The 72,089-nt window shown below is 44.5% G+C and overlaps 7 non-coding genes across 7 annotated transcripts; all 7 read right to left on the reverse strand.

Moving 5' to 3' along the window:
* Nucleotides 1-10,467: 10,467 nt before the first annotated feature.
* Nucleotides 10,468-10,586, reverse strand: LOC140491673 (5S ribosomal RNA). Its single transcript, XR_011963354.1, has one exon. It is a non-coding gene; the product is annotated as a 5S ribosomal RNA (ribosomal RNA).
* Nucleotides 10,587-19,688: 9,102 nt separating this feature from the next.
* On the reverse strand, nt 19,689-19,807 carry LOC140491686 (5S ribosomal RNA). Its single transcript, XR_011963362.1, has one exon. It is a non-coding gene; the product is annotated as a 5S ribosomal RNA (ribosomal RNA).
* Nucleotides 19,808-26,289: 6,482 nt separating this feature from the next.
* Nucleotides 26,290-26,408, reverse strand: LOC140491739 (5S ribosomal RNA). Its single transcript, XR_011963410.1, has one exon. It is a non-coding gene; the product is annotated as a 5S ribosomal RNA (ribosomal RNA).
* Nucleotides 26,409-36,711: 10,303 nt separating this feature from the next.
* LOC140491687 (5S ribosomal RNA) lies at nt 36,712-36,830 on the reverse strand. Its single transcript, XR_011963363.1, has one exon. It is a non-coding gene; the product is annotated as a 5S ribosomal RNA (ribosomal RNA).
* A 13,704-nt stretch (nt 36,831-50,534) lies between these two features.
* On the reverse strand, nt 50,535-50,653 carry LOC140491736 (5S ribosomal RNA). The gene has a single exon (XR_011963407.1). It is a non-coding gene; the product is annotated as a 5S ribosomal RNA (ribosomal RNA).
* Nucleotides 50,654-56,068: 5,415 nt separating this feature from the next.
* LOC140491694 (5S ribosomal RNA) lies at nt 56,069-56,187 on the reverse strand. The gene has a single exon (XR_011963368.1). It is a non-coding gene; the product is annotated as a 5S ribosomal RNA (ribosomal RNA).
* A 15,119-nt stretch (nt 56,188-71,306) lies between these two features.
* LOC140491704 (5S ribosomal RNA) lies at nt 71,307-71,425 on the reverse strand. Its single transcript, XR_011963376.1, has one exon. It is a non-coding gene; the product is annotated as a 5S ribosomal RNA (ribosomal RNA).
* Nucleotides 71,426-72,089: the final 664 nt, after the last annotated feature.

Here is a 72,089-nt window from a genome sequence, read left to right on the forward strand (position 1 = left end):
TGGAGGTAGACTAATATGCAGTGTTCTACCTCCACAGTACCAAAAAAGATCAGCTCTGGCCCAAACCATTGTGCTAGCGTTCTGCCAGCCGGTTATATTAATTGTACCCTGACACCAGTCAGCAGACATGTCTCCCAAGATTATATTAGACCTTCGTACAAAACATGTATAATTGTTGGCCCTTGGTGTAAACACTGGAGGTAACGTGGAATTCTTTACAGGTGGAAAAATATCACTTAATGTGGTACAATTTGGAGGGTCTGCCTGCATAGTGAGGGCCATCATACAATGAAATCCTATTGGGTCTATATTTGGGAACAATGGAGCTGGGGTAGTAAACAGGGTCGGCCTTGCTGAAGAACACGCGACGCAATTACTCATATTCATCGAAATTGCTGTCGGTGTCACCCAGTCTAGCCATAAGTTCTTATCCCCATACCCGGTAGCTAATTTAATAATATCCCTTCTCGTAAGGTTGTTGTGGTCTATTACCACAACTCCTGAACTTGGTTCTACCTCCATGCTTGTATTTTCAGTTTGTGGCTGACGCGTAGGAGGGTCCAGTAAAGTTACCTTCACTAATCCCATGGTATCCACACCAGATTGATCTATACCTATTACAAGATAAAAACTTCTGTCATCACTCTCACAGTAAATCTGTACCTCTTTTGGACTAGGATTAATGTCAAATTTCTTCAGGGTTAACAAAAGTGGATTTCTTAACTCTGAAGAATGATCTAGTTGCCCCTTCGCCAGGCTCACATGACCTCGAATGTTCCATCTATTATCCAAAAGTGACGACCTCTTGGGGGTCCAATCCACCCCCGTCCATGTTAATAGATTATCCCACGATGGGCATGGGTCATAATAAATGGCATAGAAGCAAAGATATACATCATAATCCCTCCAGCTCCCTGTATCTTGACCACAATCAATTACTTGGCATAAATCAAACTGGTATGTTGTACCATGATTCCTATCGTGTCTGATATGTACCTGGCTCCTCGCCTCCCTTAAACATTTATCTGCCTCTTGTCCTGTTGATCTTTTACTCCTGAACCTTCCTCCCTCGCCTGTGTGTTTGTCCCTCGTGGTTAATACTCCTATTAACAGTAGCATAACACTTATACATAAAACAATAACAAAGACTCCCAACCTCCACAGCCTAAAGTAATGTGGGCTGGTTACAAAGATAGACATTATATCCCTCACACAACTTTGCTTAGAAATTTTTAGGACCTCTCCCCCCTTTTTCCAGAACCTTCTTCCTACAAACATTAGAAGTTTAAAACCCTTCTACTCTTTTTCTGTTCTTATTTGTTCTAGAGTTCTCATTGGCGGTTCCGTAGCTGCACACTGGCTCCAATGGTACCAGTTTTCTCCTTTCCCCTGTAATCTGACCGCATGCGATGTCCTCTCCACCACCTTATAAGGTCCTGTCCACCTCGGCTCCGACCACTTCCGTTTGATGACCTTCAACAGGACCCAGTCTGTAGTAGATGGTGTCTGAGTCTGTAGTTCCCCCTTTTCCGATCCAACCTGTTTGGAGAAAGCTGACACCAGAGCTGTTAGTTGGTCATACTAAGGTTTGTACCTTAGAGAGGCTCTTCCTCCCTCTAAGATCTGTTTTCCCGCTCCTGGTCCCGGGAACTGCTGCCCTGTTGTTAACTCATACGGAGTGAACCCAGTGATAGAGCTTACTGAGCTCCTAATGGACAGTAAAGCTAAAGGTAGGGCATCCACCCAGCTTAACTTTGTTTGTGCACACACTTTTCCTATTTTTTCTTTAATGGACCGATTCATTCTTTTCACTTTTCCCTGTGACTGAGGATGATACACTGTCCCAAACGCATGTTTCAGTCCTAAAGCTGCTTCAACTTCTTGCAGGTCGTTGTTCTTGAAATGTGTGCCATTATCTGACCTGACTCTCTTTGGAAACCCATGCGTTGGAATATATTGGTTTATCAAGAATTTAATCACTGTCTTTGCGTCTTCCTTTTTCACAGGTATCGCTTCTGGCCAACCAGTGTATGCATCCACTGCTACCAAAAGGTACCGGTATCCGTTTACTCTCTCTATCATATCGGTGTAGTCAATCACTATTTCCTGACCTGGCATTCTCGGGAGAGGGAATTTTCCCTCGTGTGGTTTCACTGTTGGTCTCACATTGTATTCTGTACACGTTCTACATTCCCTGATATAATTTTCAATCGTTGCTGGCAAGAACGGATGCCACCAATGTGTCAGACACCTCTGCATCTGGGTTTTTCCACAATGAGTCAACCCATGAGCCTCCTGAAGCATGGAACCTATCAAACCTGGAGGTAGAACTGGTCTACCGTCCGGCGACCTCCAAATCCCTTCTGACTCTGTGGCCCCTCTCTCTCTCCATACTGTCAATTCCTGAGGAGAGGCTTTCTGCTGCTCTTTGATTAACACGTTCGCCTCACAGGCAGGCAGTAGGTCGTACACTGTTCTCTCTGTCTGCATCATTATATACTGTGCTGTATACCCTGCTGCTTTCTTTGCTGCTGAGTCTGCTTCCTGATTGCCCTTCGCTACTACTGTGTCTGCTTTATCATGTCCTCTACACTTGACCACCGCCACTTCTGCAGGTTTCATTAGAGCCTCCGCTAATCTTTTCATATCTTTTTCATGTTTAATTGGGGTTTTTGCTGCTGTTAAGAATCCTGCCCTGATCCATTGACTGAGTTCTACCTGTATAGCCCCTACCACATATGCAGAGTCGGTGTAGATATTTACTCTTTTTCCCTCTGACCATTCTAACGCAGCAATCATTGCCTGTAGTTCAGCCAACTGGGCTGATTCTTTGCCTGTCACTTTTCCTGTCAACACTTCCTCAAATCCCTCACTTGTCCATCGCACTACTGCATAGGCTGCTTTAAGTCCTTCAGTTGGATGTCTGTAACAGCAATCATCTGTGAACAGCACTTCTTCTGGGTCTACTCGTGGTACTGCCTGTAAATCTACCCTAACTTTGGTATCTCTCTGTACCCTTTCCTCACACATGTGTGGCTCTCCTTCTCCCATGTTATCAGCCATGTTAATTCCTTCATGTGTAAAAATGATATGTGGTGCATTCAAAACTTTCTCTAACCTGGTTTGCCGCAGTGACATCATTGTAAAGGCCGTTGAGTTCCCATAGGCCACTATACTATGTGTCATCAGTACCGTTAGTGTATGGCCCATGACTATATGTGCCACCTTTTGAAGAATTTTTGCTACCCCTGCTGCATGTCTTGTACATGGTGGGTGTTTGTTCTCTATTGGGTCAAGGGTAACACTTACATACATCAGCACCTGCCTGGCTCCCCCTTTTTTCTGAAAAAGAACACTATTTATTGTGTGTAATTTTTCAGAAATATCCAGGAAAAATGTCTCTTTATAATCCGGGACCGCTAAATCAGCAGCCCGCATTAGGGCCTGTTTAAGAGATATAAAACTTTCGTCTGCCTCCGTGGTCCACTGCAAATGGGCCGACAAATTTCTCATGCCTTGCTCATTTACCATGGCCCTGAGAGGGAAAGTGAGCTCCCCATATGATGCAACGAATTGTCTACTGTGCCCTGCCAACCCAAGAAATGAGAGCATGTCTTTTACAGTGACTGGTTTGGTATAATGCAGAATGGAGGATCTATGGGACGGAAACACACCTGTTCCCTTAGCAGAAATAATTCTACCCAAGAAAGACACCGTTTGTCTGCAGCATTGCAATTTAACCTGTGAAACTTTGAAACCGACACTATACAGGTGAAACAGCAACGACTTTGTGGCTTCCAAACAAGAAACATGGTCGGGTGCTGCCAAAAGAATGTCATCCACATACTGGATCAATACCACCCCCTTTGGGAGTGTCAGATTCTTGAGCTGCTGTTTCAATACCTGATTAAACACCCCAGGTGACAAAATAAACCCTTGAGGGACCCTTGTATAATGTAATTGTTGGCCTTTGTAAGTAAACGAAAAAATGTCCCTCAAATGATCAGCTAGGGGCAAACAGAAGAACGCGTTGGCCAGATCAATGCACGAGAACCACTTATGGTCAGGTGTCAGCACAGACATTGCAGTGTAAGAGTTTGGGACTGGAACGGTTGGAGTAGAAACGACACTATTAATCCGTCTAAGATCATGCGCCATCCTATATTTGCCTGTATTCTGTTTCTCTGCAGGCAAGATAGGGGTGTTCCAGGCTGACTGGGAGGGTTCCAGCACCCCTACTGCTAACAATCCTTCAATTATGTCGGCGATGCCGGCTTCAGCCTCTGGTTTACGTGAATATTGTCTCTGCCAAATCGGAGTATGGTCTATTAAATCGAACGTGCTTGGTGTGACGTATTTACAGTAACCAACATCCGTTGAACTTGCTGACCACAAGGTATCTGGTAGAGTGTCAAGCATGGCTGCAGCCTGGGGATGGTCTGTTTTTTCCCTACCATGAAACCTTTCAATCTGCCTATGTTCCAGCAGTACCTTGTCAGTTGTCCTGCACATAATTCTATAGGCTTCCTCTGATGGTGAATATTGTAAACCGGGTAACTGAGTCCACATCCAGTCTGTACCACCATCAAGCATTTGCAAATAGGCCCCAAATCCTTGGCCTGATATTCTGCATGCACGGCCAATGTGACATGAGGTATGGCTTCTTCAGACATCTCATACCATTCCAACTGTTCTGTGGTTAATTCAACCACAGCCGCCACACCTTCTTTTCCGAGCAGAATGCAACTGGAGAAAATCTCCCATTGATTCCCTTCTAGATGCTGATAGAATGCAGACTGATATATTTCATTATCATCTCGATCATAATATAAGGTAACATGAAGGGGATCTGCAGGAGGAGCATAGGGGTGCAGCATCTGACCCCAGGGTCGCCATTGGCTGTATAAAGACTGTATGCCGTTATTCTGCCCATTTTCGGGTTCAAGCAGTCCCCAGTATATATCTGCCCACTGTCCTTCTGCCGTTGGTGATATGTCCGGTGATAGCATCATTTGGGATCCAGAGTGTATCATTGTCATAGAACAGTTGACAGAATGGTCATTTGGAAAGGTCACTACCAGTCCGTCTGGTCCGCACAGAACCGAGGCCCCACATCTCACCAGCAAATCACGTCCCATCAGACTCACGGGGCATGTAGGTGATAAAATATACTGGTGATGAAAGGTCTGTCCAGCCACTGATGTGATCAGTGGCGATGTCAAAGGCAGATTTTCTGGTTTACCCGAGAACCCTACTAACTGAACGCTAGAGGATGACATGCTTGACCGAGGTATATCACAAGTGATGGTGGAAAATCTTGCACTTGTGTCAACCAAAAAAGACAGATTCTTGTCCATTACCCTCATTTGCATATAGGGGTCTGCCAACCCCACATGCCCCTGGGTTCTCGGGCCCTGTCAATATTCACACCCCTGTCCTTCTGGCATAGTTTGGGGGTACTGTCCTTGCACCGGGGCTACAGCTGCATTTGGGACTTGGTAAGGCTGAACAGCCTGTTGGACAGGAGGCTGACTTGTACGGACATACTGTCCTTGGATCAATCCCGGGCCTCCCTGGGGACCCCACAACAGGGGACAATTTCTTCTCCAATGCCTGGGTTGGCCACATTCAAAACAGGTGTTGGATGGCTGACCTCTGAATCACCCACGGCCCCTTCCTCTACCACGTATTCCTCCTGGAACACCTATAGGCCTGCCCCCATATTGGGGGTAGGGTGGCATCCAATCAAATGTTGGGTCTGAACTCGGCAAGTTATTTTGTGGCGACGATCGCTGAACCAACTGACTAGTCGTCTTTTGGGAGGCCTTCTTTATATCACTAGCCTTCCTTCTAGCCTCATCGAGCTGTAACTTCAACAACTGCACTTGAGCTGACTCATTACTCTGTTTATCTTCATCCTGTTTCGTCTTGTAACGCTTCATGTGGTACGTCAAGTGTTTCTCCCACTGTTCTGTAGAACAACCTGGGATATCGGGATTACTTTCCATTGCCTCTTTTACTTCCTTTGGCATCCCTGCCATAACAGCATTCCTAAATAATGTGGTCTGTAGCTGACCCGACCCTGGATGGCTCCCCGCAGTATCTGTCCACGTGTCCTTACACCTAGCCAAAAAGGTAGACATATCCTCACCCTCCTTCATTGTGAAGGTGAGTGAGTGCATCGCTCCCGGTGGAATTGGGAATCTCTCCCTCATTGCCCTTCCCACACAGGTAGCATGCTGCGCAAATGGGTCTGAATCAGGTAATAAGGTGGTCCCCGCAGACACTTCAATCTGCTGTATTTCCCACATACTCAATTGCTTACCCAACAATGCTCTCCAATCACTCATAGCTAACTTGTAATGGTGGCACGGTGGCACAGTGGTTAGCACTGCTGCCTCACAGCGCCAGAGACCTGGGTTCAATTCCCGACTCAGGTGACTGACTGTGTGGAGTTTGCACGTTCTCCCTGTGTCTGCGTGGGTTTCCTCCGGGTGCTCCGGTTTCCTCCCACAGTCCAAAGATGTGCAGGGTCAGGTGAATTGACCACGCTAAATTGCCCGTAGTGTTAGGTAAGGGGTAAATGTAGGGGTATGGGTGGGTTGCGCTTCGGCGGGGCGGTGTGGACTTGTTGGGCCGAAGGGCCTGTTTCCACACTGTAAGTAATCTAATCTAATCTAACCTAATGTATATTGGGAAAATTTAGTCATCCATGGGTGGGGGCGTTTTATCCAGGATGCAGTTCATATCAGTATATGTGAAAGGCTGATAAACATTCCCCAGATGAGAGCCTCTGTAAATCAATGGCATTTGGTGGTGCTGATACATTACGACAACCTATAAAGTGTCTCTTTGACGCAGGTTGTAACTTGGTTCAGGTAGAGACTTCAGTGAAGGACCATGTTCGGTATGCATTGTGAGTGAGCCTTTCAAAGTGACTGGATAGGTGTTTGGATCATCATCTGTCAGGGATTCTTCATCCTCAATATCCATACTACTTCTGGACTCCTCCCCATCCAATCTCTCTCTATCCCGTTCTTCCCTCAAATCTCTCCGTCTTCTGTCTGAGAACCCATCATCCAATAACTGACCTGAATCATGTAACCTTCCCTTCTTCTCATTCTCAGCGCTATACGGTGTCGAATGAGCCTCTGGCTCCTGTACTGCTAAACATCTCCCCTGTTTTGGCTGTTCTTTATTTCTACTATGCGTCATCATCACCCTATTCGACTCCTCTACTTCCTTAACCCTCTGATCAACTTCTAATGTTAACTTTTCTACTTGTCTGATACTTTCTTCTAGAGCTTCCGCTAGTCTCTGTTTTACTACATTATACTCTCTTGTTCCTACTTCTTGCACATCTAACACCCCTTCTTGAACATACATAAGTGGCATTTGTATTACAGGATATGGGGGTGGGGATTGTACCACAGGCAATTTAGGATATACTGGCGCAGATGGTCCTGCCTTCTCTGTCTCCTTTGTCAATTCTATTGCAGAGGTACCACCTCCTCTCTTTTGTAATATTTCTACTGCCATACAGGCTAACGTCATGTTATGCAGATGAATCCTCCTCTCTTCTTTCTCCTCACCTTCTTTTGTCCACTTTCTTCTGTGTAATATGGACCCTTTCTTTCCCTTCATATGCTCTTCTTCTTCTAATTTGGCTTGCTCTTCTACTTTTCCCAAAAACAGTGACGATTTCTTCCTCTCCTCATCCTTAGGGACTTTGCCCTGTTTCTGTAATTCCTCCCAAATCTTATCATATTTCTCCATCATTGTTTTTTGCTTGTTCCTTGCAAGCCCACTGACTAACTGACTTCTGGCTTTACCCCACTGCTGTTTTACAGGCAACATTAAATCGGAAGAACACCCTCCATATTCTTCACACTCTTTATCAAACTCCCCTTCCATTTTATGTATTTTTGTTTCAATCCTCCCGTCCAGTAGTCAGTTGGTTTAGATATAAATATAACCAAGCAACCAACCCAATTCTCTCACTGACACACCACCTCCAAAACACTGACTTTTATACCACCCTCCGTAGATTCCCCAATATAATTCTTAAAACTTACAACACAATCATAAACCAAAATTTGTGAGCGTTGCTTTTATGAGATCCTGCTCAATGGACTTTAAACCTCCTCACCCATACGTACCTTGTTGCTTTTATGGGGACTCTAACCCCAAGGGACTTTAAACCTGTACGTACTATAATCAATACTTTGTCCACTTACTCTTACTAGGACACTTGCAGTATAATGACAACAATCAATTTAGTGTTTCCAATTGCAGAACTTCGATATAAACAGGCGTCTGCTCACCTTTTTTTATGCGGCGCCACTTGTTGTTGTCATCAAACGTCAGTCGTCCGTTATTTCTATTTTTCTCTCTTTACGTCACTTCTCCGTCTTCATCACGTCGGGGTCACCAAATTGTAAGACCTTGGCTCAATCTACCAATTTACTTTCTCCTATGTGTGAGCCTAGTCCTGCGTGTTCTTTTAAATGAAGCACTAGGAGAAGATATTCAGTCTCACACTCTTGATTTATTTTAAACAGTAAGTGGACAAAGCATTCAGAGCTCTGGGTCTAACCCTTTTTCCCTGACCAACTACCACGTGTGCCAGTTCAAAAAGTAAGACCTCGTTTTGTCCCTGCCCCAGTCTTTTATACAATAAAAGACATCATACACACACTGAGGTAGAATTATCTTCTCATTGGAGTCAGATCAACAGCCATTCTCCGCCTCCTCGCATTCCCGGATGTCCGACCCCACCTGAGCTTCTTTTGCCCGCGAAACGGATCATCACGTGACCTCCTGGGCCCACTGCCGAGCGCGAAACGGAATGTCATGTGACCGCCTCCTGCGTGTCTTCAACAGCGTCTCCACAGGCTTCTGACTGCTGCAGAGATTCACAGTCGCAGCCAGCCTTCAGTTTTTTTTGTGTAAGCCATATATTTACATTACATATTGCCAGGTTTTGTGCATTTTTACCATCCAGGACTTCAGAGCTGCTACCAGGCGGTCTGTACATAACACCTATTACAATTTTAGGATTTCGACTATTCCTCAGTTCCACCCACACGGTCTCCACTGAATGCGTTTCCTTCATTATGTCCTCCCTCATCATTGACAGAATTTTGTTTCTCATCATGGAGGCTACTCCACCACCTCTGCCATTTTCCATATCCGTCCTATACCACTATCCTATAACCTCGGTCTTCACAATTATCCTTCTGGAGACCACCTTTTGCTTTGCTCAATCTGCAGCACACTCTCCGCGGTCAATATCTCACACCAGAGAGCTCCACCATTCAAACTGATGACCATCGATCCACCTCAACTGCACCTCCCTTTCAGAATTCCCTGAGATATCAAAACCCCATCCACTGACACTGAAGTATCCCCAACAGTAGAACCCCCACCACACTCTGGAGAATATCATTCTAAAGATTAACAACACAATAACTGTCGAAAGTTCACCTCATCTCAGTCTGAAATTATAGGAAATACAGTCTGAAAATCCAAGTCATTGGCACCTATTGCTTCTGCTTTATCCACCCGACTGTTAATGAACACAACATTCTCTTGCATTTAGTTCAACAGGAGTTCCCTTTCTTCAAAGCATCTTGACAGTGTCTTTAAATGGTATGATTATCTTAGTGCACGGTTAAGATTTCCAAAGTAATATCCTTACTTACTAATGTCCTTCTGTCATCCTTAAATGTCAGGGGCTACTCCTCTTTCCAAATCCCACCTTACTATTGTTAATAGTCTGCACTCTGGAAATGTTATTTCTCTACCTTGGTCAACTTGTAACTAAGGCACAGTGATGTCAATTAGATCGAAATATTCATCACCATTTGTGCCATTATTAGGCCGATCTGTTTGTGAAGGCTTCGGATGTTAGAGAATAAGCCTTGATTTTTGTACCTGGCATTTTAAATACTCACTCTTTACACTTATCTTATTATTTGCCGCTGAAGTGTAATAATCATCATTACAAGGATTGAACTTGCTGTGTTTGCTGACCCATTCTTCCTGCCGTAACCATATCGATCCACCGTTGCATGAACTCGATTGTAAAACACCATTCACCTGACAAGCCCTCACCACAACGTTGTTGCTTTCAGACCCTATCCACACCACTAGTTAGACGATTGTTAGAAAACAGGGGAACGCTGACAGCGATCAGGGAAGTGTGATCATTGAAAGTGAGGCATCACTTAACAAAAACCACGGTTTGTGCTCTTCAATAAAATACTTGCTGCTTTGGTGTTCCTGGTGCGTTTGCTCCAATCTCAAGCAGTAATGATGTGTTTGTGTATTGGGGGAAGAAGCTGAACAATGAAATTGGGCAAGAAAAAGTGAGACAGAGAGACGAAGCGAGTAGTTAAAAGGACGTTGCTTGATGAATGGGAGTGTGAGAGTGCGAAGCTGTGAGCAACCTCTGGTGGCTGCAAAAGCCTACTGCACCTGGTATTCCCAGGCAGTCTCCCATCCAAGTACTAACCAGGCCTGAGTCTGCTTAGCTTCCGAGATCAAACGAGATCGGGCGTTTTCAGACGAGTATGGCCGTAGGCACAGACTGCTTCCATTTCTGCTTCCTTAAAGGCGCACACTGCTGCATTTAAAACAACATTTTGCCATTCAATCGTACTGCACAAAAACATTTCTTTTTCCTTTGCCTTTCTATTCTCCCATCTCCATCTTCAGTTCCTCTACTTCACCCTAGACACACACACACACACACACACACACACGTATATTACACAACAGGATCAACTCTTTCACACTCACTCCATTCCATTTCATTACATGCCCATCCAAACTGCTTCACAAATAAACTCCTTTCCAAATTATAACCACAGCAACATACACACACCACAACGCTGTTTAGCCCCTACAACCTCTGCCTCCATTCAAACATCATGGCTCAGCTCTTGCCCAACTTCATATACAAGCCTCTGGCCCTTGGTACCTTTGCTTCACAAACATTTATTTCCCTCACATTTCAATAGAACAACTCATCCAGCATCCACTGCGCTTTGTCAGAAAATTAGGCTAAAATCCACCATCCGATGTGTGCACGATGGCTTCCTCACATCTCTATGCAACCCTCTGGCCCTAAGTCTCACGTTATGTTCCTTCATTCTACAATCCCCAACCAGTAGAAATCATTTATCGTTATCCACCTTCTCTTTTCCTATTCATGTCTTCGAGACTTTCATCACACCACCCATTAACATTCTCAATTCTACAGACCACAGGCCTAAATGATATGATCTCTCCTTCCACCTTAACCATGCAAGTCCAGGTATCATTCTTGTCAATCAATATTCTACCCCTTTCAGAAGGTGTGCGGCCCAGATCCGCTCACAGTACTCCAAGTGGGGTCTATCTAACCAGGGTTTTGTAGAACTGCAGCATAACTTCGCCATCCTTCTACTCCAGTCCTCTTCTTAGAAAGGACAGCAATCTGTTCGCTTTCTGGATTATTTTCTGTATGTGTCCGTGACAATTTAAAGTTGCGTGCACCTGAAACCCCAAGTTTCCTTGGACATGCACTTCATACCATCCAGAAAAATACCTTGATCTGTCCCTTCTTGATCCAAAAATGGATAGCCTCACTATTGCTTTCATTCAAATGCTTTTGCCACAGTTTTGCTTATTGACTTAAAATTGCAAGGGGATATTGATAGATTATGCTGTCATCTACACTGTCTACAATGCAGCCTAACTATGTGTCATCCACAAATTATGATAAGACTTCCTGTGCCATTATCCATTCCCTTAACAAATAACATCAATAATTGAGGCCCTAACACAAGTCCGTGTGAGACATAACTGGTTCCATCCTGCCAATTGACTACCTACCCATTCTCTCTACTTTCTGTCACCTGCCTCTCAAACAATCTCCGAGCCCTGTCAGGAATTCGCCCTCAATTCTCTTGGCTCCTACCTACTTAAGTGGACTTTGTCAAATGCATTCTCGAAGTCCATGTAAACAACATCTATGGACATTATTCCCTGACAGCTACCTTAGTCCCCTCTTCAAACCCTCTGCAATGAATTTATCAGGCACGACCTACCTGTCATGTGGCTCTCCCTGGTTAACTCAACAATTTGAGGTGCTCACTTATCCCAGCCTTGATTATAGACGCCAACAAATTCCCTGCCATAGGTGCTAAGCTCCATGCTCTGCAATTCCCGAGTTTTCCGGGTTCTCCTCTCTTAAAAAGCGCGACTGACACGTGCAACAATCCAATCCGGAGGGACGACTCCTGGATCTCGGGAATTCTGAACGATTACAGTTCGGGCTTCTATGAGGCGCTTGTCGATTTGTTTTAACACCCACTGATGGAACCCGCCTAATCCCAGGCATTTGTCACCCTTTGATTCCAGTCATTTCCTCATTATCGATGTTTTACTCACCTTCATTTTATTCGGTTGCTTTTCCCGATCCACTTTTCATTTCACCGGGACTTCTGGCAAGCTATCCTCCTTTTCTCCTGAAAATACCGAGGTAAGGGGAATGATGGAACATCTCGACCATTTACAATGTCCCCACCTTCTCCTGATCACCCGCTTTCCCTTTAGGGCAGCGGAACATTTCTTCTCGATTTTGATGTCCCTGGAAAGATTCCGATCAAAATTCCTTTTGGGAGCTCTTTTACACTGCTTTGTGTCTTTCCTGCTCTCTGGATCTTTCCCAATCAGCAGGATCTATGCTGATATTTTTGTCCATGACTGTTTTCTTCTGTGAAGCAGAGCTTTCCCTCTCAGGGGTATCAACTGGTTTCCTATTGTCTTCAATGTTTCTTTAAACATCCTCCCGTCATCTTCAGTTCTTTTAGCCATCAGCAGATTTTCCCACCTTATTGTGGACGGTCTCTGTCTCATCTCAGTCAAGGCGGCTTTTCCGAACTCTCCAACTCCAGCAGCATAGAACATAGAACAATACAGCACAGAACAGGCCCTTCGGCCCATGATTCTGGATTAGTGGTGCTGGAAGAGCACAGCAGTTCAGGCAGCATCCAAGTAGCTTCGAAATTGACATTTCGGGCAAAAGCCCTTCATCAGGAATAAAGGCAGTGAGCCTGAAGCGTGGAGAGATAAGCTAGAGGAGGGTGTGGGTGGGGAGAAAGTAGCATAGAGTACAATGGGTGAGTGGGGGAAGAGATGAAGGTGATAGGTCAAGGAGGAGAGGGTGGAGTGGATAGGTGGAAAAGAAGATAGACAGGTCGGACAAGTCCGGGCAGGTCAAGGGGACAGTTACTGAGCTGGAAGTTTGGAACTAGCGTGAGGTGGGGGAAGGTGAAATGAGGAAACTGTTGAAGTCCACATTGATGCCCTGGGGTTGAAGTGTTCCGAGGCGGAAGATGAGGCGTTTTTCCTCCAGGCGTCTGGTGGTGAGGGAGCGGCGGTGAAGGAGGCCCAGGACCTCCATGTCCTCGGCAGAGTGGGAGGGGGAGTTGAAATGTTGGGCCACGGGGTGGTTTGGTTGATTGGTGCGGGTGTCCCGGAGATGTTCCCTGAAGCGCTCTGCTAGGAGGCGCCCAGTCTCCCCAATGTAGAGGAGACCACATCGGGAACAACGGATTCAATAAATGATATTGGTGGATGTGCAAGTAAAACTTTGGATGTGGAAGGCTCCTTTAGGGCCTTGGATAGAGGTGAGGGAGGAGGTGTGGGCACAGCTTTTACAGTTCCTGCGGTGGCAGGGGAAAGTGCCAGGATTGGAGGGTGGGTTGTTTGGGGGCGTGGACCTGACCAGGTAGTCACGGAGGGAACGGTCTTTGCGGAAGGCGGAAAGGGGTGGGGAGGGAAATATATCCCTGGTAGTGGGGTCTGTTTGGAGGTGGCGGAAATGTTGGCGGATGATTTGGTTTATGCGAACGTTTGTAGGGTGGAAGGTGAGCACCAGGGGCGTTCTGTCCTCCTGGGAGCAGATCCGGCGTAGGCGGAGGAATTGGGAATACGGGATGGCATTTTTGCAAGAGGTAGGGTGGGAAGAGGTGTAATCCAGGTAGCTGTGGGAGTTGGTGGGTTTGTAAAAAAATGTCAGTGTCAAGGCGGTCGTCATTAATGGAGATGGAGAGGTCCAGGAAGGGGAGCGAGGTGTCAGAGATGGTCCAGGTAAATTTAAGGTCAGGGTGGAATGTGTTGGTGAAGTTGATGAATTGCTCAACCTCCTCGCGGGAGCACGAGGTGGCGCCAATGCAGTCATCAATGTAGCGGAGGAAGAGGTGGGGAGTGGTGTCGGTGTAATTACGGAAGATCAACTGTTCTACATAGCCAACAAAGAGACAGGCATAGCTGGGGCCCATACGTGTGCCCATGGCTACCCCTTTGGTTTGGAGGAAGTGGGAGGATACAAAGGAGAAATTGTTAAGGGTGAGGACCAGTTCAGCCAAATGAATGAGTGTGTCGATGGAAGGGTACTGTTGGGGACGTCTGGAGAGGAATAAACGGAGGGCTTGGAGGCCCTGGTCGTGGCGGATGGAGGTGTAGAGGGATTGGATATCCATGGTGAAGATGAGGCGTTGGGGACCAAGGGAAACGGAAGTCTTGGAGGAGATGGAGGTCGTGGGTGGTGTCTCGAACGTATGAGGGGAGTTCCTGGACTAGGGGGGATAGGACAGTGTCGGGGTAGGTAGAGATGAGTTCAGTGGGGCAGGAACATGCTGAGACAATGGGTCGGCCAGGGTGGTCAGGCTTGTGGATCTTGGGAAGGAGGTAGAACCGGGCAGTGCGGGGTTCCTGGACTATGAGGTTGGAAGCTGTGGATGGGAGATCTCCTGCGGTGATGAGGTTCTGTATGGTCTGGGAGATGATGGTTTGGTGATGGGGGGTGGGGTCCTGGTCAAGGGGGCAGTAGGAAGAGGTGTCCTTGAGTTGACGTTTGGCTTCAGCGGTGTAGAGGTCAGTGCGCCAGACTACCACTGCGCCCCCTTTATCTGCTGGCTTGATGGTGAGGTTGGGATTGGAGCAGAGGGATTGGAGGGCTGCGCGTTGTGAGGGTAAGAGGTTGGAGTGGGGGAGTGGGGTCGACAGGTTGAGGCGGTTAATGTCCCGGCGGCAGTTGGAAATGAAGAGGTCGAGGGCAGGTAATAGGCCAGCGCGGGGTGTCCAGGTGGATGCAGTGTGTTGGAGGTGGGGGAAGGGGTCCTCGGAAGGTGGGCGTGAGTCCTGATTGTGAAAGTAAGCTCGGAGGCGGAGGCGACGGAAGAATTGTTCAACATCACGGCGTGTATTACATTCATTGATGCGTGGACGGAGGGGGATGAAGGTGAGTCCTTTGCTGAGGACTGATCGTTCGTCCTCAGTGAGGGGGAGGTCTGGGGGGATGGTGAAAACTCGGCAGGGCCGGGAGCTGGGATCTGGTGTAGAGCTGGGAGTGGGGGCGGAACCTGTACCTGGAGTGGGTGTGATGGGGGGAATGGGGGTGGAGTCATGAGCAGAGGTGGTGTTCCCCTCGGGGTTCTGGGGGGTGGGGATAGTGACAGTGGAGTGTGTGGGGGGCATGTCAGCAGAATGCAGGTGAGTGGCGCTGGTGGGGGTGGAAGTGGTGGTGCCCACGGCAGTAGGGGGGGCGGAAGTCACTGAGCATGTGGCATCAGTGATGATGTGAAGGGCAGAAGTGGTGTCAGGTGTGATGCATGAGGAATTGTAAGGGGTGGAAGTGGTTGTGGGAGTGGCCATGATGGGGGCGGAAGTGACATCATCAATCAGTGTGGGGGGTGTAGCTGCATCAGCCACATGGCTAATGGTGGAATAGGTTCAGAGGCCAGGGGAATCTTCTGGAATGTTTGAGGAACGCTGGTTATGGAGGTGGGTGGATAAAAGTTTGTTGTACTTACAGTTTTTGATGTTTGAGATGGAGTTGAAATACTGTTTGTTGAGAGTATGAATTCTCCTGAGGATGTAGTACAGAGTGGGTCCTTTGCAATTCTGAGAGAGTGTGGCCCTCAGCTGAGGCAGGGCTGACTGTAGAGAGGTTAGGTGCCGGCGCATTGCTGCAAGCGTGGAGCGGAGGATGTTGTGCCGAACATTTGTCCGAGCTTAAGCACCTATCCAATTGCCGCTTAAAGGTCACCAATGATTCTGACTCTGCCACTCCCACTCCCACTCCCACAGGCAGTGCATTCCATGCCCCCACCACTCTCTGGGTAAAGAACCTACCCCTGACATCCCTCCTATACCTTCCACCCTTCACCTTAAAATTATGTCCCCTTGTAACACTCTGTTGTACCAGGGGAAAAAGTTTCTGACTGTCTACTCTATCTATTCCTCTGATCATCTTATAAGCCACTATCGAGTCACCCCTCATCCTTCGCCGTTCCAATGAGAAAAGGCCTAGCACTCACAACCTATCCTCGTACGACCTATTCTCCATTCCAGGCAACATCCTGGTAAGTCTTCTCTGCACTCTCTCCAAAGCTTCCACATCTTTCCGAAAGTGAGGGGACCAGAACTGCACACAGTCCTCCAAATGTGGCCCAACCAAGGTCCTGTACAGCTGCAACATCACTTCATGACTCTTGAATTCAATCCCTCTGCTAATCCCTCTCTATCCAACTGGCCACATTTCCCGCTATCATACCTCCTGACTTTCCGCATAAGCCTACCATGGGGAACCTTATCAAATGCTTTCTTAAAATCCATGTACACTACATCCACTGCTCTGCCCTCATCCACATGCTTGGTCACCTCCTCAAAGAATTCAATAAGTCTTGTAAGGCAAGACCTACCCCTCACAAATCCGTGCTGGCTGTCCCTAATCAAGCAGTGTCTTTCCAGATACTCATAAATCCTATCCCTCAGTACCCTTTCCATTACTTTGCCTACCACTGAAGTAAGATTAACTGGCCTGTAATTCCCGGGTTATCCATATTCCCTTTTTTGAACAGGGGAACAACATTTGTCACTCTCCAGTCACCTGGTACCACCCCCGTTGACAGTCAAGATGAAAAGATCATTGCCAATGGCTCTGCAATTTCCTCTGTTGCTTCCCACATAATCCTAGGATATATCCCGTCAGGCCCGGGGGACTTGTCTATCCTGAAGTTGTTCAAAATGCCCAACACATCTTTCTTCCTAACAAGTATCTCTTCGAGCTTACCAGTCCGTTTCACATTCTCCTCTTCAACAATAAGGTCCCTCTCATTTGTAAATACTGAAGAAAAGTACTCATTCAAGACCTCTCCTATCTCTTCCGACTCAATACAGTCTCCCACTACTGTCCTGGATCAGACCTAACCTCGTTCTCGTCATTCTCATGTTTCTCACATACGCGTAAAAGGCCTTGGGGTTATCCTTGATCCAACCCGCCAAAGATTTTTCATGACCTCTCTTAGCTCTCCTAATCCCTTTCTTCAGCTCCGGCCTGGCTATCCTGTATCGCTCCAACGCTCTCTGAACCTCGTTTCCTCAACCTTATGTAAGCCTCCTTCCTCCTTACAGGACATTCAACCTCCCTCGTCAACCAAGGATCCCTCACACGACCATCACTTTCCTGCCTGACAGGTACATACATATCAAGGACATGTCGTATCTGTTCCTTGAAAAAGTTCCACATTTCCACGACATCCTTCCCGAACAGCCTATGCTCCCAACTTATGCTCCTCAGATCCTGTCTTACAACATTGTATTTACCCTTCCCCCAGTTGTAAAACCTACCCTGTTGCACGCACCTATCTCTCTCCATAACAAAGGTGAAAGTCACAGAATTGTGGTCACCATCACCAAAATGTTCACCCACTAACAAGCCCATCACTTGTTCCAGTTCGTTACCAAATACAGCAGATACATGCTTTGTGCTTTCAAACACTGCCTTGAACTTGATAGTGCTATTATCGCTCTATGATAAGTGGCCACGCACAACTAGCTCACTCATTAATTCCAAATCATTACTCATTACTAAACCCAATACTGCTTGTCCACATGAAGCATATAGGACATAATGCAGTGAGAAACAGTACCGGCAATACACCAGACATGCACTACCTTTCTGACAAATGCTTGACTACCTCTAAATCTGTGTTCACGTTAAAATCCCTCATGAGTAGCACTCTGGCTTTGTTACATATTGGATGCTGCCTGAACTGCTGTGCTCTTCCAGCACCACGAATCCAGTATTTGGTTTTCAGCATCTGCAGTCATTGTTTTTACTTTGTTACATATTGCCTAGTTTTGTGCATTTTTACCATCCAGGACTTCAGAGCTGCTACCAGGCGGTCTGTACATAACACCTATTCCAATTTTAGGATTTCGACTATTCCTCAGTTCCACCCACACGGTCTCCACTGAATACGTTTCCTTCATTATGTCCTCCCTCATCATTGACAGAATTTTGTTTCTCATCATGGAGGCTACTCCACCACCTCTGCCATTTTCCATATCCGTCCTATACCACTATCCTATAACCTCGGTCTTCACAATTATCCTTCTGGAGACCACCTTTTGCTTTGCTCAATCTGCAGCACACTCTCCGCGGTCAATATCTCACACCAGAGAGCTCCACCATTCAAACTGATGACCATCGATCCACCTCAACTGCACCTCCCTTTCAGAATTCCCTGAGATATCAAAACCCCATACACTGACACTGAAGTATCCTCAACAGTAGAACCCACACCACTCTCTGGAGAATATCATTCTAAAGATTAACAACACAATAACTGTCGAAAGTTCACCTCATCTCAGTCTGAAATTATAGGAAATACAGTCTGAAAATCCAAGTCATTGGCACCTATTGCTTCTGCTTTATCCACCCGACTGTTAATGAACACAACATTCTCTTGCATTTAGTCCAACAGGAATTCCCTTTCTTCAAAGCATCTTGACAGTGTCTTCAAATGGTATGATTATCTTAGTGCACGGTTAAGATTTCCAAAGTAATATCCTTACTCACTAATGTCCTTCTGTCATCCTTAAATGTCAGGGGCTACTCCTCTTTCCAAATCCCACCTTACTACTGTTAGTAGTCTGCACTCTGGAAATGTTATTTCTCTACCTTGGTCAACTTGTAACTAAGGCACAGTGATGTCAATTAGATCGAAATATTCATCACCATTTGTGCCATTATTAGGCCGATCTGTTTGTGAAGGCTTCGGATGTTAGAGAATAAGCCTTGATTTTTGTACCTGGCATTTTAAATACTCCCTCTTTACACTTATCTTATTATTTGCTGCTGATGTGTAATAATCATCATTACAAGGATTGAACTTGATGTGTTTGCTGACCCATTCTTCCTGCCTTAACCATATCGATCCAGTGTTGTATGAACTCGACCGGTGAGTGCAGATATTGTAAAACACCCTTCACCTGACAAGCCCTCACCACAACGTTGTTGCTTTCAGACCCTATCCACACCACTAGTTAGACAACAGGGGAACGCTGACAGCGATCAGGGAAGTGTGATCATCGAAAGTGAGGCATCACTTAACAAAAACCACCGGTTTGTGCTCTTCAATAAAATACTTGCTGCTTTGGTGTTCCTGGTGCGTTTGCTCCAATCTCAAGCAGTAATGATGTGTTTGTGTATTGGGGGAAGAAGTTGAACAATGAAATTGGGCAAGAAAAAGTGAGACCGAGAGACTGAGCGAGTAGTTAAAAGGACGTTGCTTGATGAATGGGAGTGTGAGAGTGCGAAGCTGTGAGCAACCTCTGGTGGCTGCAAAAGCCTACTGCACCTGGTATTCCCAGGCGGTCTCCCATCCAAGTACTAACCAGGCCTGAGTCTGCTTAGCTTCCGAGATCAGACGAGATCGGGCGTTTTCAGACTAGTATGGCCGTAGGCACAGACTGCTTCCATTTCTGCTTCCTTAAAGGCGCACACTGCTGCATTTACAACAACATTTTGCCATTCAATCGTACTGCACAAAAACATTTCTTTTTCCTTTACCTTTCTATTTTCCCATCACCATCTTCAGTTCCTCTACTTCACCCTAGACACACACACACACACACACGTTTATTACACAACAGGATCAACTCTTTCACACTCACTCCACTCCATTTCATTACATGCCCATCCAAACTGCTTCACAAATAAACTCCTTTCCAAATTATAACCACAGCAACGTACACACACAACGCTGTTTAGCCCCTACAACCTCTGCCTCCATTCAAACATCATGGCTCAGCTCTTGCCCAACTTCATATACAAGCCTCTGGCCCTTGGTACCTTTGCTTCACAAACATTTATTTCCCTCACATTTCAATAGAACAACTCATCCAGCATCCACTGCGCTTTGTCAGAAAATTATGGCTAAAATCCACCATCCGATGTGTGCACGATGGCTTCCTCACATCTCTATGCAACCCTCTGGCCCTAAGTCTCACGTTATGTTCCTTCATTCTACAATCCCCAACCAGTAGAAATCATTTATCGTTATCCACCTTCTCTTTTCCTATTCATGTCTTCGAGACTTTCATCACACCACCCATTAACATTCTCAATTCTACAGACCACAGGCCTAAATGATATGATCTCTCCTTCCATCTTAACCATGCAAGTCCAGGTATCATTCTTGTCAATCAATATTCTACTCCTTTCAGAAGGTGTGCGGCCCAGATCCGCTCACAGTACTCCAAGTGGGGTCTATCTAACCAGGGTTTTGTAGAACTGCAGCATAACTTCGGCATCCTTCTACTCCAGTCCTCTACTTAAAAAGGACAGCAATCTGTTCGCTTTCTGGATTATTTTCTGTACGTGTCCGTGACATTTTAAAGTTGTGTGCACCTTAAACCCCAAGTCTCCTTGGACATGCACTTCATACCATCCAGAAAAATACCTTGATCTGTCCCTTCTTGATCCAAAAATGGATAGCCTCACTATTGCTTTCATTCAAATGCTTTTGCCACAGTTTTGCTTATTGACTTAATCTATCAATATCCCCTTGCAATTTTATGCTGTCATCTACACTGTCTACAATACAGCCTAATTTATGCAGCCACAAATTATGATATGACTTCCTGTGCCATTATCCATTCCCTCAACAAATAACATCAATAATTGAGGCCCTAACACAAGTCCGTGTGAGACATAACTGGTTCCATCCTGCCAATTGACTACCTACCCATTCTCTCTCCTTTCTGGCGCCTGCCTCTCAAACAATCTCCGAGCCCTGTCAGGAATTTGCCCTCAATTCTCTTGGCTTCTACCTACTTAAGTGGGCTTTGTCAAATGCATTCTCGAAGTCCATGTAAACAACATCTATGGACATTATTCCCTGACAGCTACCTTAGTCCCCTCTTCAAACCCTCTGCAATGAATTTGTCAGGCACGACCTACCTGTCATGTGGCTCTCCCTGGTTAACTCAACAATTTGAGGTGCTCACTTATCCCAGCCTTGATTATAGACTCCAACAAATTCCCTGCCATAGGTGCTAAGCTCCATGCTCTGCAATTCCCGAGTTTTCCGGGTTCTCCTCTCTTAAAAAGCGCGACTGACATGTGCAACAATCCAATCCGGAGGGACGACTCCTGGACCTCGGGAATTCTGAACGATTACAGTTCGGGATTCTATGAGGCGCTTGTCGATTTGTTTTAACACCCACCGATGGAACCCGCCTAATCCCAGGCATTTGTCACCCTTTGATTCCAGTCATTTCCTCATTATCGATGTTTTATTCACCTTCATTTTATTTGGTTGCTTTTCCCGATCCACTTTTCATTTCACCGGGACTTCTGGCAAGCTATCCTCCTTTTCTCCTGAAAATACCGAGGTAAGGGGAATGATGGAACATCTCGACCATTTACAATGTCCCCACCTTCTCCTGACCACCCGCTTTCCCTTTAGGCCAGCGGAACATTTCTTCTCGATTTTGATGTCCCTGGAAAGATTCCGATCAAAATTCCTTTTGGGAGCTCTTTTACACTGCTTTGTGTCTTTCCTGCTCTCTGGATCTTTCCCAATCAGCAGGATCTATGCTGATATTTTTGTCCATGACTGTTTTCTTCTGTGAAGCAGAGCTTTCCCTCTCAGGGGTATCAACTGGTTTCCTATTGTCTTCAATGTTTCTTTAAACATCCTCCCGTCATCTTCAGTTCTTTTAGCCATCAGCAGATTTTCCCACCTTATTGTGGACGGTCTCTGTCTCATCTCAGTCAAGGCGGCTTTACCGAACTCTCCAACTCCAGCAGCATAGAACATAGAACAACACAGCACAGAACAGGCTCTTCAGCCCACAATGTTGTGCCGAACATTTGTCCTAGCTTAAGCACCTATCCAATTGCCGCTTAAAGGTCACCAATGATTCTGACTCTGCCACTCCCACAGGCAGTGCATTCCATGCCCCCACCACTCTCTGGGTAAAGAACCTACCCCTGACATCCCCCCTACACCTTCCACCCTTCACCTTAAATTTATGTCGCCTTGTAACACTCTGTTGTACCTGGGGAAAATGTCTCTGTCTACTCTATCTATTCCCCTGATCACCTCATAAATCTCGATCGAGTCACCCCTCATCCTTCACCGTTCCAATGAGAAAAGGCCTAGCACTCTCAACCTATCCTCGTATGACCTATTCTCCATTCCAGGCAACATCCTGGTAAGTCTTCTCTGCACTCTCTCCGAAGCTTCCACATCTTTCCGAAAGTGAGGCGACCAGAACTGCACACAGTCCTCCAAATGTGGCCTCACCAAGGTCCTGTACAGCTGCAACATCACTTCACGACTCTTGAACTCAATCCTTCTGCTAATGAACGCTAATACACCATAGGCCTTCTTACAAGCTCTATCCACCTGAGTGGCAACTTTCAAAAGATCTATGAACATAGACCCCAAGATCCCTCTGTTCCTCCACCTTACTAAGAACCCTACCATTAACCCTGTATTCCGCATTCTTATTTGTACTTCCAAAATGGACAACCTCACACTTGACCTGGTTGAACTCCATCTGCCACTCCTCAGCCCAGCTCTGCATCATATCTAAGTCCCTTTGCAGCCGACAACAGCCCTCCTCACTATCCACAACTCCACCAATCTTCGTATCATCTGCAAATTTACTGACCCACCCATTGACTGCCTCTTCCAAGTTATTAATAAAAATTACAAACAGCAGAGGACCCAGAACTGATCCCTGCGGAACTCCACTTGTAACTAGGCTCCAGGCTGAATATTTACCATCTACCACCACTCTCTGACTTCGACCTGTTAGCCAGTTCTCTATCCAACTGGCCAAAATTTCCCTCTATCCCATGCCTCCTGACTTTCCGCATAAGCCTACCATGGGGAACATTATCAAATGCCTTACTAAAATCCACGTACACTACATCCACTGCTCTACCCTCATCCACATGCTTGGTCACCTCCTCAAAGAATTCAATAAGACTTGTAAGGCAAGACCTACCCTTCACAAATCTGTGCTGGCTATCCCTAATCAAGCAGTGTCTTTCCAGATACTCATAAATCCTATCCTTCAGTACCCTTTCCATTACTTTGCCTACCACCGAAGTAAGACTAACTGGCCTGTAATTCCCGGGGTTATCCCTATTCCCTTTTTTGAACAAGGGCATAACATTCGCCACTCTCCAGTTCCCTGGTACCACCCCCGTTGACAGTGAAGACAAAAAGATCATTGCCAACGGTTCTGAAATTTCCTCTCTTGCTTCCCACATAATCCTAGGATATATCCCGTCAGGCCCGGGGGACTTGTCTATCCTCAAGTTGTTCAAAATGCCCAACACATCTTCCTTCCTAACAAGTATCTCCTCTAGTTTACCACTCGGTTTCACACTCTCCTCTTCAACAATATGGTCCCTCTCATTTGTAAATACTGAAGAAAAGTACTCATTCAAGAGCTCTGCTATCACTTCCGACTCAATACACAGTCTTCCACTGCTGTCCTTGATCGGACCTACCCTCGTTCTCGCCATTCTCATGTTTCTCACATACGCATAAAAGGCCTTGGGGTTATCCTTGATCCTAGCCGCCAAAGATTTTTCATGACCTCTCTTAGCTCTCCTAATCCCTTTCTTCAGCTCCCGCCTGGCTATCCTGTATCCCTCCAACGCTCTCTGAACCTCAATTCCTCAACCTTATGTAAGCCTCCTTCCTCCTTACAAGACATTCAACCTCCCTTGTCAACCAAGGTTCCCTCACACGACCATCTCTTTCCTGCCTGACAGGTACATACATGTCGTATCTGTTCCTTGAAAAAGCTCCACATTTCCACAACATCCTTCCCTGACAGCCTATGTCCCCAACTTATGCTCCTCAGATCCTGTCTTACAACATCGTATTTACCCTTCCCCCAATTGTAAAACCTACCCTGTTGCACGCACCTATCTCTCTCCATAACCAAGGTGAAAGTCACAGAACTGTGGTCACCATCACCAAAATGTTGATCCACTAACAAGCCCATCACTTGTCCCGGTTCGTTACCAAATACAGCAGATACATGCTTTGTGCTTTCAAACACTGCCTTGAACTTGATAGTGCTATCATCGCTATATGATAAGTGGGCACGCACAACTAGCTCACTCATTAATTCCAAATCATTACTCATTACTAAATCCAATACTGCTTGTCCACATGAAGCATATAGGACATAATGCAGTGAGAAACAGTACCGGCAATACACCAGACATGCACTACCTTTCTGACAAATGCTTGACTACCTCTAAATCTGTGTTCACGTTAAAATCCCTCATGAGTAGCACTCTGGCTTTGTTACATATTGGATGCTGCCTGAACTGCTGTGCTCTTCCAGCACCACTAATCCAGTATTTGGTTTTCAGCATCTGCTGTCATTGTTTTTACTTTGTTACATATTGCCTAGTTTTGTGCATTTTTACCATCCAGGACTTCAGAGCTGCTACCAGGCGGTCTGTACATAACACCCATTACAATTTTAGGATTTTGACTATTCCTCAGTTCCACCCACACGGTCTCCACTGAATGCGTTTCCTTCATTATGTCCTCCCTCATCATTGACAGAATTTTGTTTCTCATCATGGAGGCTACTCCACCACCTCTGCCATTTTCCATATCCGTCCTATACCACTATCCTATAACCTCGGTCTTCACAATTATCCTTCTGGAGACCACCTTTTGCTTTGCTCAATCTGCAGCACACTCTCCGCGGTCAATATCTCACACCAGAGAGCTCCACCATTCAAACTGATGACCATCGATGCACCTCAACTGCACCTCCCTTTCAGAATTCCCTGAGATATCAAAACCCCATACACTGACACTGAAGTATCCTCAACAGTAGAACCCACACCACTCTCTGGAGAATATCATTCTAAAGATTAACAACACAATAACTGTCGAAAGTTCACCTCATCTCAGTCTGAAATTATAGGAAATACAGTCTGAAAATCCAAGTCATTGGCACCTATTGCTTCTGCTTTATCCACCCGACTGTTAATGAACACAACATTCTCTTGTATTTAGTCCAACAGGAGTTCCCTTTCCTCAAAGCATCTTGACAGTGTCTTCAAATTGTATGATTATCTTAGTGCACGGTTAAGATTTCCAAAGTAATATCCTTACTCACGAACGTCCTTCTGTCATCCTTAAATGTCAGGGGCTACTCCTCTTTCCAAATCCTACCTTACGATTGCTAATAGTCTGCACTCTGGAAATGTTATTTCTCTACCTTGGTCAACTTGTAACTAAGGCACAGTGATGTCAATTAGATCGAAATATTCATCACCATTTGTGCCATTATTAGGCCGATCTGTTTGTGAAGGCTTCGGCTGTTAGAGAATAAGCCTTGATTTTTGTACCTGGCATTTTAAATACTCACTCTTTACACTTATCTTATTATTTGCTGCTGATGTGTAATAATCATCATTACAAGGATTGAACTTGCTGTGTTTGCTGACCCATTCTTCCTGCCGTAACCATATCGATCCAGTGTTGTATGAACTCGACCGGTGAGTGCAGATATTGTAAAACACCCTTCACCTGACAAGCCCTCACCACAACGTTGTTGCTTTCAGACCCTATCCACACCACTAGTTAGACGATTGTTAGAAAACAGGGGAACGCTGACATCGATCAGGGAAGTGTGATCATCGAAAGTGAGGCATCACTTAATAAAAACCACGGTTTGTGCTCTTCAATAAAATACTTGCTGCTTTGGTGTTCCTGGTGCGTTTGCTCCAATCTCAAGCAGTAATGATGTGTTTGTGTATTGGGGGAAGAAGTTGAACAATGAAATTGGGCAAGAAAAAGTGAGACGAAGCGAGTAGTTAAAAGGACGTTGCTTGATGAATGGGAGTGTGAGAGTGCGAAGCTGTGAGCAACCTCTGGTGGCTGCAAAAGCCTACTGCACCTGGTATTCCCAGGCAGTCTCCCATCCAAGTACTAACCAGGCCTGAGTCTGCTTAGCTTCCGAGATCAGACGAGATCGGGCGTTTTCAGACTAGTATGGCCGTAGGCACAGACTGCTTCCATTTCTGCTTCCTTAAAGGCGCACACTGCTGCATTTACAACAACATTTTGCCATTCAATCATACTGCACCAAAACATTTCTTTTTCCTTTGCCTTTCTATTCTCCCATCTCCATCTTCAGTTCCTCTACTTCACCCTAGACACACACACACACGTTTATTACACAACAGGATCAACTCTTTCACACTCACTCCACTCCATTTCATTACATGCCCATCCAAACTGCTTCACAAATAAACTCCTTTCCAAATTATAACCACAGCAACATACACACACCACAACGCTGTTTAGCCCCTACAACCTCTGCCTCCATTCAAACATCATGGCTCAGCTCTTGCCCAACTTCATATACAAGCCTCTGGCCCTTGGTACCTTTGAGAAACAAAGCTCACACACCTCAATAATTGCAGTCCGAGACAAAATCTGAATCAGCAGTGTCCTTTATTTTACACTTGCAAGTGGGTGAGATGTCCAGTGCATATAAGGTAGAGGACATACACACCAAGTTCAATTCATATAAATATTATGTATGATTTGATGTCTTTTGTTTTACATTGCTCCTCCCCTGTTTACATCTTCCACTTCCCTAAGACCGACCCCCTTTACCCCTGTTTATCTCTTGCCTTATCCGGCCTTGTCTGTGACAAAATGCTTATTCCTGGCCTCACAAGCCTGTTTGACCTCATCCTGCTGTAGGTCATCGTTAGGCAGATTCTTTCTTCATCATTATCTACCCCCTTCATCTGTGCCTTTCCCGAGGCCGTTCTGATCCCTATGACCCTTTTAATTGGGGTTTGTTCCTGTGTTTTTGTAAAAGTGGGAAGCAGATGTTTATACCTACTGTTTGTACAGGCGTATCTAGCTTAACTTCATCCCCTCACAACATCTTATCTATTTGCCCGTAACGTTTTAATGGCACATCTCATTCTAACATACAATTTTAGCTAATACAAAAACAATTATATATTTCCTCCACATCGTTTCCATTCTTGTTTACTCAGCTCGTGGCAAAAACAATTACACGCTGGTGTGAGTTCACTTTACTTTGTAAAATGGAATTGCAGATGTAACATTAATTTACCTATATCCCACAATTTCCCCCTTTTCTTTTAATTACTATTTGTTATCTTCTGCATTTTTCTTTTAGGGGCACCTGTTTCATCAAGGCTGTTTCAATCAGTCTTTGGGTGAGCCCTCGTATACAGGGTATGATACAACAGCCAATGGCCACCAATACCCCGACTACTACTATCAGGGAAGGAAGGATAGAAACCACCATCCCCTTCTGCCTTCCAATCCAGGACTCAAGCCATCCTGTGAGAGATGTGTCTACTCCTGCATTCTCAGCCAATTCCTCTGCTAAGGTAGTCAATCCTCTTAAGACCAGAGTAATTGAACCATCAGGTGCAGTGTTATTAGGAATAATGGTACAACAACTTCCTCCTAACATCACACACACCCCCTTTTTCTGCTAAAATCCTATCAAGGGCCATTCTATTTTCCCATGCCATCCTACTTGTCGCATCAAGCTGGTCTGATAGTCCTTTAACCACATCTCTTGTATAAGTTATAAATCGCTGTTGATTATAGAAAATGTAATTTATCCAATCTACATTTTTATTAATTGTTACCCAGCAGAAGAGAGCTGACTCAAAGCCTGCTGCAATCTGGTTACGACCCTTGGATTGATCAGGTACCCCCCTAGGGACTCCGACCGAATCGAGATAAATCCTGTCATCGAAAGAAGTGTCTAACAGTAATCTCTTACCCCTTCGCTTCTTCCCACCTATCTTTTCCTTCTCAAATGCCAGGGTAAATGGAATTGCCAATTGTACAATTGCACATATCCCTCTCCAATCTGGAGGTAGCGTGGGTCTCAATATTTTGCCTCCACAGTCCCACCACAGATCCGCTCGGGGAACCTTCAATGCTGAGTAGTTCCCTCCCTTCTCCGTTTCGGTAACACTCTTAATTTCTGTGCATAATTTCAGCTCCCCCAAATCATTCGACCGACTTGTACCTCGTCTACGCACACACGAGGTGTGATTTCCAACTGCGGCAGAAAACAGGGGGGGAGCTTTTGCATCTTTCTTCTCCAAGGGAGGGAACATCAGAGATAGGGGAGGTACAATTCCTATCATTCCATGCAGTCTCATCCTGATACAGGGCTATCATACATTTCATGCCCTTCCTGTCCCCCTTCCACCCGAGCGGGAAGGGAACCCCCTGGGCCACTGGCCGACTGGAGGCGCATGCATAGCAATTGCTTTTGTTCAGACTTTTCACAGTATACTTTACCCATTCAACCCAGGCATTTGCATCCCCGTACCCAGTTTCTATTTCAATGGTCTGTTTCAAGTCCTTTACCTCTATAAATTTTACTACTTCAGGATCATCGGGAGGGGTGAAAGATTGTATCTTCTTACCCAGTAGTTCTACCCGTTTTCCCCGTCCTTCGCTAATTTGAAAACAATAGCCCAAGAAATCCTTCCCATTTGCTTTCATTTCTATCCCAAACGTTTCATTTCATTGTATCTCATAGGTGCCCCCCCCCCAGGATTGATTCATGCCATGTGGTTTTCCTTATCGTTAGGTATATTGGGTTACACTTTTTATCAGGACAATCACGAGCTGGTCGGAAGGGGGCCCGGTGTACTGTGACGAGACCATTATACTAAGTACCATCCCCAAGGCCATCCCCATAGGACTTAAGATGTATCTCAGAGCTGCGGTACTGTCTCTGATTATCTACATCCCCACAATTTACTAACTGCATACATCAGTGTCTATTACTTGTGGATGATCAAATTCAGGAACCGTTAATAATACATATGAAAATGATATTTGACGAAATCCCAACACTAAAAGGGCTAGCATCATAATTCTAGCAGCATTCCCATTATTCTAAACATCATGCTGAAGCACCAAAAAGACTTAATATACAATCTTACAGAAATAATCCCACGCTCGCGTCGCCACTGTATAATGAGTTATTCAAAGTCTCTTTAGTCTGAGTTTCAGCGGGTCTTGCGTTGATTCGGCTGTCCAGACTTCCTCAACTGGAGATTCCACTGGCCCTTTGATCCGAGTGTAGCGAGTCCAGCCTTTCCCCACCGTCCTTATTGCCGTTTCGGTAGTCAAAAGAGCCTGGTACGGCCCTTCCCAGTCCGGCTGTAATTTAGTCTCTGTCCATGATTTTACTAAGATTCAATCGCCCGGCTGGTTGGGATGAACGGTGAATTCAAGGGGTGGAGTCTGTGCCAATAAACCCTGTTTCCTGAGGAAAGACAAAGAGGAGGACAAGCCCAGTATATACTTCTTTAAGAACAACTCTTTAGTTTCGGGAATTGCCAATTCTCCATTCGTTCCCAAGTAAGGTAATCCAAATAAGATTTCATAGGGGGATAGTCCCAAATCTTTCCTTGGGGCTGTTCGTACTCACAAGAGAGCTATAGGTCAACATTTGGTCCAAGGGAGTGTGGTTTCTATGATCAATTTAGAGAGCTGTCGTTTGAGTGTTTGGTTCATTCTCTCAACCCTTCCCGATGATGGCAGGTGCCAAGGAGTATGGAACTCCCAGGAAATTCCCAACCCTTTCATTACCTCTAAAGTGTTACCGGGGGTAAAGTGAGTTCCTTGGTCGGAATCAATATGGTTCACGAGCCCATATCAGGGAATTATGTGCTCCAATATTGTTTTAGACACTCCACTCACAGTGATGGTAGCTCGGGGGTATGCCTCAACCCAACCAGATGGATGATCTACTATGACTAGCATATATTTTAGTCTCCCTACCCTGGGGAGTTCAGTATAATCTACTTGTATACTCTGGAAAGGTCTCAATCCTAGGTCTTATTTACCTTTCTTATTAACTTTCTTATTTACCTTTCTGCATATGATACATCCCTCACATATTTGTTTAGCAATTGTATATATTCCTTTACATCCATATTCCCTAAGAACTAAATCACACATTGCTTGTACTCCCCAATGGCTGCCTTGGTGTAGGACAGCCATAATCTCTCGCATCATCATTTTGTTTAACATTCTCCTCCCATCAGGTAACCTCCAATGCCCGTCTGCTGTTTTTACAGCTCCTAAATCTCTCAATTCATTTTCTTCGCTTTCAGTAAATATAGGAGCTTCCCGAGGACCTGGAACAGTTGGTATTAGGGAATGGATCACCACTTCTTGTGGGTTCAGGGCTGCTTCCTTAGCCACTTCATCGGCTAATCTATTTCCCCTAACTTCTAGTTCATTTCCTTTCTGATGACCATTTACATGCACTACTGCTATTTGTCGGGGAAGTAATAGGGACTCCAAGACTCGTTTAATCAATTCTTCATGTACTAATTCTTTCCCTCGGCTATTGATCAGCCGTCGTTCCTGCCATATCTTACCGAAAGTGTGCACAACACCAAATGCATATTCAGAGTCAATGTATACTGTTCCCTCTTTATTCTCCAATGTCCTAAGGGCTCTTTCCAATGCATAGAGTTCACATGTCTGAGCTGACCACCCATTTGGCAACCGTCCTGCCTCCACCACACTACTGTTTGTCCCAACTACGACTGCATACCCATTATGTCTTTTCCCTTCAGTCACCCGGGATGATCCGTCTATAAAAGGTCTAGCCTCTGCATGAAGTGGAACATCTCTCAGGTCCATGCGGACCTTGGTTTGGTATTCTATAATGTCAAGGCAATCGTGCCCTGGATTCTGAGGAGAGTCTCCTTCCCCTTTCCAAAGAAAGGCAGCTGGATTTAAACAATTGTCCGTGACCAACACTAGATCATCCTTTTCTATTAATATTGCCTCATGTTTCAGAATCCGCGAGTCTGTCAACCATCGCCCAGCTTTTTGGTTTAGGATTGTTCTCACTTGGTGTGGAGTGCTTACTATTAGGGCTCCCCCAAATGTAAGCTTTCTGCTTTCCTCCACCAACAGTGCAGTGGCAGCCACGGCCTGCACACACTCAGGCCACCCCCGGGATACTGGATCCAGTAGCTTCGAAAGATATGCTACTGGTTGTCTCATTCCTCCCCACCTCTGGGTCAATACTCCCAAAGCTGCTCCCTTATCCACGGTAGCAAAGAGATTGAAAGGTTTATCTAGAGAAGGGAAGGCTAACACGGGGGCATGGGTCAGATCTCTTGAGTTTCTCAACTAGTTCTTTTTCATCATCATCCCAACTTAGACATTTTGGTTCCCCCTCTAATAGTTTGAGATATAATTTCTTCGTCTTCTGTGCATAGGGATCAATCCACAATCTGCAATAACCCGTTAGACCCAAACATTTGCGTAACTCCCGTTTAGTGCTGGGCAGTGACATCCCCACTAATCCCTCTATCCGTTCCGGGCTTATCTTTCGCTTTCCCTCACTAACTAAATGTCCCAAGTATTTCACTTCTTGCTCCACATATTGTAGTTTGTTTTTAGATACTCTCAGTCCCTGCTGACCCAGGAAATTCAATAATTTGTTAGTGGCTTCTACTACTCTTTCTCTTCTTTTTCCTGTTACTAAGAGGTCGTCTACATACTGCAACAGGGTGGTCCCCTTGGGGCTGCTAAATTTCTCCAACGTTTGTTCTAACATCTGTCCAAATAAATTCGGGGATTCCGTAAAACCCTGGGGGAGCACAGTACACCGGTATTGCTGTTTCTGTCCTGTCTTAGGGTCTTCCCACTCAAAGGCAAACAAATTCCTACCTTCCTCTGCCAAGGGACAAGCCCAAAAGGCATCCTTTAAATCTATCACACTAAACCATTTGTGGTCATGAGGGATCTCACTTAATAAGGTATAGGGGTTTGGCACCACTGGGTGCCTGATCTGTACTATTCGATTTAATGTTCTCAAATCCTGCCCCAATCGATAAGTTCCATCGGATTTCCGCACTGGTAGTATTGGGGTATTATAAGGAGACATACATGGCTCCAACAGTCCATCTCTAATCAATCCTTCAATTACTGGCTGCAGTCCTCGTTTACCTTCTATGGAAATGGGATATTGTCGTTCACAGACAACGTCCCCTTTTTCCTTTTTTTTAAAATTTACTTCAAGGGGAGGGATCTGTAGTTTTCCACAATTCCCTTCCCTAGCCCATACAATAGGGTCTATCTCTCTCTCCACATCCTTTGTCAACATTGCCTTTTGTACAACTAATTCTTTTTCCTGAATTCCAATCCCCAGTTCTAAGAGGATAATTAAGTCTCTCCCTAATAAGTTACTTCCTATATCAGGGATATACAACAGTTCCCCTGCGACCCTATCCTTAGGACCTTCTATCATCATAGGTTCAACTACTGGAACAGTAAATCCTTCCCCTTTTACCCCCGAAACAGTAATTGACTGTGTTGACATTCCTACTTTCTTTGGTTTAACATTCAGCGATGACCGTGCTGCCCCAGTATCTACTAGGAAGACGACCTCTTCCCTACAGGGTCCCACCTTCAGGTTTATCAAGGGTTCCTGGTGGGCCCCCGAGGGCAGGAACCCCTGACACTCCTATTCTTCAAAATTCATAAGCGGAATTGCCCTCTCTTCCCTTTTCAGAGCAGGACATTCCCGCTTAAAGTGCCCTATCTTTCCGCAATAATAGCATCCTGCCTGTGGAGACCTCCAGCTCTGCCCCTGTCGCTCGAACCCTCTATCAAACGCTCCCCCTTGTCCTCTCTGTCCGACATGCTGCCACGCACCGCTCCGGTTGGTCACTATCGGTTCCATTCTTTTCTTAACTACCTCATCAACCGCAGCTACCATCATTTTCACCTTCTGTTTCTGTCTCTCATCCTCTCTCTTTACAAACACTTTCTGTGCCTCTCTTAACAATTCATCTAATGGCTTTTCACTCCACCCTTCTATCTTCTGTATCTTTCTCTGTATGTCTGGCCATGCCTTTGTCACAAAATGTACTTTCAAAAGACCCTGTGCCACTGGGTCCTCAGGGTTCATTCCAGAATATTTCCGCATTGAGTCTCTTAATCTTTGCAAGAAAGCTGAGGGAGTCTCACCTTTCTCCTGTCTAACTTCAAAGGCTTTCGTCAAATTCTGTGACTTTGGAACTGCCTCTCTTATTCCTTTTAGAATCAGGTCTTTCAATTCCCTCATTTCTTCTCTATGCTCTGGGTTTTGGTTTTCCCACTGGGGGTCTCTGAGGGGAAACTTCACCTCTCCCTGTCCAGCATCCCCATCTCGAATGGGGTGTTCCCTGTCCCATATTTTAATGGCTGCTCCCCATATAAGTCCCCTTTCTTCCCCAGTAAATAGTATATTCAAAATAGACATTAACCCAGCCCAGGTATACAGACTGGGCCCCAAAAATTGATCAATTTGTTCAGACAGCCCTACCGGATCCTCAACCAGGACCTTCATTTCTTTAAATGTTCTGACCTCCCCACTGCTGAGGGGGACACTTACAAACCCAATCTCTTTGTCCCCTATTGGTACCTCCCGAAGGGGATAAGTCATTACGTTCTTCCCCTTTTTCTTTTTTAAAGAAATATTGCAGTATTTCTAGCTCCCCATAACTTCAAACACCAATTCATCAATTCATGCTTGACTAACCTTAAAGCCTGTTCCAAACTTTGTAAATATATTTATATATTTACGTTCATTTATTCAGTATTTAATATTCAAAATGTAAAATGCATACACTTCTCAATTTTGAAATCCACTGTACTCACCCAGTTTTAGTCCCTTAATTTAAATCCAAAATTAGTTTTCTTAAGTAGTGCTGACCAATCATTGCTCAATTACAATACTATAGGTCGTGAAATAATCCGAGCTGCCTTAAAAGAATTTGTCTATTCAAGTTTAACAAAAACTTCTAATGCATGAACAATGGCCGAATCCAAGGTCACAGATATTAACCATAGAATTTTGTTTTTACTACAATCTAATGTTGAACTGAAACTTCAACTGTCCTCCATAAATCGCTTTTATGTAAAGATAAAAGAGATTAGTTAGAAACTGATAGTAAGGCAGTTATGACCTGTAAAAAGAACAGGAGTTATCATTCTTTTTTTTTCATAATCTCTATAGAATCCTTCACCTTTAAAGAAATCATGTTAAGTTTCCATAATAAAAATCAGATTCAAAACAGTCCCGGAACTCAAGCTCCAGGGAATAAAACGCAAACATTCAATCACCAACAAACAAATGTGCATTCAAACCAAATCACAAAGGGTTAAACTTTCTACCAGCTGTACAGCTCTTTTCATTCTCTCTCTCTCTCTCTCTCTCTCTCTCTCTCTCTCATTGACAAATAAATTCAGATATTTACAAACCCAGTCTTTGTCCGACCTGTATTTTGGCCAGAAGAGGCGGGACGAAGAATGGATTCCTTAGTCCATACGAAGCAACAATATTTAATCATCTTTTTCCCCTGTACAAGTATTATTTTCCCAATTCCACAACATCCTCCCCAAAGGACTTTCTGGAGGTATGTTGTAAGGGACCCCGCCTCCAATTCCATTGCTTTTTCCTTCTTTTCTTTTCCCAGAGGCTTTTTCCTTACCCACGGCACAACCCATATTGAGTTCCTTCGTTAGTCCCTTATTAACTACTAAAACTTAATCCCGGCCACCAAGGCAATACTTAAAAGTCAGGTTTCTTACCTTGGTCTGTGCACAGAGTTGCCTGGCCCCTTTGTGCCGTATTGTCGATCGAGCTCCTATCACTGTCTGATTCAGATGTCTCTCTTGTGGGATTCGTACCAGTCGCCCAAGGGAGCAGACCAAACCAGGACACGAGACCGCTCCTCAATGGGGAACGGGACACGTCTTCCCAGTGTCCAAGGCCAGCCACTCCCCCCGGCGATGGAAGAACATCCCGGACAGCCCCCAGTTGTGAGAAACAAAGCTCACACACCTCAATAATTGCAGTCCGAGACAAAATCTGAATCAGTAGTGCCATTTATTTTACACTTGCAAGTGGGTGTGATGTCCAGTGCCTAAAAGGTAGAGGACATACACACACCAAATTCAATTCATACACAACATTTATGATTTGATGTCTTTTGTTTTACATTGCTCCTCCCCAGTTTACATCTTCCACTTCCCTAAGACCGGCCCCCATTACCCCTGTTTATCTCTTGCCTTATCCGGCCTTGTCTGTGACAAAATGCTTATTTCTGGCCTCACCAGGCTGTTTGACCTCATCCTGCTGTAGGTCATTGTTAGGCATATTATTTCTTCATCATTATCTGTGCCTTTCCCGAGGCCGTTCTGATCCCTATGACCCTTTTAATTGGGGTTTGTTCCTGTGTTTTTGTAAAAGTGGGAAGCAGATGTTTATACTTACTGTTTGTACAGGCGTATCTAGCTTAACTTCATCCCCTCACAACATCTTATCTACTTGCCCATAATGTCTACCTTCTGACATACAGTTTTAGCTAATACAAAAACAATTATATATTTCCTCCACATCGTTTCCATTCTTGTTGACTCAGCTCTTGGCTAAAACAATTACACACTGGTGTGAGTTCATTTTACTTTGTAAGATGGAATTGCAGAAGTAACATTAATTTACCTATATCCCACAGGGGCTACTCCTCTTTCCAAATTCCACCTTACTATTGTTAATAGTCTGCACTCTGGAAATGTTATTTCTCTACCTTGGTCAACTTGTAACTAAGGCACAGTGATGTCAATTAGATCGAACCATTCATCACCATTTGTGCCATTATTAGGCCGATCTGTTTGTGAAGGCTTCGGCTGTTAGAGAATAAGCCTTGATTTTTGTACCTGGCATTTTAAATACTCACTCTTTACACTTATCTTATTATTTGCTGCTGATGTGTAATAATCATCATTACAATGATTGAACTTGCTGTGTTTGCTGACCCATTCTTCCTGCCTTAACCATATCGATCCACCGTTGTATGAACTCGACCGGTGAGTGCAGATATTGTAAAACACCCTTCACCTGACAAGCCCTCACCACAACGTTGTTGCTTTCAGACCCTATCCACACCACTAGTTAGACGATTGTTAGAAAACAGGGGAACGCTGACAGCGATCAGGGAAGTGTGATCATCGAAAGTGAGGCATCACTTAATAAAAACCACCGTTTGTGCTCTTCAATAAAATACTTGCTGCTTTGGTGTTCCTGGTGCGTTTGCTCCAATCTCAAGCAGTAATGATGTGTTTGTGTATTGGGGGAAGAAGCTGAACAATGAAATTGGGCAAGAAAAAGTGAGACCGAGAGACTGAGTGAGTAATTAAAAGGACGTTGCTTGATGAATGGAAGTGTGAGAGTGCGAAGCTGTGAGCAACCTCTGGTGGCTGCAAAAGCCTACTGCACCTGGTATTCCCAGGCGGTCTCCCATCCAAGTACTAACCAGGCCTGAGTCTGCTTAGCTTCCGAGATCAGACGAGATCGGGCGTTTTCAGACTAGTATGGCCGTAGGCACAGACTGCTTCCATTTCTGCTTCCTTAAAGGCGCACACTGCTGCATTTACAACAACATTTTGCCATTCAATCATCCTGCACCAAAACATTTCTTTTTCCTTTGCCTTTCTATTCTCCCATCTCCATCTTCAGTTCCTCTACTTCACCCTAGACACACACACACACACACACACACACACACACACGTTTATTACACAACAGGATCAACTCTTTCACACTCACTCCACTCCATTTCATTACATGCCCATCCAAACTGCTTCACAAATAAACTCCTTTCCAAATTATAACCACAGCAACATACACACACCACAATGCTGTTTAGCCCCTACAACCTCTGCCTCCATTCAAACATCATGGCTCAGCTCTTGCCCAACTTCATATACAAGCCTCTGGCCCTTGGTACTGTGTGAAACAAAGCTCACACACCTCAATAATTGCAGTCAGAGACAAAATCTGAATCAGCAGTGTCCTTGATTTTACACTTGCAAGTGGGTGAGATGTCCAGTGCCTATAAGGTAGAGGACATACACACCAAGTTCAATTCATACATAATATTTATATGATTTGATGTCTTTTGTTTTACACTGCTCCTCCCCTGTTTACATCTTCCACTTCCCTAAGACCGGCCCCCATTACCCCTGTTTATCTCTTGCCTTATCCGGCCTTGTCTGTGACAAATTGCTTATTCCTGACCTCACAAGGCTGTTTGACCTCATCCTGCTGTAGGTCATTGTTAGGCATATTCTTTCTTCATCATTATCTACCCCCTTCATCTGTGCCTTTCCCGAGGCTGTTCTGATCCCTTTGACCCTTTTAATTGGGGTTTGTTCCTGTGTTTTTGTAAAAGTGGGAAGCAGATGTTTATACCTACTGTTTGTACAGGCGTACCTAGCTTAACTTCATCCCCTCACAACATCTTATCTATTTGCCCGTAATGTCTACCATTGTTTTACTGGCACGTCTCATTCTAACATACAATTTTAGATAATACAAAAACAATTATATATTTCCTCCACATCGTTTCCATTCTTGTTGACTCAGCTCGTAGCTAAAACAATTACACGTTGGTGTGAGTTCATTTTACTTTGTAAAATGGAATTGCAGAATTGCAGACGTAACATTAATTTACCTATATCCCACAATTTCCCCCTTTTCTTTAATTACCATTTGTTATCTTCTGCATTTTTCTTTTAGGGGCACCTGTTTCATCAAGGCTGTTTCAATGAGTCTTTGGGTGAGCCCTCGTATACAGGGTATGATACAACAGCCAATGGCCACCAATACCCCAACTACTACTATCAGGGAAGGAAGGATAGAAACCACCATCCCCTTCTACCTTCCAATCCAGGACTCAAGCCATCCTGTGAGAGATGTGTCTACTCCTGGATTCTCAGCCAATTCCTCTGCTCAGGTAGTCAATCCTCTTAAGACCCGAGTAATTGAACCATCAGGTGCAGTGTTATTAGGAATAAAGGTACAACAACTTCCTCCTAACATCACACACACACACCCTTTTTCTGCTAAAATCCTATCAAGGGCCATTCTGTTCTCCCATGCCATCCTACTTGTCGCATCAAGCTGGTCTGATAGTCCTTTAACCGCATCTCTTGTATAATTTATAAATCGCTGTTGATTATAGAAAATGTAATTTATCCAATCTACATTTTTATTAATTGTTACCCACCAGAAGAGAGCTGACTCAAAGCCTGCTGCAATCTGGTTACGACCCTTGGATTCATCAGGTACCCCCCTAGGGACTCCTACCGAATCGAGATAAATCCTGTCATCGAATGAATTGTCTAACAGTAATCTCTTACCCCTTCCCTTTTTCCCCCCTATCTTTTCCTTCTCAAATGCCAGGGTAAATGGAATTGCCAATTGTACAATTGCACATGTCCCTCTCCAATCTGGAGATAGGATGGGTCTCAATATTTTGCCTCCACAGTCCCACCACAGATCCGCTCGGGGAACCTTTAGTGCTGAGTAGTTCCCTCCCTTCTCCGTTTCGGTAACATTCTTAATCTCTGTACATAATTTCAGCTCCCCCAAATCATTCGACCGACTTGTACCTCGTCTACACACACACGAGGTGTGATTTCCAACTGCGGCAGAAAACAGGGGGGGATCTTTTGCATCTTTCTTCTCCAAGGGAGGGAACATCCGAGATAGGGAGGTACAATTCCTATCATTCCATTCAGTCTCATCCTGATACAGGGCTATCATACATTTCATGCCCTTCCTGTCTCCCTTCCACCCGAGCGGAAAGGGAACCCCCTGGGCCACTGGCCGACCGGAGGCACATACAGAGCAATTGCTCTTGTTCAGACTTTTTACAGTATACTTTACCCATTCAACCCAGGCATTTGCATCCCTGTACCCAGTTTCTATTTCAATGGTCTGTTTCAAGTCCTTTACCTCTATAAATTTTACTACTTCAGGATCATCGGGAGGGGTGAAGGATCGTATCTTCTTACCCAGTAATTCTACCTGTTTTCCCTGTCCTTCGCTAATTCGAAAACAATAGCCCAAGAAATCCTTCCCATTTGCTTTCATTTGTATCCCAAACGTTCCATTTCATTGTATCTCATAGGTGCCCCCCGCCAGGATTGTTTCATGCCATGTGGTTTTCCTTATCGTTAGGTATATTGGGTTACACTTTTTATCAGGACAATCACGAGCTGGTCGGAAGGGGGCCCGGTGTACTGTGATGAAACCATTATACTAAGTACCGTCCCCAAGGCCATCCCCATAGGACTTTAGATGTATCTCAGAGCTGCGGTACTGTCTCTGATTATCCACATCCCCACAATTTACTAAGCTGCATACATCAGCGTCTATTACTTGTGGATTATCAGATTCAGGAACCGTTAATAATCCATATGAAAATGATATTTGATGAAATCCCAATACTAAAAGGGCGAGCATCATAATTCTAACAGCATCCCCAGTATCTAAACATCATGCTGAAGCACCAAAAAGACTTAATATAAAATCTTACAGAAATAATCCCGCGCTCGCATCGCCACTGTATAATCAGTTACTCAAAGTCTCTTTAGTCTGAGTTTCAGCGGGTCTTGCGTTGATTCGGGTGTCCAGACTTCTTCCTCAACTGGAGATTCCACTGGCCCTTTGATCCGAGTGTAGTGAGTCCAGCCTTTCCCCACCGTCCTTATTGCCGTTTCGGTCGTCAAAAGAGCCTGGTACGGCCCTTCCCAGTCCGGCTGCAATTTAGTCTCTGTCCATGATTTTACTAAGATTCAATCGCCCGGCCGGATGGGATGAACGGTGAATTCAAGGGGTGGAGTCTGTGCCAATAAACCCTGGTTCCTGAGGAAAGACAAAGAGGAGTACAAGCCCAGTATATACTTCTTTAAGAACAACTCTTTAGTTTCGGGAATTGCCAATTCTCCATTCGTTCCCCAGTAAGGTAATCCAAATAAGATTTCATAGGGGGATAGTCCCAAATCTTTCCTTGGGGCTGTTCGTACTCACAAGAGAGCTATAGGTCAACATTTGGTCCAAGGGAGTCTGGTTTCTATTATCAATTTAGAGAGCTGTTGTTTGAGTGTTTGGTTCATTCTCTCAACCCTTCCCGATGATGGCAGGTGCCACGGAGTATGGAACTCCCAGGAAATTCCCAAACCTTTCATTACCTCTAAAGTGTTACAGGGGGTAAAGTGAGTTCCTTGGTCGGAATCAATATGGTTCACGAGCCCGTATCGGGGAATTATGTGCTCCAATATTGTTTTCGACACTCCACTCACAGTGGTGGTAGCTCAGGGGTATGCCTCAACCCAACCAGATGGATGATCTAGTATGAGTAGCAAATATTTTAGTCTCCCTACCCTGGGGAGTTCAGTATAATCTACTTGTATACTCTGGAAAGGTCTCAATCCTGGGTCTCTTCCTCCCGGGGTCTGTTTTCTCAAGACTTTCTTATTTACCTTTCTGCATATTATACATCCCTCACATATTTGTTTAGCAATTGTATATATTCCTTTACATCCATATTCCCTAAGAACTAAATCACACATTGCTTGTACTCCCCAATGGCTGCCTTGGTGTAGGACAGCCATAATCTCTCACATCATCATTTTGTTTAACATTCTCCTTCCATCAGGTAACCTCCAATGCCTGTCTGCTGTTTTTACAGCCCCTAAATCTCTCAATTCATTTTCTTCGCTTTCAGTAAATATAGGAGCTTCCCTCGGACTTGGGACAGTAGGTATTAGGGAATGAATCACCACTTCTTGTGGGTTCAGGGCTGCTTCCTCAGCCACTTCATCGGCTAATCTATTTCCCCTAACTTCTAGTTCATTTCCTTTCTGATGACCATTTACATGCACTCCTGCTATTTCTCAGGGAAGTAATAGGGACTCCAAGACTCGTTTAATCAATTCTTCATGTACTAATTCTTTCCCTCGGCTATTGATCAGCTGTCGTTCCTGCCATATCTTACCGAAAGTGTGCACAACACCAAATGCATACTTAGAGTCAATATATACTTTTCCCTCTTTATTCTCCAATGCCCTAAGGGCTCTTTCCAATGCATAGAGTTCACAAGTCTGAGCTGACCACCCATTTGGCAACCGTCCTGCCTGCACCACACTACTGTTTGTCCCAACTACGACTGCATACCCATTATGTCTTTTCCCTTCAGTCACCTGGGATGATCCGTCTATAAAAAGGTCTAGCCCCTGCATGAAGTGGAACATCTCTCAGGTCCATGAGGACCTTAGTTTGGTATTCTATAATGTCAAGGCTGTCGTGCCCTGGATTCTGAGGAGAGTCTCCTTCCCCTTTCCAATGAAAGGCAGCTGGATTTAAACAATTGTCAGTGACCAACACTAGATCATCCTTTTCTATTCATATTGCCTCATATTTCAGAATCCGCGAGTCTGTCAACCATCGCCCCGCTTTTTGGTTTAGGATTGTTCTCACTTGGTGTGGAGTGCTTACTATTAGGGCTCCCCCAAATGTAAGCTTTCTGCTTTCCTCCACCAACAGTGCAGTGGCAGCCACAGCCTGCACACACTCAGGCCACCCCCGGGATACTGGATCCAGTAGCTTCGAAAGATATGCTACTGGTTGTCTCATTCCTCCCCACCTCTGGGTCAATACTCCCAAAGCCGCTCCCTTATCCACGGTAGCAAAGAGGTGGAAAGGTTTATCTAGAGAAGGTAAGGCTAACACGGGGGCATGGATCAGATCTCTTTTGAGTTTCTCAACTAGTTCTTTTTCCTCATCACCCAACGTAGACATTTTGGTTCCCCCTCTAATAGTTTGAGATATAATTTCTTAGTCTTCTGTGCATAGGAATCAATCCACAATCTGCAATAACCCGTTAGACCCAAACATTTGCGTAACTCCCGTTTAGTGCTGGGCAGTTGCATTCCCACTATTCCCTCTATCTGTTCCGGGCTTATCTTTTTCTCACTCACTAAATGTCCCAAGTATTTCACTTCTTGCTCCACATATAGTAGTTTGTTTTTAGATACTCTCAGTCCCTGCTGACCCAGGAAATTCAATAATTTGTTAGTGGCTTCCACTACTCTTTCTCTTCTTTTTCCTGTTACTAAGGTGTCGTCTACATACTGCAACAGGGTAGTCCCCTTGGGGCTGCTACATTTCTCCAATATTTGTTCTAACACCTGTCCAAATAAATTCGGGGATTCCATAAACCCCTGGGGGAGCACAGTACACCGGTATTGCTGTTTCTGTCCTGTCTTAGGTTCTTCCCATTCAAAGGCGAACAAATTCCTACTTTCCTCTGCCAAGGGACAAGCCCAACCATTTGTGGTCATGAGGGATCTCACTTAATAAGGTATAGGGGTTTGGTACCACTGGTTGCCTGATCTGTACTATTCGATTTAATGTTCTCAAATCCTGCACCAATCGATAAGTTCCATCGGATTTCCGCACTGGTAGGATTGGGGTATTATAGGGAGACATACATGGCTCCAACAGTCCATCTCTAATCAATCCTTCAATTACTGGCTGCAGTCCTCGTTTACCTTCTATGGAAATGGGGTATTGTCGCTCACAGACAACGTCCCCTTTTCCTTTTTTTTAAATTTACGTCAAGGGGAGGGATCTGTAGTTTTCCACAATTCCCTTCTCTAGCCCATACAATAGGGTCTATCTCTCTCTCCACATTCTCTGTCAACATTGCCTTTCTACAACTAATTCTTTTTCCTGAATTCCAATCCCCAGTTCTAAGAGGATAATTGAATCTCTCCCTAATAAGTTACTTCCTATATCAGGGATATACAGCAGTTCCCCTGTGACCCTAGCCTTAGGACCTTCTATCATAAATTCAGATATTTACAAACCCAGTCTTTGTCCGACCTGTATTTTGTCCAGAAGAGGCGGGACGAAGAATGGATTCCTTAGTCCATACGAAGCAACAATATTTAATCATCTTTTTCCCCTGTACAAGTAGTATTTTGCCAATTCCACAACATCCTGCCCAAAGGACTTTCTGGAGGTATGTTCTAAGGGACCCCGCCTCCATTTCCATTGCTTTTTCCTTCTTTTGTTTTCCCGGAGGCTTTTTCCTTACCCACGGCACAGCCCATGTGGAGTTCCTTCATTAGTCCCTTATTAACTACTAAAACTCAACCCGGCCACCAAGGCAATACTTAAAAGTCAGGTTTCTTACCTTGGTCTGTGCAGAGAGTTGCCTGGCCCCTTGTCGCCGTATTTTCTATCGAACGCCTATCCCTGTCTGATTCAGATGTCTCTCTTGTGGGATTCGTAACAGTCTGCCAAGGGAGCAGACCAAACCAGGACACGAGACCGCTCCTCAATGGGGAACGGGATGCGTCTTCCCAGTGTCCAAGGCCAGCCACTCCCCCCGGTGATGGAAGAAAATCCCGGACAGCCCCCAGTTGTGAGAAACACACACCTCCATAATTGCAGTCCGAGACAAAATCTGAATCAGCAGTGTCCTTTATTTTACACTTGCAAGTGGGTGAGATATCCAGTGCCTATAAGGTAGAGGACATACACACCAAGTTCAATTCATACATAATATTTATATGATTTGATGTCTTTTGTTTTACATTGCTCCTCCCCTGCTTACATCGTCCACTTCCCTAAGACCGACCCCCTTTACCCCTGTTTATCTCTTGCCTTATCCGGCCTTGTCTGTGACAAAATGCTTTTTCCTGGCCTCACAAGGCTGTTTGACCTCATCCTGCTGTAGGTCATTGTTAGGCATATTCTTTCTTCATCATTATCTACCCCCTTCATCTGTGCCTTTCCCGAGGCCGTTCTGATCCCTATGACCCTTTTAATTAGGGTTTGTTCCTGTGTTTTTGTAAAAGTGGGAAGCAGATGTTTATACCTACTGTTTGTACAGGCGTATCTAGCTTAACTTCATCCCCTCACAACATCTTATCTATTTGCCTGTAATGTCTACCATTGTTTTATTGGCACATCTCATTCTAACATTCAATTTTAGCTAATACAAAAACAATTATATATTTCCTCCACATCGTTTCCATTCTTGTTAACTCAGCTTGTGGCTAAAACAATTACACACCGGTGTGAGTTCATTTTACTTTGTAAAATGGAATTGCAGAAGTAACATTAATTTACCTATATCCCACAGTACCTTTGCTTCACAAACATTTATCTCCCTCACATTTCAATAGAACAACTCATCCAGCATCCACTGCACTTTGACAGAAAATGATAGCTAAAATTCACCCTCCGATGTGTGCACGACTGCTTCCTCACATCTCTATGCAACCCTGTGGCCCTAAGTCTCACGTTATGTTCCTTCATTCTACAATCCCCAACCAGTAGAAATCGTTTATCGTTATCCACCTTCTCTTTTCCTATTCATGTCTCCAAGACTTTCATCACACCACCCATTAACATTCTCAATTCTACAGACCACAGGCCTAAATGATATGATCTCTCCTTCCATCTTAACCATGCAAGTCCAGGTATCATTCTTGTCAATCAATATTCTACTCCTTTCAGAAGGTGTGCGGCCCAGATCCGCTCACAGTACTCCAAGTGGGGTCTATCTAACCAGGGTTTTGTAGAACTGCAGCATAACTTCGGCATCCTTCTACTCCAGTCCTCTACTTAAAAAGGACAGCAATCTGTTCGCTTTCTGGATTATTTTCTGTACGTGTCCGTGACACTTTAAAGTTGTGTGCACCTGAAACCCCAAGTCTCCTTGGACATGCACTTCATACCATCCAGAAAAATACCTTGATCTGTCCCTTCTGGATCCAAAAATGGATAGCTTCACTATTGCTTTCATTCAAATGTTTTTGCCACAGTTGTGTTTATTGACTTAATCTATCAGTATCCCCTTGCAATTTTATGCTGTCATCTACACTGTCTACAATGCAGCCTAACTATGTGTCATCCACAAATTATGATAAGACTTCCTGTGCCATTATCCATTCCCTTAACAAATAACATCAATAATTGAGGCCCTAACACAAGTCCGTGTGAGACATAACTGGTTCCATCCTGCCAATTGACTACCTACCCATTATCTCTACTTTCTGTCACCTGCCACTCAAACAATCTCCGAGCCGTGTCAGGAATTTGCCCTCAATTCTCTTGGCTCCTACCTACTTAAGTGGACTTTGTCAAATGCTTTCTGGAAGTCCATGTAAACAACATCTATGGACATTAGTCCCTGACAGCTACCTTCGTCCCCTCTTCAAACCCTCTGCAATGAATTTATCAGGCACGACCTACCTGTCATGTGGCTCTCCCTGGTTAACTCAACAATTTGAGGTGCTCACTTATCCCAGCCTTGATTATAGACTCCAACAAATTCCCTGCCATAGGTTCTAAGCTCCATGCTCTGCAATTCCCGAGTTTTCCGGGTTCTCCTCTCTTAAAAAGCGCGACTGACACGTGCAACAATCCAATCCGGAGGGACGACTCCTGGATCTCGGGAATTCTGAACGATTACAGTTCGGGCTTCTATGAGGCGCTTGTCGATTTGTTTTAACACCCACCGATGGAACCCGCCTAATCCCAGGCATTTGTCACCCTTTGATTCCAGTCATTTCCTCATTATCGATGTTTTACTCACCTTCATTTTATTCGGTTGCTTTTCCCGATCCACTTTTCATTTCACCGGGACTTCTGGCAAGCTATCCTCCTTTTCTCCTGAAAATACCGAGGTAAGGGGAATGATGGAACATCTCGACCATTTACAATGTCCCCACCTTCTCCTGACCACCCGCTTTCCCTTTAGGCCAGCGGAACATTTCTTCTCGATTTTGATGTCCCTGGAAAGATTCCGATCAAAATTCCTTTTGGGAGCTCTTTTACACTGCTTTGTGTCTTTCCTGCTCTCTGGATCTTTCCCAATCAGCAGGATCTATGCTGATATTTTTGTCCATGACTGTTTTCTTCTGTGAAGCAGAGCTTTCCCTCTCAGGGGTATCAACTGGTTTCCTATCGTCTTCAATGTTTCTTTAAACATCCTCCCGTCATCTTCAGTTCTTTTAGCCATCAGCAGATTTTCCCACCTTATTGTGGACGGTCTCTGTCTCATCTCAGTCAAGGTGGCTTTACCGAACTCTCCAACTCCAGCAGCATAGAACATAGAACAACACAGCACAGAACAGGCTCTTCAGCCCACAATGTTGTGCCGAACATTTGTCCTAGCTTAAGCACCTATCCAATTGCCGCTTAAAGGTCACCAATGATTCTGACTCTGCCACTCCCACAGGCAGCGCATTCCATGCCCCCACCACTCTCTGGGTAAAGAACCCTCCCCTGACATCTCCCCTATACCTTCCACCCTTCACCTTAAATTTATGTCCCCTTGTAACACTCTGTTGTACTAGGGGAAAAAGTTTCTGACTGTCTACTCTATCTATTCTTCTGATCATCTTATAAACCACTATCAATCACCCCTCATCCTTCGCCGTTCCAATGAGAAAAGGCCTAGCACTCTCAACCTATCCTCGTACGACCTATTCTCCATTCCAGGCAACATCCTGGTAAGTCTTCTCTACACTCTCTCCAAAGCTTCCACATCTTTCCTAAAGTGAGGGGACCAGAACTGCACACAGTACTCCAAATGTGGCCTAACCAAGGTCAGCTGCAACATCACTTCACGACTCTTGAACTCAATCCCTCTGCTAATGAACGCTAATACACCATAGGCCTTCTTACAAGCTCTGTCCACCTGAGTGGCAACTTTCAAAGATCTATGAACATAGACCCCAAGATCCCTCTGCTCCTCCACCTTACTAAGAACCCTACCGTTAACCCTGTATTCCGCATTCATATTTGTCCTTCCAAAATGGACAACCTCACACTTGGCAGGGTTGAACTCCATCTGCCACTCCTCAGCCCAGCTCTGCATCATATCTAAGTCCCTTTGCAGCCGACAACAGCCCTCCTCACTGTCCACAACTCCACCAATCTTTGTATCATTTGCAAACTTATTGACCTACCGTTCGACTCCCTCTTCCAAGTCATTAATAAAAATTACAAACAGCAGAGGACCCAGAACTGATCCCTGCGGAACTCCACTTGTAACTGGGCTCCAGGCTGACTATTTACCATCTACCACCACTCTGACTTCGACTTGTTAGCCAGTTCTCTATCCAACTGGCCAAATTTCCCTCTATCATACCTCCTGACTTTCCGCATAAGCCTACCATGGGGAACATTATCAAATGCCTTACTAAAATCCACGTACACTACATCCACTGCTCTACCCTCATCCACATGCTTGGTGACCTCCTCAAGACCTACCCTTCACAAATCCGTGCTGGCTCTCCCTAATCAAGCAGTGTCTTTCCAGATACTCATAAATCCTATCCCTCAGTACCCTTTCCATTACTTTGCCTACCACTGAAGTAAGACTAACTGGCCTGTAATTCCCGGGGTTATCCCTATTCCCTTTTTTGAACAAGGGCACAACATTCGCCACTCTCCAGTTCCCTGGTACCACTCCCGTTGACAGCGAAGACGAAAAGATCATTGCCAATGGCTCTGCAATTTCCTCTCTTGCTTCCCACATAATCCTAGGTTATATCCCGTCAGGCCCGGGGGACTTGTCTATCCTCAAGTTGTTCAAAATTTCCAACACATCTTCCTTCCTAACAAGTATCTCTTCTAGCTTACCAGTCTGTTTCACACACTCCTCTTCAACAATAAGGTCCCTCTCGTTTGTAAATACTGAAGAAAAGTACTCATTCAAGACCTCTCCTACCTCTTCCAACTCAGTACACAGTCTCCTACTACTGTCCTTGATTGGACCTACCCTCGTTCTCGTCATTCTCATGTTTCTCACATATGCATAAAAGGCCTTGGGGTTATCCTTGATCCTACCCGCCAAAGATTTTTCATGCCCTCTCTTAGCTCTCCTAATCCCTTTCTTCAGCTCCCGCCTGGCTATCCTGTATCCCTCCAACGCCTTCTGAACCTCGTTTCCTCAACCTTATGTAAGCCTCCTCCTTCCTCCTTACAAGACATTCAACCTCCCTCGTCAACCAAGGATCCCTCACACGACCATCTCTTTCATGTCTGACAGGTACATACATATCAAGGACATGTCGTATCTGTTCCTTGAAAAAGTTCCACATTTGCACGACATCCTTCCCAAACAGCCTATGCTCCCAACTTATGCTCCTCAGATCCTGTCTTACAACATCGTATTTACCCTTCCCCCAATTGTAAAACCTACCCTGTTGCATGCACCTATCTCTCTCCATAACCAAGGTGAAAGTCACAGAATTGTGGTCACCATCACCAAAATGTTCACCCACTAACAAGCCCATCACTTGTCCCGGTTCGTTACCGAATACAGCAGATACATGCTTTGTGCTTTCAAACACTGCCTTGAACTTGATAGTGCTATCATCGCTATATGATAAGTGGCCACGCACAACTAGCTCACTCATTAATTCCAACTCATTACTCATTACTAAACCCAATACTGCTTGTCCACATGAAGCATACAGGACATAATGCAGTGAGAAACAGTACCGGCAATACACCAGACATGCACTACCTTTCTGACAAATGCTTGACTCCCTCTAAATCTGTGTTCACGTTAAAATCCCTCATGAGTAGTACTCTGGCTTTGTTACATATTGGATGCTGCCTGAACTGCTGTGCTCTTCCAGCACCACTAATCCAGTATTTGGGTTTCAGCATCTGCAGTCATTGTTTTTACTTTGTTACATATTGCCTAGTTTTGTGCATTTTTACCATCCAGGACTTCAGAGCTGCTACCAGGCGGTCTGTACATAACACCTATTACAATTTTAGGATTTCGACTATTCCTCAGTTCCACCCACACGGTCTCCACTGAATGCGTTTCCTTCATTATGTCCTCCCTCATCACTGACAGAATTTTGTTTCTCATCACGGAGGCTACTCCACCACCTCTGCCATTTTCCATATCCGTCCTATACCACAATCCGATAACCTCGGTCTTCACAATTATCCTTCTGGAGACCACCTTTTGCTTTGCTCAATCTGCAGCACACTCTCCGCGGTCAATATCTCACACCAGAGAGCTCCACCATTCAAACTGATGACCATCGATCCACCTCAACTGCACCTCCCTTTCAGAATTCCCTGAGATATCAAAACTCCATCCACTGACACTGAAGTATCCTCAACAGTAGAACCCACACCACACTCTGGAGAATATCATTCTAAAGATTAACAACACAATAACTGTCAAAAGTTCACCTCATCTCAGTCTGAAATTATAGGAAATACAGTCTGAAAATCCAAGTCATTGGCACCTATTGCTTCTGCCTTTATCCACCCGACTGTTAATGAACACAACATTCTCTTGCATTTAGTCCAACAGGAGTTCCCATTCCTCAAAGCATCTTGACAGTGTCTTCAAATGGTATGATTATCTTAGTGCACGGTTAAGATTTCCAAAGTGATATCCTTACTCACTAACGTCCTTCTGTCATCCTTAAATGTCAGGGGCTACTCCTCTTTCCAAATCCCACCTTACTATTGCTAATAGTCTGCACTCTGGAAATGTTATTTCTCTACCTTGGTCAACTTGTAACTAAGGCACAGTGATGTCAATTAGATCGAAATATTCATCACCATTTGTGCCATTATTAGGCCGATCTGTTTGTGAAGGCTTCGGCTGTTAGAGAATAAGCCTTGATTTTTGTACCTGGCATTTTAAATACTCACTCTTTACACTTATCTTATTATTTGCTGCTGATGTGTAATAATCATCATTACAAGGATTGAACTTGCTGTGTTTGCTGACCCATTCTTCCTTCCTTAACCATATCGATCCACCGTTGTATGAACCCGACCGGTGAGTGCAGATATTGTAAAACACCCTTCACCTGACAAGCCCTCACCACAACGTTGTTGCTTTCAGACCCTATCCACACCACTAGTTAGACGATTGTTAGAAAACAGGGGAACGCTGACATCGATCAGGGAAGTGTGATCATCGAAAGTGAGGCATCACTTAATAAAAACCACGGTTTGTGCTCTTCAATAAAATACTTGCTGCTTTGGTGTTCCTGGTGCGTTTGCTCCAATCTCAAGCAGTAATGATGTGTTTGTGTATTGGGGGAAGAAGCTGAACAATGAAATTGGGCAAGAAAAAGTGAGACCGAGAGACTGAGCGAGTAGTTAAAAGGACGTTGCTTGATGAATGGGAGTGTGAGAGTGCGAAGCTGTGAGCAACCTCTGGTGGCTGCAAAAGCCTACTGCACCTGGTATTCCCAGGCGGTCTCCCATCCAAGTACTAACCAGGCCTGAGTCTGCTTAGCTTCCGAGATCAGACGAGATCGGGCGTTTTCAGACTAGTATGGCCATAGGCACAGACTGCTTCCATTTCTGCTTCCTTAAAGGCACACACTGCTGCATTTACAACAACATTTTGCCATTCAATCGTACTGCACAAAAACATTTCTTTTTCCTTTGCCTTTCTATTCTCCCATCTCCATCTTCAGTTCCTCTACTTCACCCTAGACACACACACACACACACGTTTATTACACAACAGGATCAACTCTTTCACACTCACTCCACTCCATTTCATTCCATGCCCATCCAAACTGCTTCACAAATAAACTCCTTTCCAAATTATAACCACAGCAACAGATCTCTTTTGAGTTTCTCAACTAGTTCTTTTTCCTCATCATCCCAATTTAGACATTTTGGTTCCCCCTCTAATAGTTTGAGATATAATTTCTTAGTCTTCTGTGCATAGGAATCAATCCACAATCTGCAATAACCTGTTAGACCCAAACATTTGCGTAACTCCCGTTTAGTCCTGGGCAGTGACATCCCCACTATTCCCTCTATCCGTTCTGGGCTTATCTTTCCCTTTCCATCACTAACTAAATGTCCCAAGTATTTCACTTCTCGCTCCACATATTGTAGTTTGTTTTTTGATAATCGCAGTCCCTGCTGACCCAGGAAATTCAATAATTTGTTTGTGGCTTCTACTACTCTCTCTCTTCTTTTTCCTGTTACTAAGAGGTCGTCTACATACTGCAACAGGGTGGTCCCCTTGGGGCTGCTAAATTTCTCCAATATTTGTTCTAACATCTGTCCAAATAAATTCGGGGATTCTGTAAACCCCTGGGGGAGCACAGTACACCGGTATTGCTGTTTCTGTCCTGTCTTAGGGTCTTCCCACTCAAAGGCAAACATATTCCTACCTTCCTCTGCCAAGGGACAAGCCCAACCATTTGTGATCATGAGGGATCTCACTTAATAACGTATAGGGGTTTGGTACCACTGGGTGCCTGATCTGTACTATGCGATTTAATGTTCTCAAATCCTGCCCCAATCGATAAGTTCCATCGGATTTCCGCACTGGTAGGATTGGGGTATTATAGGGAGACATACATGGCTCCAACAGTCCATCTCTAATCAATCCTTCAATTACTGGCTGCAGTCCTCGTTTACCTTCTGTGGAAATGGGATATTGTCGCTCACAGACAACGTCCCCTTTTCCTTTTTTAAAAATTTACTTCAAGGGGAGGGATCTGTAGTTTTCCACAATTCCCTTCTCTAGCTCATACAATAGGGTCTATCTCTCTCTCCACATCCTTTGTCAACATTGCCTTTTGTACAACTAATTCTTTTTCCCGAATTCCAATCCCCAGTTCTAAGAGGATAATTAAGTCTCTCCCTAATAAGTTACTTCCTATATCAGGGATATACAACAATTCCCCTTTGACCCTATCCTTAGGATCATCATAGGTTCAACTACTGGAACAGTAAACCCCTCCCCTTTAACCCCCGAAACAGTAATTGACCGTGTTGACATTCCTACTTTCTTTGGTTTAAAATTCAGCGATGACCGTGCTGCCCCCGTATCTACTAGGAAGACTACCTCTTCCCTACAGGGTCCCACCTTCAGGTTTATCAAGGGTTCCTGGTAGGCCCCCCCGAGGGCAGGAACCCCTGACACCCCTATTCTTCATCAAAATTCATAAGCGGAATTGCCCTCTCTTCCCTTTTCAGAGCAGGACATTCCTGCTTAAAGTGCCCTATCCTTCCGCAATAATAGCATCCTGCCTGTGGAGACCTCCAGCTCTGCCCCTGTCACTCGAACCCTCTATCAAACGCTCCCCCTTGTCCTCTCTGTCCGACATGCTGCCACGCACCGCTCCGATTGCTCACTATCGGTTCCATTGTTTTCGTAACTACCTCATCAACCGCAGCTACCATCATTTTCACCTTCTGTTTCTGTCTCTCATCCTCTCTCTTTACAAACACTTTCTGTGCCTCTCTTAACAATTCATCTAATGGCTTTTCACTCCACCCTTCTATCTTCTGTATCTTTCTCTGTATGTCTGGCCATTCCTTTGTCACAAAATGTACTTTCAAAAGACCCTGTGCCACAGGGTCCTCAGGGTTCATTCCAGAATATTTCCGCATTGAGTCTCTTAATCTTTGCAAGAAAGCTGAGGGAGTCTCACCTTTCTCCTGTCTAACTTCAAAGGCTTTAGTCAAATTCTGTGACTTCGGAACTACCTCTCTTATTCCATTTAGAATCAGGTCTTTCAATTCCCTCATTTCTTCTCTATGCTCTGTATTTTGATTTTCCCACTGGGGGTCTCTGAGGGGAAACTTCACTTCTCCCTCTCCAGCATCCCCATCTCCAATGGGGTGTTCCCTGTCCCATATTTTAATGGCTGCTCCCATATAAGTCCCCTTTCTTCCCCAGTAAATAGTATATTCAAAATAGACATTAACCCAGCCCAGGTATACAGACTGGGCCCCAAAAATTGATCAATTTGTTCAGACAACCCTATCGGATCCTCAACCAGGACCTTCATTTCTTTTTTAAATGTTCTGACCTCCCCACTGCTGAGGGGGACACTTACAAACCCAATCTCTTTGTCCCCTATTGGTACCTCCCGAAGGGGATAAGTCATTACGTTCTTCCCCTTTTTCTTTTTTAAAGAAATATTGCAGTATTTCTAGCTCCCCATAACTCCAAACACCAATTCATCAATTCATGCTTGACTAACTTTAAAGCCTGTTCCAAACTTGTAAATATATTTATATATTTACGTTCATTTATTCAGTATTTAATATTCAAAATGTAAAATGCATACAGTTCTCAATTTTGAAATCCACTGTACTCACCCAGTTTTAGTCCCTTAATTTAAATCCAAAATTAGTTTTCTTAAGTAGTGCTGACCAATCATTGCTCAATTACAATACTATAGGTCGTGAAATAATCAGAGCTGCCTTAAAAGAATTTGTCTATTCAAGTTTAACAAAAACCTCTAATGCATGAACAATGGCCGAATCCAAGGTCACAGATATTAACCATAGAATTTTGTTTTTACTACAATCTAATGTTGAACTGAAACTTCAACTGTCCTCCATAAATCGCTTTCATGTAAAGATAAAAGAGATTAGTTAGAAACTGATAGTAAGGCAGTTATGACCTGTAAAAAGAACAGGAGTTATCATTCTTTTTTTTTCATGATCTCTATAGAATCCTTCACCTTTAAATAAATCATGTTAAGTTTCCATAATAAAAATCAGATTCAAAACAGTCCCGGAACTCAAGCTCCAGGGAATAAAACGCAAACATTCAATCACCAACAAACAAATGTGCATTCAAACCAAATCACAAAGGGTTAAACTTTCTACCAGCTGTACAGCTCTTTTCATTCTCTCTCTCTCTCTCTCACTCATTGACAAATAAATTCAGATATTTACAAACCCAGTCTTCGTCCGACCTGTACTTTGGCCATAAAAGGCGGGACGAAGAATGGATTCCTTAGTCCATACGAAGCAACAATATTTAATCATCTTTTTCCCCTGTACAAGTATTATTTTGCCAATTCCACAACATCCTCCCCAAAGGACTTTCTGGAGGTACGTTGGAAGGGACCCCGCCTCCATTTCCATTGCTTTTTCCTTCTTTTGTTTTCCCGGAGGCTTTTCCCTACCCACGGCACAACCCATATTGAGTTCCTTCGTTAGTCCCTTATTAACTACTAAAACTCAATCCCGCCCACCAAGGCAATACTTAAAAGTCAGGTTTCTTACCTTGGTCTGTGCACAGAGTTGCCTGGCCCCTTGTCGCCGTATTCTCTATCGAACGCCTATCCCTGTCTGATTCAGATGTCTCTCTTGTGGGATTCGTACCAGTCTGCCAAGGGAGCAGACCAAACCAGGACACGAGACCGCTCCTCAATGGGGAACGGGATGCGTCTTCCCGGTGTCCAAGGCCAGCCACTCCCCCCGGTGATGGAAGAAAATCCCGGACAGCCCCCAATTGTGAGAAACAAAGCTCACACACCTCAATAATTGCAGTCCGAGACAAAATCTGAATCAGCAGTGTCCTTTATTTTACACTTGCAAATGGGTGAGATGTCCAGTGCCTATAAGATAGAGGACACACACCCAGTTCAATTCATACATAATATTTATATGATTTGATGTCTTTTGTTTTACATTGCTCCTCCCCTGCTTACATCTTCCACTTCCCTAAGACCGGCCCCCATTACCCCTGTTTATCTCTTGCCTTATCTGGCCTTGTCTGTGACAAAATGCTTATTCCTGGCCTCACAAGGCTGTTTGACCTCATCCTGCTGTAGGTCATTGTTAGGCATATTCTTTCTTCATCATTATCTACCCCCTTCATCTGTGCCTTTCCCGAGGCCGTTCTGATCCCTATGACCCTTTTAATTGGGGTTTGTTCCTGTGCTTCTGTAAAAGTGGGAAGCAGATGTTTATACCTACTGTTTGTACATGCGTATCTAGCTTAACTTCATCCCCTCACAACATCTTCTCTATTTGCCTGTAATGTCTACCATTGTTTTACTGGCACATCTCATTCTGACATACAATTTTAGCTAATACAAAAACAATTATATATTTACTCCACATCGTTTCCATTCTTGTTGACTCAGCTTGTGGCAAAAACAATTACACGCTGGTGTGAGTTCATTTTACTTTGTAAGATGGAATTGCAGAAGTAACATTAATTTACCTATATCCCACAGGGGCTACTCCTCTTTCCAAATCCCACCTTACTATTGTTAATAGTCTGCACTCTGGAAATGTTATTTCTCTACCTTGGTCAACTTGTAACTAAGGCACAGCGATGTCAATTAGATCGAACCATTCATCACCATTTGTGCCATTATTAGGCCGATCTGTTTGTGAAGGCTTCGGCTGTTAGAGAATAAGCCTTGATTTTTGTACCTGGCATTTTAAATACTCACTCTTTACACTTATCTTATTATTTGCTGCTGATGTGTAATAATCATCATTACAAGGATTGAACTTGCTGTGTTTGCTGACCCATTCTTCCTGCCTTAACCATATTGATCCACCGTTGTATGAACCCGACCGGTGAGTGCAGATATTGTAAAACACCCTTCACCTGACAAGCCCTCACCACAACGTTGTTGCTTTCAGACCCTATCCACACCACTAGTTAGACGATTGTTAGAAAACAGGGGAACGCTGACATCGATCAGGGAAGTGTGATCATCGAAAGTGAGGCATCACTTAATAAAAACCACGGTTTGTGCTCTTCAATAAAATACTTGCTGCTTTGGTGTTCCTGGTGCGTTTGCTCCAATCTCAAGCAGTAATGATGTGTTTGTGTATTGGGGGAAGAAGCTGAACAATGAAATTGGGCAAGAAAAAGTGAGACAGAGAGACGAAGCGAGTAGTTAAAAGGACGTTGCTTGATGAATGGGAGTGTGAGAGTGCGAAGCTGTGAGCAACCTCTGGTGGCTGCAAAAGCCTACTGCACCTGGTATTCCCAGGCGGTCTCCCATCCAAGTACTAACCAGGCCTGAGTCTGCTTAGCTTCCGAGATCAGACGAGATCGGGCGTTTTCAGACTAGTATGGCCGTAGGCACAGACTGCTTCCATTTCTGCTTCCTTAAAGGCGCACACTGCTGCATTTACAACAACATTTTGCCATTCAATCATACTGCACAAAAACATTTCTTTTTCCTTTGCCTTTCTATTCTCCCATCTCCATCTTCAGTTCCTCTACTTCACCCTAGACACACACACACACACACACACACACGTTTATTACACAACAGGATCAACTCTTTCACACTCACTCCACTCCATTTCATTACATGCCCATCCAAACTGCTTCACAAATAAACTCCTTTCCAAATTATAACCACAGCAACATACACACACCACAACGCTGTTTAGCCCCTACAACCTCTGCCTCCATTCAAACATCATGGCTCAGCTCTTGCCCAACTTCATATACAAGCCTCTGGCCCTTCGTACTGTGAGAAACAAAGCTCACACACCTCAATAATTGCAGTCCGAGACAAAATCTGAATCAGCAGTGTCCTTTATTTTGCACTTGCAAGTGGGTGAGATGTCCACTGCCTATAAGGTAGAGGACATACACACCAAGTTCAATTCATATAAATATTATGTATGATTTGATGTCTTTTGTTTTACATTGCTCCTCCCCTGCTTACATCTTCCACTTCCCTAAGACCGGCCCCCATTACCCCTGTGTATCTCTTGCCTTATCCGGCCTTGTCTGTGACAAAATGCTTATTCCTGGCCTCACAAGCCTGTTTGACTTCATCCTGCTGTAAGTCATTGTTAGGCATATTCTTTCTTCATCATTATCTACCCCCTTCATCTGTGCCTTTCCTGAGGCCATTCTGATCCCTATGACCCTTTTAATTGAGGTTTGTTCCTGTGTTTTTGTAAAAGTGGGAAGCAGATGTTTATACCTACTGTTTGTACAAGCGTATCTAGCTTAACTTCATCCCCTCACAACATCTTATCTATTTGTCCGTAATGTTTTAATGGCACATCTCATTCTAACATACAATTTTAGCTAATACAAAAACAATTATATATTTCCTCCACATCGTTTCCATTCTTGTTGACTCAGCTCGTGGCAAAAACAATTACATGCTGGTGTGAGTTCACTTTACTTTGGAAAATGGAATTGCAGAAGTAACGTTAATTTACCTATATCCCACAATTTCCCCCTTTTCTTTTAATTACTATTTGTTATCTTCTGCATTTTTCTTTTAGGGGCACCTGTTTCATCAAGGCTGTTTCAATCAGTCTTTGGGTGAGCCCTCGTATACAGGGTATGATACAACAGCCAATGGCCACCAATACCCCGACTACTACTATCAGGGAAGGAAGGATAGAAACCACCATCCCCTTCTACCTTCCAATCCAGGACTCGAGCCATCCTGTGAGAGATGTGTCTACTCCTGGATTCTCAGCCAATTCCTCTGCTAAGGTAGTCAATCCTCTTAAGGCCCGAGTAATTGAACCATCAGGTGCAGTGTTATTAGGAATAAAAGGTACAACAGCTTCCTCCTAACATCACACACACACACACACCCTTTTTCTGCTAAAACCCTATCAAGGGCCATTCTATTTTCCTATGCCATCCTACTTGTCGCATCAAGCTGGTCTGATATTCCTTTAACCGCATCTCTTGTATAATTTATAAATCGCTGTTGATTATAGAAAATGTAATTTATCCAATCTACATTTTTATTAATTGTTACCCACCAGAAGTGAGCTGATTCAAAGCCTGCTGCAATCTGGTTACGACCCTTGGATTCATCAGGTACCCCCCCTAGAGACTCCTACCGAATCGAGATAAATCCTATCATCGAAAGAAGTGTCTAACAGTAATCTCTTACCCCTTCCCTTTTTCCCTCCTATCTTCTCCTTCTCAAATGCCAGGGTAAATGGAATTGCCAATTGTACAATTGCACATATCCCTCTCCAATCTGGAGGGAGGGTGGGTCTCAATATTTTCCCTCCACAGTCCCACCACAGATCCGCTCGGGGAACCTTTAGTGCTGAGTAGTTCCCTCCCTTCTCCGTTTCGGTAACATTCTTAATCTCTGTACATAATTTCAGCTCCCCCAAATCATTCGACCGACTTGTACCTCGTCTACACACACAGGCTGTGTGATTTCCAACTGCGGCAGAAAACAGGGGGGGAGCTTTTGCATCTTTCTTCTCCAAGGGAGGGAACATCAGAGATAGGGGAGGTACAATTCCTATCATTCCATGCAGTCTCATCCTGATACAGGGCTATCATACATTTCATGCCCTTCCTGTCCCCCTTCCACCCGAGCGGAAAGGGAACCACCTGGGCCACTGGCCGACCGGAGGCACATGCAGAGCAATTGCTTTTGTTCAGACTTTTCACAGTATACTTTACCCATTCAACCCAGGCATTTGCATCCCTGTACCCAGTTTCTATTTCAATGGTCTGTTGGAAGTCCTTTACCTCTATAAATTTTACTACTTTAGGATCATCGGGAGGGGTGAAAGATTGTATCTTCTTACCCAGTAGTTCTACCCGTTTTCCCTGTCCTGCACTAATTCAAAAACAATAGCCGAAGAAATCCTTCCCATTTGCTTTCATTTCTATCCCAAACGTTTCATTTCATTGTATCTCATAGGTGCCCCCCCCCCCCCAGGATTGTTTTGTGCCATTTGGTTTTCCTTATCGTTAGGTATATTGGGTTACACTTTTTATCAGGACAATCACGAGCTGGTCGGAAGGGGGCCCGGTGTACTGTGACGAGACCATTATACTAAGTACCATCCCCATAGGACTTAAGATGTATCTCAGAGCTGCGGTACTGTCTCTGATTATCTACATCCCCACAATTTACTAAGCTGCATACATCAGCGTCTATTACTTGTGGATTATCAAATTCAGGAACCGTTAATAATACATATGAAATTGATATTTGACGAAATCCCAATACTAAAAGGGCTAGCATCATAATTCTAGCAGCATTCCCAGTATTCTAAACATCATGCTGAAGCACCAAAAAGACTTAATATACAATCTTACAGAAATAATCCCGCGCTGGCGTCGCCACTGTATAATTAGTTATTCAAAGTCTCTTTAGTCTGAGTTTCAGCGGGTCTTGCGTTGATTCGGCTGTCCAGACGTCTTCCTCAACTGGAGATTCCACTGGCCCTTTGATCCGAGTGTAGCGAGTCCAGCCTTTCCCCACCGTCCTTATTGCCGTTTCGGTCGTCAAAAGAGCCTGGTACGGCCCTTCCCAGTCCGGCTGCAATTTAGTCTCTGTCCATGATTTTACTAAGATTCAATCGCCCGGCTGGATGGGATGAACGGTGAATTCAAGGGGTGGAGTCTGTGCCAATAAACCCTGTTTCCTGAGGAAAGACAAAGAGGAGGACAAGCCCAGTATATACTTCTTTAAGAACAACTCTTTAGTTTCGGGAATTGGCAATTCTCCATTCGTTCCCAAGTAAGGTAATCCAAATAAGATTTCATAGGGGGATAGTCCCAAATCTTTCCTTGGGGCTGTTCGTACTCGCAAGAGAGCTATAGGTCAACATTTGGTCCAAGGGAGTCTGGTTTCTATTATCAATTTAGATAGCTGTCATTTGAGTGTTTGGTTCATTCTCTCAACCCTTCCCGATGATGGCGGGTGCCATTGAGTATGGAACTCCTAGGAAATTCCCAACCCTTTCATTACCCCCGTAACACTTTAGAGGTAAAGTGAGTTCCTTGGTCGGAATCAATATGGTTCACGAGCCCATATCGGGGAATTATGTGCTCCAATATTGTTTTAGACACTCCACTCACAGTGGTGGTAGCTAGGGGGTATGCCTCAACCCAACCAGATAGATGATCTACTATGACTAGCATATATTTTAGTCTCCCTACTCTGGGTAGTTCAGTATAATCTACTTGTATACTCTGGAAAGGTCTCAATCCTGGGTCTCTTCCTCCCGGGGTCTGTTTTCTCAAGACTTTCTTATTTACCTTTCTGCATATGATACATCCCTCACATATTTGTTTAGCAATTGTATATATTCCTTTACATCCATATTCCCTAAGAACTAAATCGCACATTGCTTGTACTCCCCAATGGCTGCCTTGATGTAGGACAGCCATAATCTCTCACATCATCATTTTGTTTAACATTCTCCTTCCATCAGGTAACCTCCAATGCCCGTCTGCTGTTTTTACAGCCCCTAAATCTCTCAATTCATTTTCTTCGCTTTCAGTAAATATAGGAGCTTCCCTAGGACTTGGGACAGTAGGTATTAGGGAATGAATCACCACTTCTTGTGGGTTCAGGGCTGCTTCGTTGGCCACTTCATCGGCTAATCCATTTCCCCTAACTTCTAGTTCATTTCCTTTCTGATGACCATTTACATGCACTACTGCTATTTCTCGGGGAAGTAATAGGGACTCCAAGACTCGTTTAATCAATTCTTCATGACTAATTCTTTCCCTCGGCTATTGATCAGCCCTCGTTCCTGCCGTATCTTGCCGAAAGTGTGCACAACACCAAATGCATATTTAGAGTCAGTGTATACTGTTCCCTCTTTATTCTCTAATGTCCTAAGGGCTCTTTCCAATGCATAGAGTTCACAAGTCTGAGCTGACCACCCATTTGGCAACCGTCCTGCCTCCACCACACCACTGTTTGTCCCGTCTACGACTGCATACCCATTATGTCTTTTCCCTTCAGTCACCCGGGATGATCCGTCTATAAAAGGTCTAGCCCCTGCATGAAGTGGAACATCTCTCAGGTCCATGCGGACCTTAGTTTGGTATTCTATAATGTCAAGGCAATCGTGCCCTGGATTCTGAGGAGAGTCTCCTTCCCCTTTCCAATGAAAGGCAGCTGGATTTAAACAATTGTCCGTGACCAACACTAGATCATCCTTTTCGATTAATATTGCCTCATGTTTCAGAATCCGCGAGTCTGTCAACCATCACCCAGCTTTTTGGTTTAGGATTGTTCTCACTTGGTGTGGAGTGCTTACTATTAGGGCTCCCCCAAATGTAAGCTTTCTGCTTTCCTCCACCAACAGTGCAGTGGCAGCCACGGCCTGCACACACTCAGGCCACCCCCGGGATACTGGATCCAGTAGCTTCGAAAGATATGCTACTGGTTGTCTCATTCCTCCCCACCTCTGGGTCAATACTCCCAAAGCCGCTCCCTTATCCACGGTAGCAAAGAGGTGGAAAGGTTTATCTAGAGAAGGTAAGGCTAACACGGGGGCATGGGTCAGATCTCTTGAGTTTCTCAACTAGTTCTTTTTCCTCATCATCCCAACGTAGACATTTTGGTTCCCCCTCTAATAGTTTGAGATATAATCTCTTAGTCTTCTGTGCATAGGGATCAATCCACAATCTGCAATAACCCGTTAGACCCAAACATTTGCATAACTCCCGTTTAGTGCTGGGCTGTGGCATTCCCAGTATTCCCTCTATCTGTTCCGGGCTTATCTTTTTCTCACTCACTAAATGTCCCAAGTATTTCACTTCTCGCTCCACATATTGTGGTTTGTTTTTAGATACTCGCAGTCCCTGCTGACCCAGGAAATTCAATAATTTGTTAGTGGCTTCCACTACTCTTTCTCTTCTTTTTCCTGTTACTAAGGTGTCGTCTACATACTGCAACAGGGTAGTCCCCTTGGGGCTGCTAAATTTCTCCAATATTTGTTCTAACACCTGCCCAAATAAATTCGGGGATTCCATAAACCCCTGGGGGAGCACAGTACACCGGTATTGCTGTTTCTGTCCTGTCTTAGGGTCTTCCCATTCAAAGGCGAACAAATTCCTACTTTCCTCTGCCAAGGGACAAGCCCAACCATTTGTGGTCATGAGGGATCTCACTTAATAAGGTATAGGGGTTTGGAACCACTGGGTGCCTGATCTGTACTATTCGATTTAATGTTCTCAAATCCTGCACCAATCGATAAGTTCCAACAGTCTATCTCTAATCAATACATGGCTCCAACAGTCTATCTCTAATCAATCCTTCAATTACTGGCTGCAGTCCTCGTTTACCTTCTGTGGAAATGGGATATTGTCGTTCATAGACAACGTCCCCTTTTCCTTTTTTTAAAATTTACTTCAAGGGGAGGGATCTGTAGTTTTCCACAATTCCCTTCCCTAGCCCATACAATAGGGTCGATCTCTCTCTCCACATTCTCTGTCAACATTGCCTTATTACAACTAATTCTTTTTCCTGAATTCCAATCCCCAGTCCTAAGAGGATAATTAAATCTCTCCCTAATAAGTTACTTCCTATATCAGGGATATACAGCAGTTCCCCTGTGACCCTAGCCTTAGGACCTTCTATCATAAATTCAGATATTTACAAACCCAGTCTTTGTCTGACCTGTATTTTGGCCAGAAGAGGCGGGACGAAGAATGGATTCCTTAGTCCACACGAAGCAATAATATTTTACCCCCGAAACAGTAATTGACAGTGTTGACATTCCCACTTTCTTTGGTTTAAAATTCAACGATGACCGTGCTGCCTCGTATCTACTAGGAAGACTACCTCTTCCCCACAGGGTCCACCTTGAGGTTTATCAAGGGTTCCTGGTGGGCCCCCGAGGGCAGGAACCCCTGACACCCCTATTCTTCTTCAAAATTCATAAGCGGAATTGCCCTCTCTTCCCTTTTCAGAGCAGTACACGCCCGCTTAAAGTGCCCTATCTTTCCGCAATAATAGCATCCTGCCTGTGGAGACCTCCAGCTCTGCCCCTGTCACTCGAACCCTCTATCAAACGCTCCCCCTTGTCCTCTCTGTCCGACATGCTGCCATGCACCGCTCCGGTTGGTCACTATCGGTTCCATTCTTTTCTTAACTACCTCATCAACCGCAGCTACCATCATTTTCACCTTCTGTTTCTGTCTCTCATCCTCTCTCTTTACAAACACCTTCTGTGCCTCTCTTAACAATTCATCTAATGGCTTTTCACTCCACCCTTCTATCTTCTGTATCTTTCTCTGTATGTCTGGCCATTCCTTTGTCACAAAATGTACTTTCAAAAGACCCTGTGTCACTGGGTCCTCAGGGTTCATTCCAGAATATTTCCGCATTGAGTCTCTTAATCTTTGCAAGAAAGCTGAGGGAGTCTCACCTTTCTCCTGTCTAACTTCAAAGGCTTTAGTCAAATTCTGTGACTTCGGAACTGCCTCTCTTCTTCCTTTTAGAACCAGGTCTTTCAATTCCCTCATTTCTTCTCTATGCTCCGGGTTTTGATTTTCCCACTGGGGGTCTCTGAGGGGAAACTTCACCTCTCCCTGTCCAGCATCCCCATCTCCAATGGGGTGTTCCCTGTCCCATATTTTAATGGCTGCTCCCCATACAAGTCCCCTTTCTTCCCCAGTAAATAATATATTCAAAATAGACATCAACTCAGCCCAGGGACACAGACTGGGCCCCAAAAATTGATCAATTTGTTCAGACAACCCTACCGGATCCTCAACCTGGACCTTCATTTCTTTTTTAAATGTTCTGACCTCCCCACTGCTGAGGGGGACACTTACAAACCCAATCTCTTTGTCCCCTATTGGTACCTCCCGAAGGGGATAAGTCATTACGTTCTTCCCCTTTTTCTTTTTTAAAGAAATATTGCAGTATTTCTAGCTCCCCATAACTTCAAACACCAATTCATCAATTCATGCTTGACTAACTTTAAAGCCTGTTCCAAACTTGTAAATATATTTATATATTTACGTTCATTTATTCAGTATACAGCTCTTTTCTTTCTCTCTCTCTCTCTCTCTCTCTCTCTCTCTCTCTCTCTCGCTCTCTCTCACACTCATTGACAAATAAATTCAGATATTTACAAACCCAGTCTTTGTCCGACCTGTATTTTGTCCAGAAGAGGCGGGACGAAGAATTGTCCATACGAAGCAACAATATTTAATCATCTTTTTCCCCTGTACAAGTATTATTTTGCCAATTCCACAACATCCTCCCCAAAGGACTTTCTGGAGGTATGTTGTAAGGGACCCCGCCTCCATTTCCATTGCTTTTTCCTTCTTTTGTTTTCCCGGAGGCTTTTTCCTTACCCACGGCACAACCCATATTGAGTTCCTTCATTAGTCCCTTATTAACTACTAAAACTCAATCCCGGCCACCAAGGCAATACTTAAAAGTCAGGTTTCTTACCTTGGTCTGTGCACAGAGTTGCCTGGCCCCTTGTCGCCGTATTTTCTATCGAACGCCTATCCCTGTCTGATTCAGATGTCTCTCTTGTGGGATTCGTACCAGTCTGCCAAGGGAGCAGACCAAACCAGGACACGAGACCGCTCCTCAATGGGGAACGGGATGCGTCTTCCCAGTGTCCAAGGCCAGCCACTCCCCCCGGTGATGGAAGAAAATCCCGGACAGCCCCCAATTGTGAGAAACAAAGCTCACACACCTCAATAATTGCAGTCAGAGACAAAATCTGAATCAGCAGTGTCCTTTATTTTACACTTGCAAGTGGGTGAGATATCCACTGCCTATAAGGTAGAGGACATACACACCAAGTTCAATTCATACATAATATTTATATGATTTGATGTCTTTTGTTTTACATTGCTCCTCCCCTGCTTACATCGTCCACTTCCCTCAGACCAACCCCATTACCCCTGTTTATCTCTTGCCTTATCCGGCCTTGTCTGTCACAAAATGCTTTTTCCTGGCCTCACAAGGCTGTTTGACCTCATCCTGCTGTAGGTCATTGTTAGGCATATTCTTTCTTCATCATTATCTATCCCCCGTCATCTGTGCCTTTCCCGAGGCCGTTCTGATCCATATGACCCTTTTAATTGGGGTTTGTTCCTGTGCTTTGTAAAAGTGGGAAGCAGATGTTTATACCTACTGTTTGTACATGCGTATCTAGCTTAACTTCATCCCCTCACAACATCTTATCTATTTGCCTGTAATGTCTACCATTGTTTTATTGGCACATCTCATTCTAACATTCAATTTTAGCTAATACAAAAACAATTATATATTTCCTCCACATCGTTTCCATTCTTGTTAACTCAGCTTGTGGCTAAAACAATGACACACCGGTGTGAGTTCATTTTACTTTGTAAAATGGAATTGCAGAAGAAACATTAATTTACCTATATCCCACAGTACCTTTGCTTCACAAACATTTATCTCCCTCACATTTCAATAGAACAACACATCCAGCATCCACTGCACTTTGACAGAAAATGATAGCTAAAATTCACCCTCCGATGTGTGCACGACTGCTTCCTCACATCTCTACGCAACCCTGTGGCCCTAAGTCTCACGTTATGTTCCTTCATTCTACAATCCCCAACCAGTAGAAATCGTTTATCGTTATCCACCTTCTCTTTTCCTATTCATGTCTCCAAGACTTTCATCACACCACCCATTAACATTCTCAATTCTACAGACCACAGGCCTAAATGATATGATCTCTCCTTCCATCTTAACCATGCAAGTCCAGGTATCATTCTTGTCAATCAATATTCTACTCCTTTCAGAAGGTTTGCGGCCCAGATCCGCTCACAGTACTCCAAGTGGGGTCTATCTAACCAGGGTTTTGTAGAACTGCAGCATAACTTCGGCATCCTTCTACTCCAGTCCTCTACTTAAAAAGGACAGCAATCTGTTCGCTTTCTGGATTATTTTCTGTATGTGTCCGTGACCTGAAACCCCAAGTTTCCTTGGACATGCACTTCATACCATTCAGAAAAATACCTTGATCTGTCCCTTCTTGATCCAAAAATGGATAGCCTCACTATTGCTTTCATTCAAATGCATTTGCCACAGTTTTGCTTATTGACTTAATCTATCAATATCCCCTTGCAATTTTATGCTGTCATCTACACAGTCTACAATGCAGCCTAACTTATGCAGCCACAAATTATGATATGACCTCCTGTGCCATTATCCATTCCCTCAACAAATAACATCAATAATTGAGGCCCTAACACAAGTCCGTGTGAGACATAACTGGTTACATCCTGCCAATTGACTACCTACCCAATATCTCTACTTTCTGTCACCTGCCACTCAAACAATCTCCGAGCCCTGTCAGGAATTTGCCCTCAATTCTCTTGGCTTTTACCTACTTAAGTGGACTTTGTCAAATGCTTTCTGGAAGTCCATGTAAACAACATCTATGGACATTATTCCCTGACAGCTACCTTCGTCCCCTCTTCAAACCCTCTGCAATGAATTTATCAGGCACGACCTACCTGTCATGTGGCTCTCCCTGGTTAACTCAACAATTTGAGGTGCTCACTTATCCCAGCCTTGATTATAGACTCCAACAAATTCCCTGCCATAGGTGCTAAGCTCCATGCTCTGCAATTCCCGAGTTTTCCGGGTTCTCCTCTCTTAAAAAGCGCGACTGACACGTGCAACAATCCAATCCGGAAGGACGACTCCTGGATCTCGGGAATTCTGAACGATTACAGTTCGGGCTTCTATGAGGCGCTTGTCGATTTGTTTTAACACCCACTGATGGAACCCGCCTAATCCCAGGCATTTGTCACCCTTTGATTCCAGTCATTTCCTCATTATCGATGTTTTATTCACCTTCATTTTATTCGGTTGCTTTTCCCGATCCACTTTTCATTTCACCGGGACTTCTGGCAAGCTATCCTCCTTTTCTCCTGAAAATACCGAGGTAAGGGGAATGATGGAACATCTCGACCATTTACAATGTCCCCACCTTCTCCTGACCACCCGCTTTCCCTTTAGGGCAGCGGAACATTTCTTCTCGATTTTGATGTCCCTGGAAAGATTCCGATCAAAATTCCTTTTGGGAGCTCTTTTACACTGCTTTGTGTCTTTCCTGCTCTCTGGATCTTTCCCAATCAGCAGGATCTATGCTGATATTTTTGTCCATGACTGTTTTCTTCTGTGAAGCAGAGCTTTCCCTCTCAGGGGTATCAACTGGTTTCCTATTGTCTTCAATGTTTCTTTAAACATCCTCCCGTCATCTTCAGTTCTTTTAGCCATCAGCAGATTTTCCAACCTTATTGTGGACGGTCTCTGTCTCATCGCGGTCAAGGCGGCTTTACCGAACTCTCCAACTCCAGCAGCATAGAACATAGAACAACACAGCACAGAACAGGCCCTTCGGCCCATGATGTTGTGCCGAACATTTGTCCTAGCTTAAGCACCTATCCAATTGCTGCTTAAAGGTCACAAATGATTCTGACTCTGCCACTCCCACAGGCAGCGCATTCCATGCCCCCACCACTCACTGGGTAAAGAACCTACCCCTGACATCCCCCCTATACCTTCCACCCTTCACCTTAAATATATGTCCCCTTGTAACACTCTGTTGTACCTGGGGGAAAAGTCTCTGACTGTCTACTCTATCTATTCCTCTGATCATCGTATAACCCTCTATCAAGTCACCCCTCATCCTTCGCCGTTCCAATGAGAAAAGGCCTAGCACTCTCAACCTATCCTCGTACGACCTATTCTCCATTCCAGGCAACATCCTGGTAAGTCTTCTCTGCACTCTCTCCAAAGCTTCCACATCTTTCCTAAAGTGTGGCAACCAGAACTGCACACAGTACTCCAAATGTGGCCTAACCAAGGTCCTGTACAGCTGCAACATCACTTCACGACTCTTGAACTCACTCCCTCTGCTAATGAACGCTAATACACCATAGGCCTTCTTACAAGCTCTATCCACCTGATTGGCAACTTTCAAAGATCTATGAACATAGACCCCAAGATCCCTCTGTTCCTCCACCTTACTAAGAACCCTACCGTTAACCCTATATGCCGCATTCTTATTTGTCCTTCCAAAATGGACAACCTCACACTTGACAGGGTTGAACTCCATCTGCCACTCCTCAGCCCAGCTCTGCATCATATCTAAGTCCCTTTGCAGTCGACAACAGCCCTCCTCACTATCCACAACTCCACCAATCTTTGTATCATCTGCAAATTTATTGACCTACCGTTCGACTCCCTCTTCCAAGTCATTAATAAAAATTACAAACAGCAGAGGACCCAGAACTGATCCCCGCGGAACTCCACTTGTAACTAGGCTCCAGGCTGAATATTTACCATCTACCACCACTCTCTGACTTTGACTTGTTAGCCAGTTCTCTATCCAACTGGTCAAATTTCCCTATATCATGCCTCCTGACTTTCCGCATAAGCCTACCATGGGGAACATTATCAAATGCTTTACTAAAATCCATGTACACTACATCCACTGCTCTACCCTCATCCACATGCTTGGTCACCTCCTCAAGACCTACCCTTCACAAATCCGTGCTGGCTGTCCCTAATCAAGCAGTGTCTTTCCAGATACTCATAAATCCTATCCTTCAGTACCCTTTCCATTACTTTGCCTAGCACTGAAGTAAGCCTAATTGGCCTATAATTCCCAGGGTTATCTCTATTCCCTTTTTTGAACAAGGGCACAACATTCACCACTCTCCAGTTCCCTGGTACCACCCCCGTTGACAGCGAAGACGAAAAGATCATTGCCAACAGCTCTGCAATATCCTCTCTTGCTTCCCACATAATCCTAGGATATATCCCGTCAGGCCCGGGGACTTGTCTATCCTGAAGTTGTTCAAAACGCCCAACACATCTTCCTTCCTAACAAGTATCTCTTCTAGCTTACCAGTCAATTTCACACTCTCCTCTTCAACAATAAGGTCCCTCTCGTTTGTAAATACTGAAGAAAAGTCCTCATTCAAGACCTCTCGTATCTCTTCCGACTCAATACACAGTCTCCCACTACTGTCCTTGATCGGACCTACCCTCGTTCTCGCCATTCTCATGTTTCTCACATACGCATAAAAGGCCTTGGGGTTATCCTTGATCCTACCCGCCAAAGACTTTTCATGCCCTCTCTTGGCTCTCCTAATCCCTTTCTTCAGCTCCCGCCTGGCTATCCTGTATCCTTCCAACGCTCTCTGAACCTCGTTTCCTCAACCTTATGTAAGCCTCCTTCTTCCTCCTTACAAGACATTCAACCTCCCTCGTCAACCAAGGATCCCTCACACGACCATCTCTTTCCTGCCTGACAGGTACATACATATCAAGGACATGTCATATCTGTTCCTTAAAAAAGTTCCACATTTCCACGACATCCTTCCCTAACATCCTATGCCCACAACTTATGCTCCTCAGATCCTGTCTTACAACATCGTATTTACCCTTCCCCCAGTTGTAAAACCTACCCTGTTGCACGCACCTATCTCTCTCCATAACCAAGGTGAAAGTCACAGAATTGTGGTCACCATCACCAAAATGTTCACCCACTAACAAGCCCATCACTTGTCCCGGTTCGTTACCGAATACAGCAGATACATGCTTTGTGCTTTCAAACACTGCCTTGAACTTGATCGTGCTATCATCGCTCTATGATAAGTGGCCACGCACAACTAGCTCACTCATTAATTCCAAGTCATTACTCATTAATAAACCCAATACTGCTTGTCCACATGAAGCATATAGGACATAATGCAGTGAGAAACAGTACCGGCAATACACCAGACATGCACTACCTTTCTGACAAATGCTTGACTACCTCTAAATCTGTGTTCACGTTAAAATCCCTCATGAGTAGCACTCTGGCTTTGTTCCATATTGGGTGCTGCCTGAACTGCTGTGCTCTTCCAGCACCACTAATCCAGTATTTGGTTTTCAGCATCTGCAGTCATTGTTTTTACTTTGTTACATATTGCCGAGTTTTGTGCATTTTTACCATCCAGGACTTCAGAGCTGCTACCAGGCGGTCTGTACATAACACCTATTACAATTTTAGGATTTTGACTATTCCTCAGTTCCACCCACACGGTCTCCACTGAATGCGTTTCCTTCATTATGTCCTCCCTCATCATTGACAGAATTTTGTTTCTCATCATGGAGGCTACTCCACCACCTCTGCCATTTTCCATATCCGTCCTATACCACTATCCTATAACTTCGGTCTTCACAATTATCCTTCTGGAGACCACCTTTTGCTTTGCTCAATCTGCAGCACACTCTCCGCGGTCAATATCTCACACCAGAGAGCTCCACCATTCAAACTGATGACCATCGATCCACCTCAACTGCACCTCCCTTTCAGAATTCCCTGAGATATCAAAACCCCATACACTGACACTGAAGTATCCCCAACAGTAGAACCCACACCACACTCTGGAGAATATCATTCTAAAGATTAACAACACAATAACTGTCAAAAGTTCACCTCATCTCAGTCTCAAATTATAGGAAATACAGTCTGAAAATCCAAGTCATGGGAACCTATTGCTTCTGCCTTTATCCACCCGACTGTTAATGAACACAACATTCTCTTGCATTTAGTCCAACAGGAGTTCCCATTCCTCAAAGCATCTTGACAGTGTCTTCAAATGGTATGATTATCTTAGTGCACGGTTAAGATTTCCAAAGTAATATCCTTACTCACTAACGTCCTTCTGTCATCCTTAAATGTCAGGGGCTACTCCTCTTTCCAAATCCCACCTTACTATTGCTAATAGTCTGCACTCTGGAAATGTTATTTCTCTACCTTGGTCAACTTGTAACTAAGGCACAGTGATGTCAATTAGATCGAAATATTCATCACCATTTGTGCCATTATTAGGCCGATCTGTTTGTGAAGGCTTCGGCTGTTAGAGAATAAGCCTTGATTTTTGTACCTGGCATTTTAAATACTCACTCTTTACACTTATCTTATTATTTGCTGCTGATGTGTAATAATAATCATGACAATGATTGAACTTGCTGTGTTTGCTGACCCATTCTTCCTGCCGTAACCATATCGATCCACCGTTGTATGAACACGACCGGTGAGTGCAGATATTGTAAAACACCCTTCACCTGACAAGCCCTCACCACAACGTTGTTGCTTTCAGACCCTATCCACACCACTAGTTAGACGATTGTTAGAAAACAGGGGAACGCTGACAGCGATCAGGGAAGTGTGATCATCGAAAGTGAGGCATCACTTAATAAAAACCACGGTTTGTGCTCTTCAATAAAATACTTGCTGCTTTGGTGTTCCTGGTGCGTTTGCTCCAATCTCAAGCAGTAATGATGTGTTTGTGTATTGGGGGAAGAAGCTGAACAATGAAATTGGGCAAGAAAAAGTGAGACCGAGAGACTGAGTGAGTAGTTAAAAGGACGTTGCTTGATGAATGGGAGTGTGAGAGTGCGAAGCTGTGAGCAACCTCTGGTGGCTGCAAAAGCCTACTGCACCTGGTATTCCCAGGCGGTCTCCCATCCAAGTACTAACCAGGCCTGAGTCTGCTTAGCTTCCGAGATCAGACGAGATCGGGCGTTTTCAGACTAGTATGGCCGTAGGCACAGACTGCTTCCATTTCTGCTTCCTTAAAGGCACACACTGCTGCATTTACAACAACATTTTGCCATTCAATCATACTGCACCAAAACATTTCTTTTTCCTTTGCCTTTCTATTCTCCCATCTCCATCTTCAGTTCCTCTACTTCACCCTAGACACACACACACACACGTTTATTACACAACAGGATCAACTCTTTCACACTCACTCCACTCCATTTCATTACATGCCCATCCAAACTGCTTCACAAATAAACTCCTTTCCAAATTATAACCACAGCAACATACACACACCACAACGCTGTTTAGCCCCTACAACCTCTGCCTCCATTCAAACATCATGGCTCAGCTCTTGCCCAACTTCATGTACAAGCCTCTGGCCCTTCGTACTTTGAGAAACAAAGCTCACACACCTCAATAATTGCAGTCTGAGACAAAATCTGAATCAGCAGTGTCCTTTCTTTTACACTTGCAAGTGGGTGAGATGTCCAGTGCCTATAAGGTAGAGGACATACACACCAAGTTCAATTCATATAAATATTATGTATGATTTGATGTCTTTTGTTTTACATTGCTCCTCCCCTGCTTACATCTTCCACTTCCCTAAGACCGACCCCCATTACCCCTGTGTATCTCTTGCCTTATCCGGCCTTGTCTGTGACAAAATG

Source organism: Chiloscyllium punctatum, chromosome 19 (assembly GCF_047496795.1).
Source record: "Chiloscyllium punctatum isolate Juve2018m chromosome 19, sChiPun1.3, whole genome shotgun sequence".
NCBI classification, from domain to species: domain Eukaryota; kingdom Metazoa; phylum Chordata; class Chondrichthyes; order Orectolobiformes; family Hemiscylliidae; genus Chiloscyllium; species Chiloscyllium punctatum.